The sequence below is a fragment of the Convolutriloba macropyga genome, chromosome 9, assembly GCF_964194025.1.
Source record: "Convolutriloba macropyga chromosome 9, txConMacr16.3, whole genome shotgun sequence".
NCBI lineage: Eukaryota > Metazoa > Xenacoelomorpha > Acoela > Convolutidae > Convolutriloba > Convolutriloba macropyga.
This window is the reverse complement of record NC_134476.1, coordinates 16,938,654-17,006,023: the sequence shown is the minus strand read 5'-3', so window position 1 is coordinate 17,006,023 and position 67,370 is coordinate 16,938,654. Positions and strand designations below refer to the sequence as shown.

The window sequence follows — 67,370 nt, the reverse complement described above, 5'->3', positions numbered from 1 at the left end:
ATAAAAATAAGCTGGGGGCGTAAAATATATAATTAAAAGAATCTCGGGGGGGGGGTTAAAAATTAAGTTGGGGGATTTATATCAAAAAACTGAGGGTTTGAGGGTTGGCTACCGACTTTATTCTCACTAAGTTGGTGGGATGGGAGATTGTGTAGCTGAGGTGTAAAACATATGCTCACTAAAATGTGTGGGGATGGAACAAAATAGATCCGTTTCTTAGCCCTAATTGAGGAGAACGAACAAAAACGACAAAAAAATTAAAAGGAAAATTTATTCTTTTTGTTTAATTGTAGTCAAGCGTTGCGATATGTTTTTTTTGCAGGAACTTCAAGCGTTTTTCTTAGAAAAATTTTGAAAGAAAGTTCAAACTTGTTGAAAATTTTTTTAACTCATTCGTAAAGTTAATTGAAAGAGTATAAACAGCTTGGTTAATTTTGAATTTAAAAACGAAACATACTTGATGAACATTCTGGTGAATTACTTCGCATTCAGTGAGTTTTAATATACTTTTCAGTGAGTTTTAATTCAGTGAGTTTTAAAATACTTTTTTTTACAGTGAGTCAATTTTGGCCCGAAAAAGTGACGATACCGACGATTTCTTATGTTTAAGAATCAAAAATTTTTCAACTACGGAGACCCGTAAGCTCATCTCAGGCTTTCATAATGTTATTAACAAATTGTGTTTAAAAAATAAATTATTTTTAAAGCATTTATTTTTAACTTTGTCGTTTCTGATTCAAAATTTTGATTTGCTAGCTTTTCAGATCCGAGTTCGTATTCCACATTTACCGGTTTTGTGGTCTTCGAGTACTGGTTATTCTTGATTCTTAACAAACCAAAAAACAAAGTTTTTTATTTGTTTACGAGAGAAGTTTAACATTACACAGAACGATACTTTTTACTTTCAAGCCTGTCAGTTTTTAATGTCTCTCAGGGAGCATCAGTAATGTTTAGTTTTTTACTAATATTTTACGTTGCCTTGCATATAAAATTTCAATAGATTTAATTTAGACCAGGAATGGAAAAATTTCAAAATCGCTATTTACTAGAGAATACTTGCTGTTACTTTTCCTCACTTTTTTGAAAGGTGTTCTTTTTCTCAAAGATCATTAAAAATTAGCCAATTTTTAGAACAATACTAGAACTAGTTTCCAGGAGCTACAATAAAATAAACCATTTTTCCTCCACAATGAGCAAGAAAGCAAAAGCTCGAGTTTTTAGGGAAAACTCCCTCTAGCTGTATAATTCTACCTCTACAAAATATACTGGAGTTCTAGTCAGAAAAAAAAACATAATTTTGTTCCACCTATCAAGACTATTGAACAAGTTTTGGTCTGAGGTTGTCGACATTTTTCTTGAAGGAGAATTTAAAAATCTTTACTTTTTTCTATGGTTTGTACTTTTTTGTGTCTGCCTCCGGCTACCTTTCATTAAGACCAAAAATTTGCCTGAATTGGATTTAAGAATTTGATTTAATTCTTCATTCAACGAAAGAAGGCCAAAAATTTCTCTTATTTATGAAGTTCTGAATGTTAAACGTTGAGCTTAGATCAAATTGTTGGAATAAAAACGTTACATTTTTTCTCAAATTTTTGCTCTTTGACTTATCATTCAACCATCGCCCTTTACCCTGAACATCTTTCGGAAAAATTTCCCCAGCGTGGAGTTCAAAATGGTTTTCCATCAATGGATCTGCGTAAATTCAAGAAAAGTTTTAAAACAAATGTTGCAGGCTTGAAAATTCATAGTCAATTTAAACAAATCGTCGGGTCATTGTGAATAGATGGAAATCAAATTTCATCAATGACTCATGGTAACTTCAAAGAATCCTAAAATGCCATTTAGGGAGCGGTTTTCAACTTTACCCTTGCTTAGCTATTTCAGTTCGATCAATCGCTGAATTCCGCCAGGTAACCAGGCAAAAAAATCGAAGAATTCAAAATCCTGCGAGAAATCTGCAAGATGAATCATAATTTTGCAAGATACTTGCAAGTTGATTCAAATATTGCAAGAATTTTGCAAGCAGATTGCAAGTAGTATGTATTCCCTGCCAAGATTGCTTGCAAGATTTTTGCAATATTTGAATCATCCTGCAAGAATCTTGCAAAATTTTGAAATCATTTTGCAAGTATCTTGAAAGATTGTGGTTTCATCTTGCAAGTTTGGCATTGGAGCATAGAACGAAATTCGGTTAAATAGTGGAAATGAACAAATCAGATTTCAAGTGACTCCAACTATCCTTTAAATTGAGCTCAACAAAACCAGATGATCAACGCGCTGAATTTATTGAAATCTGAATCTTCACTACAGTTTAATTACATCATTTTCGTTTTTCCATATCAATTTGTTGCTTGGAAGATATTTATGGAAGATAAAGCAAAGGTTTCTGTCTTGATTGGCACGGTGTGTGGATATTACTTCTATTAACTGGTATTTGTACAGTTACGAGTAATAATTTATCCAGGAATAATTTTCGTTAAGCAGAAAGATTTCGCTTCTAAATATAATTAGACGAAGCTCTGTTAACTCCATCTAGTCCCAGTTTAATTGGAGAAAAGTTTATTGTCAGTTAAACGTAATTAATTTTATGTTTTTCATGACGCGTCACAGCAAAGCAATAAATCATTTTCAAAACAAATTTTGTATATTAAAAATTCTGTTTTCATTAACAATAGTTTGTTTTAGGAACTGAATCTCTACAGTCGTTTCGCGACCTTGCTGATATTATAAATCTGCGTTCAGAACATCTGACGGTTGAAGGTCTAACTGTATGCTTTTTAAATTCAAAAATCTTAAAGAGTAACAGTAACGAACGGCTTAACGGGTAACATTAAACAATAACCAGAAGATTTGTATAAAGTTTATCAATTCACTAAATTTTACTGATAGTAGTTCCGACGGCATTTAAATTTAACATTTCTCTTATATTATTTTATTTAAATGTTTGTAAAAAAAATGTCCTGAATGTTTTTTATTTCGAGAATATTTAAACTGTGTCTCCCTACAAATAAATAAAAAAAAAACTTCGGTAATGAAAAAAACTATCTGTTCACTTACTTCAGAAACAGTCATATCTGCATCAGACTCAATCTCAATCTGCAGAGATTCTAAATTTTAGCGGTATATATTTTTTGAACTTTCAGTTTGATTATAATTGGGGGCCGTTAGCATAACCAATCGTATGTATCGACGCTAAGGCTAATGAGATCATCCTTTTGTGCTCTCATTAGCTTGAATTCGAAGAAATTGGACCAAAAAATAATGCACTCAAACGATTTTTGTTGTCAAAAATAGACTTAATTTTCAAGAAAAACAAAATTATGAAACAGTATGGCAATTAGTTTTTTTGTTTAATGGCCTGAATTAACCCAACACTATTTTGAAGATCAATTAATATCATTCAAATATTAAGAAATTTAATCGGGCTCCCAGAAATCTCGGCTCGGCAAAATTATTATATCAAGTTTATTTTCGCTCACAGTGAACCCCATGGACCATAAATATTCGTAAGTCATCGATCTGTCGTTGATGTTTCAAGAACCCAGAGATGTTTCATATGGATTTTCTTAGATCCGTCGATAGTCGCGTCATTAAAGGAGGAAAGTAAAGATTTTTTCTATTTTCAATTCCGAATGGTTCAAAGTTCCTGCCTTAAACGAGAATTTTTCTGATTATCTCAAACTGATCTTTTTTACTTCTCAAGAATGAAACTATCTTTGTTTTACATTGGTGGAAGCTCTGACACTCAATTCGACGCTCAATTAAGCTTGATTTTTCCTCTGAAAAGGAAAAAGAAAAATTTTCAATGAAAATAAGTCACGAGTTTTAAGAGGATAACAGAAAAGACAGAGAGAAACAAACATGGGGGGAACAAAAAAGATAGCGGGCTTCACGGTTAATTCATGGAAATGTTTCAAGTTTTACATTCAAGTTCTATAAATTTGTGATGTTATTGGAAAGCAAGCCTTCGAGCGTAAATTATTTTAATTATAAAAATTTTTGTAATGTAGTGTTTGTCCAGGAGTAAAAAAAGTTCAAAGTTTTGAAAACAATACTTGAAGTCCGTTTTTTTTCAGTTTTTTGTCAATACTTCTCAAAAATCGAGCCAGTTCGCTAATTGTTTGTGTTGATAGCAACAATATTATCTCGTTTCTCTTTAATTGCTCAACTCTTGGATTTGGTTTTTAACGCCCGTTTTCTCCGATAATATATGAGGAAATTAGCGGAATACCAAAACAACTTGTCCCTTTCTGCGCAATTTCGAAAACTATCGAAAAACACAAAATTTCCGGAAAAGTGAAAACTTCTGCATAATCTCCGCGCACTCAAAAAGGGTCATATTTATGTTCAATCCTCAAAAATGTGTCCCGGAAGAAAGGTTTGCAGAGATTTTAGTTAATATAGACGGACATTTTTATTTGATAGACTATTTTCTGTCCGATTTTTTTTTCGAAAGGTGCAATTGGTCGGTTGGCCATGGTCGCTATTCTGATATTTTGTTCGGATTGCTTTTGAGAATTTGTCCTAATCTTTGTAATTTCATTTGTTCACCTTTTTTGTTTTTTTTTATGTCAATGAGTAAATAAAATGGAACAAAATTTTAGTCACGCTGTAAACGCTCAAAAGTTAATTTAGAGGTTATTTTTAAGGTCGAAAAATTTTATTTGTACTTTTTTAAAAAGTTAATTTTGCTCACAAAAAACTTCTGTTTTTGAAAAATGTTTTATTAACATGCGGAAATTTGACTTCCGTTTTTGCCTGTATTTTAATTCCTTTTTCTCAAGTATATATAAAACTCAAAAACCGTTCCAATGAGAGTAACAGTTCTGACAAGATTACAACTTCCATTCTACTTCACTTTTCTTTTTTTTTCGACTGTAATTTGATTGAATTTGTCTTGATTTTTTTGGTGTAAGAACGCAATCCGAGCTATCTATTGTTTTACCTGAACATAATGTGTTTTCATTGATCTAAGAAGTGCCGGTTTTGAAAAGTTGCAGGTATTCGCTGTTTTGTGTTCTAATTTAGTTTTGGACAAGTCCAATTAATTGACTTTCGAACCAGCAATTTTTTTCTACACAGTTCTCCTTTTTCCAAAATTTCGAGTTTTTTTACCATAAAATTTTACTGCTTTAGTTGATTTGTGTCCCTTTTCACGTGAATTTTTTTGAAGCTCATAGTAGTATTCTGAAAACTAGAAAATTTTGCCATACAAGTTTTTTTATATGTTACGTTTCTGCAATTGTAATAACAAAAACATGTAGTAGTTTTGGAATTTTTTTTTTCATAATTTCGTCTTTTGCTTGCTCTCCAACTTTGGAGGGTCATTGAATCCTTTAGAGCTAAATAATAAGGTACCGGTTGTACGTAAAAACACCTCAATAGTTTTGAAGATGCTTATATTTGCAAAAATGCTTATATATTGCAACAGAAAAATTGATTTTTAAAGATATTAATATGGGGGTATTTGCTGAAATTTCAGATTTTTCATTGATATTTGTTTTTTTTCAATTCCTTTTCAATTTTAGGAGCATCTGATTTTTTTTTTAGCTTTTTCAAGGCTTTTGTTTATGTTAATGGGTAAAATTTTGCGGCACAAGAACTGCTTCAAGGACACAGACATCAATAACTTAAAGAAAAAAATTTGTAATTTCAACCTGTTTTTATAAATGCATTTTTCGTTCCTTTTTAGTTCTCTTTGTTTTTTATATGTGCAAAAAGATTAGTCGGCAATCAAATAAGTTTTTTTTGGCTATATTTCGCGAGGATGAGTTGGTTTGGGTGACAGAGAAATTAGTTAAGCAGACAATAAATTAAAATGTTTTAGAAATTTTCTGTATTTTGAAACTTATTTGGGTAATCATCAAATGTCCAGAACTCAATCAATCAGTCAATTATTGTTCTCAAATTGATACAATCTTCATTATTTATCAAAATCATTACTATTATTTTTGAAGACCTTGATATCAGGTTGTAATAGCTGTATTGTGGCGTATTCACTTTCATTCAAATCTTTGTATTGCATTTCAGCACTCGTCGTACTATTTTTTTCAAATCATTTTCTTCCTTATTGTTTCTTGCAATCAACTGACAACGCTCCAAGACAACAAATTGGCACTTTTATCACTTGTACCGCTCAAAGAGGGTTTTTCTGCTGATTTTTTCTTCTTGCAATTACATTTGTTTCTTTCAATCAAATCTTTGGCTTGTAGTTCGGGATTTGTCTCGTTGTTTTTTTTAATTTTATGTTTTGCCTCTATATATAGTACAAACGCCTGATAACGCTGATGAGATTACTTTAAATTAGGATCTTTTTTATGACTTTTACCGCGTAAAATCAGATTTTTTCAATGACAATTTCTGCGTTCTTCGTTAAGTGTTCCCTTGATTACATGATTTTTAAGAACAAAATGCAAAAGAAAAATTTAAACAGTTTTCATTTTGTTTTCTCTAGGGTAGTTAAGAACAGCATCTCATTTGTATTATCATCAATTGTATCGATGAATTTCTTTCATTTAGAATCCATCAACTTCAAAATTCCAAAGCACAATCTTACCTTTAAATTTCAAAAATCTCCTATGCTTCATTTGATGCACATTTTACGCAAAAAATTACGATGGACCCAGAATGAGGGTAAGATGAAGCCAGAAAGAACAGTATGGGAAAGCGCACCTTTCTGAGCCCCTTTGCTCAACTTTAGTTTAGTCTATTGAGCAGCTCTTTTGATGCATTTACATGTTTCAATGGGTCTGACCAAAGAACACGGCCTAGCATAGTGTCTGTTTGATATTTAATATCTCAACGGTGTCAAACACCTGTCTGTTTAATCAAGGTGATGTGGTAGAATGGCATTTAGTTGTTGCAATGGTTGCTGCAATGCTATTCTCTAAAATATTGAAATCAAAAACAGCCATATAACTAAAATTTATGAAAATAAGTAAATTATATTATTTTATTATTTAGTGTTTTAGTCTGTCCAACACCCATAAACAAAGACAAGGGGCCAAGCCAAAAAAAACCAGTCCTGTGCCAATTGTAAAAATATGTTCGACGTTGACTGTCTTTTTAATTGGACTATTTCATCAATTTAAACTCTCAATTTGCAATAGTAAATTGCCTAGCTGAAAAATAATTATAGACAAAAATAACTATTGGATGCTTTTACATGTTTCAACGGGTCTGGTTCAAGGTCTGCTCGGTCTGTCCGATGTTCTGGTCTACGGCCTAGCATAGGGTCTGTTTGATATTTAAATTGGTTGGATGAAGAGTTTGTTCGGTCTGATAAATACCTGTCTTGGGTCACGGAACTCATCCATTTAACCTCATCTTCTGGCAGACTGAAATTTGATAAAAAGAAATAAATCACATATCTAATAATTGTATCATTTTGCTGATGCTCAGTAAACTACACTAAAATTGAGCAAAGGGGCTCAACAAGGTGCGGTCTCGCATACTCTTCTTCCCACACACTTTTTCACTCATTCTGGCTCCATCCAAATTTTTATTTTAAAAAAGCGCATCAAATGAAGCAGAGAAAACTTTCAACCTTTAGAGAGTAGATTGTGTTTTCTAATTTTAAACATGACGGATTCTAAATGAAAGAAAGTCATTGATACCAGTGAGGTTAGTACAAGTGAGCTTACGTTCTCAACTGCACTAGAGAAGACAAAAATAAAACTAATTAAACTTTTATTTTGCACAATTTCTTTTGAAGAAACATGTAATCAATGAAACAATTAGCGTTGAACGCAGAAATAATCACAGCAGAAATCAGATTTTAAGCGGAAATTGTAATAAAAATGGTCCCAAATTAATTTCTTGTTATCAGCATTGTCAGACGTTTTTACCATGAGAATTGATGAAAACATTGATTTAAAAAAACCACAAAACGGCAACTCCTTGTTTACAACCGAAAAATTGAATGAAAAATTCAGCTCATCAGTATCCAGCTACAAATGCTCTTGGTGTTAAAGAAACACATGAAACTGCAAGTAGAAAAAATCAGCTCAAAATCCGCGTTTGAGCGGAACGATACAAGTGATAGATGAGCCAATTTGTTGTCTTTGAGCATTATCAGTCGATTGTAAGAAAATTTGAGACAGAAATTGAATAAAAAAACATAACTCGACGAGTCCTGAAAAAGAATGCAATAAACTGAATGAAAAAGAAAACACGCCACTTCACAGCTATAGTTTCCTGACATCATTGTTTTCGAAATTAAACTGTTACTAATCAAGACTGCACCGGAATGAAATTAATAATTGTCTGATTGTTTAAATTTGGATTTTTGATGATGAGCCAAACAAATTCCGAAAAACTTTAAAAGGTATATAAAATCTGTTGCAATTTTGTCCAATTAACCCATTTGTTTGTCATCCGAACGAAATCTACTCTGCTGAAATAAAGCAATAATACCAACTTGAATGCCAATTAATCTTTTCACACAAACAAGAAACAGGGTTGCTGGTTCAAACCTACTCTCTTTCTGATATTAACTAACTTGAGAAATATAGTTGTTGCCTGATTGAATCCAAAATAGATCTCGGAATTTAGTGGCAGTGTTTTTTGGCAAAAGTGACGAGGTATTGTATCACAATTGCCCACGACTTGGTCATCTGTAATTTGTGAAATGTACTTAAAAAATTGTACGTTATGCGTCCTTCTTAAGGAAGGAACGATTATGCTAATAGGATTTCGTTACATTTTAGGTTATAGTGAGTTATGCCATTCAATACTTTTTTTACAATTTGTAGCGATTGAAAGAGTTACACAAATACACGGGACCAGAAGAGGAACCACAGAAGTACAACAAACTAGATCGTTTGTCTATGTTTAATCAAAATTTTTGTTTTTTTCCTCTGTCTTATCTCAACGGTGTCAAACACCTGTCTGTTTAATCAAGGCAATACGGTAGAATGGCGTTTAGTTGTTGCAATGGTTGCTGCAATGCTATTAGCTAAAATATTGCAATCAAAAACAGCTATAGAACGAAAATTTATGAATCTTAGTAAACTATATTATTTTATTATTTATTATTTTGGTCTGGCCAACACCCATAAACAAAGACCAGGGGTCGAGCTAAAAAAAAACCAGTCCTGTGCCAATTGTAAAAATATGTTGGACGTTGAACATATGTTAAAAAAACAGCCAGTTGTTTTTAAACAACACTATTTTTGGCATATTGGACTACTTGATCAATTTAAACTCTCAATTTGCAAAAGTAAATTGCCTCGCTAAAAATAATTATAGACAAAAATATTTATTGGATGCTTTTACATGTTTCAACGGGTCTGTTTCAAGGTCTGCTCGGTCTGTCCAATGAATTGGACCACGGCGTGGCAAATAGCGTCTGTTTGATAATTAAATTGGTGAGCTGAAGACTTTGCTCGATCTGGTCACTTGTTAGATTCATGGTCTGGTCAAAAATACGGACATAGTATGTTAATTCTTGCCGTGGTAACCTAAGTCTTTTTGGTCTCCTGTAGCGTAGCCGATGTCTGTTCGGTATGGTCAATTCCCATTTTTGTGTAGGGTCGTCCTGTCTGCAATCCGGCTATTGCTTCTTGATGTTAAAGAAACACATGAAACTGCAAGCAGAAAAAATCAGCACAGAATCCGCAGTTGAGCAGTAAAAGTGCTAAAAGTCCCAATTTGTCGTCTTGGAGCGTTATCAGTAGATTGTAAGAAAAATTTGAACGAGGACTAATATTTTTGCACATACGAGGTACAAACAGAGCCAAAAAGGAAAAAAAATTCAAATGTATATACAGACCGAAATTACAAAACTTTTACTAAAGTTGTTGATGTCTGTGTACTTGAAGTGAGAGTTGTGCCACAAAAATGTACCCATTAACACACATTTACGCCTTGAAAATCCTTACAAAATCAAATGCCACTATAATTGAAAAAGGACATAAAATTTCACTAGCTTTAAAAAAACTACAAATTTCAACGAAAATTCGCCAAAAATCCCCGTATTAATATCTTTAAAAAACAACTTTTCTGTTGCAAAAAAACATCCAGTAAACTTTTCGTAAACCCTATGATAGTTTCATTGCCCCAGCAGATCCACAAACACGCAAAAAAATTTTCACAAAAAGTTGAATTTTTTTAAAAAAAAAAGTAGAAAGATTCCTAACAATAACATTTTGAAAAATTTTTCTTACCGCTAAACTTGTCCAGTATCCCAACCTCAAGCTGGAAAAAAACAAATGGTTGGCTCCTCAAGACCTGAAGATAATTCGGGAAAGAGCCACTTTTAGAAAAATTTCTGAAACAGTGGCAATCTTCAAAAGAGAACTCGCTGAAACTGCCAACATAAGCATACTCAACCTTATTCTTTTATCACTGACAGACAACCAGCACTTTATTATGCAGCTCTAAAAAGATTCAATAACCCTTAAAAATTGATGAACAAACAAAAGACAATATTATGAAAAAGCAAAAACCACAACATGTTTTTGTTATTACAAATGCAGAACCGTAACATATAATTAAAAAGACATATATGAAAAACTTTTCTATTTCTCTAATACTTCTATGCGCTTCACGTGAAAAGGGACACAAAACAGTTAAATCAGTTCAATTTTGTGGTTAAAAACTCGAAAATTTGAAAATAAAGAAAGAATAACTGTTTCAAAAAAACTTTGCCTTGTTTGAAAGTCAATGGGACCTGTCCAAAACAAAACTAAAAAACAAGACAACAAATACCGGCAAATTCCCCAAGATTGCCACTTCATCGATCAATGAAAACACATAATGTAAGGTAAAACATTAGATAGCTCAGATTGCTTTATTTCACCAAAAATCAATAGAAATTCAATCAACTTTAAGTTGAATAGAAAAAAATTGAAGAAGAAACGAAGTTGTGATGTTGTCAACACTACTGTCATTCGAAATTTTAGTCAGTTTCATACATACTCGAGAAATAATGAATAAAAATAACAGCGAAAACGGAATTCCAATTTCCGCATGTGAAAAAAGCATTTCTTCAAAAAAAAAAGAAAATTTACCAGAGCAAAACTAATTTTTTTTGCAAAATTACAGGTAAAAATTTTAGTCCGTTAAAAATACTTGTTTTTCACTTTTTATCGTTTGCAGCGATACTTAAATTTTATTCGAATTTATTTCATCAATGATATCAATAAAACTAAAAAGATGAACAAATGAAGTTACAAAAAACAGGACATATTCTCAAATGCAATTCGAATAAAATATCAGAATTTCGGCCCAGGCCAACCGACCAACTGTAACTTCCAAAAATAGTCTATCAAATATAAATATCGGTTTAAATTAACAAAAAAGCTCTGCAAATTTTCTCTTCCGGAACACATTTTTGGGGATCGAACATAAGTCTGACCTTCATTGAAGTGCACGGAGATTATGCAGAAGTTGTCACTAATTCTGAAATTATGAAATTTTTGTTTTCAAAAGAGCGCAGAAAAGGACAAGATGTTTTGGTATTCCAACGATATCTTCATATGTTATCGGAGAAAAGAGGCTCGAAAAGCCGAAGCCAAGACTTCAGCAATTACACACAACAAAGAAACGATATAACATTATTGCTAACAACATAAACATTTAGCAAACTGGTTCGAATTTTCAGAAATATTGACAAAATCTGAAAAAAACGGAATTCTTGTAAAGCTTTGGAAGCTTTTCAAAGCTTTGAATTTTTTAACTCTTCAACAAAGACTAAATTATAAAAGTCTTTATAAATAAGAAATCACGCTCAATTGCTTGTTTTCCTAAAATACCGCACGTGTTAATCGTTCTTCGTTATACTGCACAAAAGGACTGCCCAAAAAAACTGTTATCCATTTAAATCCTTCCCTTAACCCACTTTCTGAACATCAGCTAGTTTGGGAATATTTTTTCTATCGAGCAAATATTCTTTGCTTTCTTTACCCAAGTACTAGGACTGGACAGTCGTAAAACAACTTTAAGACAGGTTTTTTTCACGTTTTATGAACTTTTTTCAACTATTTATGAACGTTTTATTGCACCGCATGCCTCATACTTTTATCTCAGTTTCATTACAGTCATATAACAATAAACTTAATTAAATTTTTGTGCATTCTATATTGATTAGCACGGCAAATCAATTTTTTACAGAACAATTGTTAACTGTAATGCAATTTTTAATAAAGCTTTATGTGATTAATACAATGAATCAGCTGGCAGATTAATGGTCCATTTTGTTTTTTTCTGCTTTCAATACTTTGTTATTTAAATGTCAGAGCGTTGATGATCATAGAAAGTAGTATAATAAAAATATAGAAAAATCTACGTTGCACAAATGCATAATCTTAATGCTGAATTTATACTGAGTCTTTTAATCTTAATACTGAGTCCGTTAACAATTGGTAAAACGCAACATTCGTGAAAACTAAAATTATTCAAATAGAGAGCACACAGACAGCTGAAGATAATCAAGTTATACGTACCAGTTCGTGCGATCGTAGTTGATTTGTAATAATTTTGGTGATTCGCATCGGAGACTTTTATCCTAGCCAGGGCTATTTTTCTGCCCCGAGAATCAAAATTTGGTCATTATTATTTTTTTTTGATGAAAATACGCAGAAATGAAAACAATGTTTTCTTCAGCTTCAAGCCTCCGTCTCCGCTTTATGGCAATTTTTGTGTCACTTTGTCTACTTTACTTCCTCACATGGTTTTCCAGCCCTTTAAATAAGACAATTACCCCGACTGGCAAGTTTGATGAGCGCCAAAAGCTTGCACAAAAGGAAGTGCTGATTGGAGTTAAAGAGGAAGACAACCAGCTTCCATTTTGCCAAAGTGCTGACAGGTTGCTGCTATTCAAAGGTCGGTCAGACAGTATGCAAACCCGAAACTGTCCTAATTGCGTGCAAAATTTCTTCCAACCCGGTTTCACCTTCACAGGCGAAAATTACCAACCATATGGATTTCATGTCAACTTCAGCATACAAACCCGGGTTGAAACTTTGTTGATTTCATACAAGGATCATATATGATTTCATACTGATCATACTCGATTTCTTAGTACGATCCTAGCATGAAACCAAAGAAATCATAGATAATCCTTGTATGAAATCCAAAATTTCATATATGACCCTAGCATGAAATCCAAGAAATCATAGATAAACATTCATTAAACGGAAAAAAACACGCCTGAAAAAGTGTATGATCCTTGTAGAAGATCAAAGAAATCATATATGACCCTAGTATGAAACCAAAGAAATCGAAGGTGATCCTAGTGCGAGACAAAATCATATTGGTTTAGATGGCTTGCACCAAAAAAGCGTTTTATGAGACTTTAGCTTCTCATATCACCAAAGTATATAGGGTTTCCATCTAAAAACCGATGAAAGCATTTGGAATCTTGACATGAAATCGAAAAAAAATTAATTATGATCCCATTATGAAACCAAAGGAATCACATTAACTTCAAGAGATACCATTAAAAACGCGCTGTTTGGAGAATGTAACTTCTCATAGCACTGAAATGTTTAGAGTTTCCATTTAAGAACCAACTGAAGCAATTAAGAGCCTATTATCAAATCAAAGAAATCAAATATGCTCCTAGTATGAAACCAAAGAAATCATATTGGCATTCAAGGGTGGCACAGAGAAACCGACGTTTCAGGAAATCATATCCTCTCATATTGGCAAAGCAATTAAAGTTGCCAACTAAAAACCCACTTAAACTTTCACGATTTTAATGAAAAATCCAAGCATTCGTATAAAATCCTTTTCTGAAATCAGAGAAATCAGATACGATTAATTTATGAAACCATAGAACACAAATTGTTTTGAAAAATGCCACCCATTAAGCATTGTTCAGAGACCGTAGCTTCTCCTCTCATTAAACCAAACATTCGAGTTTTCCAACTAAGAACAGTTGACATCAATTATTATCAAAATATTAAATCAAAGAATTATTTATGATCAAAATACGTGGTTATCAAGTAAATCATAAAACAAAATGCAGCTGTTTAATCTCTATCTAAACTCCTCTCACAAACAATTTATTGACTGTTCTCACTGCAAAACAATGACATGATGAAATTACCATAAAAGCCAGCAAAAATAGATCTGACTACAGACGTTTTTTATGCTAATTAATTTTTTACAACATCAAATTTGTCATTAGTAACTTTTCTTGCTTATAAAACTGAGAAGAACTATAGATTAGTCACAATCGGCTATAGGGTTTTAATTGATTGAAAATTATTATGGCAACACATTACAAATCAAATATAGAGCAACATCAGGGTGAGTTGAGTTCTTTGAAGTTTTGCAATAGCAAAGATCGGTGAAAGAATTATCACCACAAGGAAGAAGAGAAGAGTGCAATAAAATGCAACTGTTTTTCCATTAATTTTTCAAGTTTTTCAGGCCATCCGCAAAACCGAATATCATGATATGAGATTGCAAGCACGTGTAGTAACCACAATCGATTTTTCAACCTCAATCACAACAAGTTCCACAAATTCAGCGCATACATTGCAAAGAATTACGCACTCAACTCAAAAAAGCAAACGAAAAATGTATATGGGGATATATCTCGGTGTATGAGGATTCTAAGGAGCACATTAATGTGGGTGCACTCTGCAAAATTTTGGTACCAGAACCTGTTTGACAACAAGTAGCCCGAGCGGGCGATGACTTTGAATATTGCTCTTGAATAACTTTTGGAAAAAGCAGAATTACAGAACAATCCGAATATTGGAATCAAGAAGTGCTTAGAATCAATAAAATGCGGATACGATTGTTTGATTTCATAGACTAGTTTGTGTGATTTCCACAAAAGTTTGAAGTGAAGCCCTATTTTTGTTATCCGAGCAGTGGCCTAGATCGCAAGAAAAGCCTCAGAACGTCTTCTAATGTTCTTCCGGACAACAATTACGTTCACCTTGACAATATTAAGTGCGCTGAATGTTCATCACGAGCCATGGAAATTAACTTATCTGCTCGCGGTAAAAGCAACAATGTTTTAGATATTTCCATAAAAAAACCACATCATCATAACTTCCATGATTTCAAGAAAAAAAGTTTTCATTTTTTATAGAAACAATAGTCGATTTTCGTTAACATTCACGGCTGTTTATTTTAAAAGGCTCATTCCATTCGTAGATATGAAAACATACCTTGAACAATAATATTTGTAAATTTGTTCAAAATAATATCTTTGTTCGTTTTTTCGTCAATTATCTTTAGTTAAGTCTGGATCAAGAAAATTGAGTCAATGTAGTGGCTTATGAGAGCAGACACTGTTTGAAAAGTTTAATATTGACAAAATGCTCTTCTGGCGTCTCTATTTGAGGTAGTGATGAGGAAGAGGTGGTGATGCTTGTGAAGCAAGCGAGAAATTTTTAACTATATTATCCGACCATTCTGAGAAGTTTGCTCGAAAGATATTAGTTTTACGAAAATAAGCTAAAACCTATGTACCTGTACCGCTTTTTGTGTAGCCAATCTCCCTATAATGATTTGAGTCAAGTTAATTGAAAACAATTTCGAGCCATCAAATTGTTTTGAAGTTCGAATTGTTTCGTCAACAAAAAGTTTTCGAAAATCTACCAATTTCAAAAAAAAAATTATAAAAACCGCAGAATTATCAATTTAATTAAAAAAGCATTTCATAACGGGCGCACGTTGAGTTCAGAACAACAAGAGATCGGAAAACGGTTTTCTCTGCCGAGATCGGAAAACGGTTTCTCTGTGGATTGATGTCATGCTGTTTTGCTGTTTTTTATACCAAAGGTCACCAACAGTTAGGTAACTAGTGTTCGAGAAATGGTCTTTTCTTTTGATAGTTAGTTATTTCCCTTGTTTTTGGACAAAAGATATGGGTCTGTTTTGTGGGGAAAAAGTTTTTGCCTGCAAAACTGTTCTGAAGTTGCTTTGATCATTAATTAAATTTAAAGAGAAAAGCTGTTTTTTTGTCAAATTTTTTGACTGAAGACTACAAACTTAAATAACTGCCATTTCTTGTTTAACTGGTGAGTACCATCCCTGCACAGTTATTTCATTTCCTGTTTTTTTTTTAATTCAATGCTATGATTGTTTTTTTCTGTATGGTTCTAGAATGTGTACTAAGAAATCATACTAACAATCATATATGACTTACTTTAATTACAAAGAACTTATTACAATCCAAGAGTTGAATTGTATTGGTGCTCTGTCTTTTTTTAATATAGTAAGATGTTTTCACGACTTTTTTCGTTACCTTGAGCTTTCAAAACGGGATAAACAGGTAAAGCTCAGCGGGCATCAAGTTTCATTAGAGGCCCTCAGCCGCGTTTAGTACGTCTTCAAGTACTTAGAGTGGTGAAGCTACTGGAAAGGCCGTAATTCAAGGTTAACAGGTCATTTTCAGAAGCTTTTGAGCCCAAAATGTAATTTTTTTTGTCTTTTTTAGGATTTTTTGTTGGACCAGTCTGAAATTGAGGTTTGTAAAAGTTGGTAAAGGTCTTTTGCAAGACGTAATTACTTTTATGGCAATTTTTAGAGCTATATGTATTGCTACACCAAACATGAATACGGTAATTTATTCTAATTTTCAAAATTTTCTCAAACTTTTTGAATTCTTTTGTTGTTTCAGCTCTTGGTGTCAAAATAATAGGTTATTTCATAGTTTCGAGGTAATGGAATGATTTTCAACTTCACGAATATTAGCAATTTTTTCGATAAAACTTGCAGTTTTTTCCAATTTTCTGACATAAATTGTCATTGTGCAAGTTTTCCAGCTCCAGGGTACAAGAAATTTTGTCTAGGATTTGCTCATAGTTTACTGCGGAATTTTTATTGGCCAAGGCATAAGCCAATTTTTTTTCAAATTTTTGAAAATTGTTAATTTTTAGGTTTCTCTAACCTGAGCAGCCAAAACATTTCCTTTAGGTTTTGATAATAGGTTACTACATAGTTTCTAGTGGTAATGGGTAATGTGTTTCAAGATTTTAATAATACAAATTTCAAATAATACGATTTTCAAATTGTAATTTTTTCTTTGACTTCCTGAAATTTTAGTCTTTTTCCTCAGTGGCCAGGGGTTTGCTGCTATTGAGTTTGCTAGTATGTCATTGCAGAGTTTCTAGTGGTAACAAAATAGTTTTCTGTTTTATTAGATTGCAAATATAGGTAATTTTTTAAATGAAGCGTGCAATTTAAATTTTTTTGATTGTTTTCCAATTTTATGGTTTTTTTTGTCATTTTCTGAGTTTAACTATAGCTTTTGACCAACCAAACTTTTTAAATGTTGCAAGACAGAACTCCACAGAGAAAAATTGAATTTGAACATTTTTTCCAGACACATTTTCGAAAAATATCTTTTAATTTTTCCTTTTCATTAGAAGCATTTTTCACATTTCTTTTTAAAGCATTTTTCGTCTTTTTCGAGATTATCTAACTTTAGTGTCAAATTAATCTCTTTCAAGTCTTATGCGTGAGTTAATGACTATCTTGCATTGTGTCATAAATGGCCTTCAGGTTAATGGCTTCAAGTGTTTTAGGAATAATTGTTTATTTTTGTTTGGTTTGATTCTTTTAGTTTCTCAACTTTCGAGATTTCGTCTTTTTGGCTGGGATTGTTCAATTGGTCTGCTGGTCAGGTACATTAGGTCTGTTTTTCATTCAATTCCCTGGATTGTATTTCAAGACTTGTCCTGCTATGTTTTTTTCGTTTTTCTTTCTTTTTTACCCACAGAAGTTCCATATACGATTTTTTTTGTTGTTTCTAAAACCCACTACAGTTATTAAATGACCGATGCATTATTTGAAAGTTCTGCATAATCCTTGAATGAAAACGAAGAATTCATACAAATCATATATGACCTAGTATGAATGCTAATAAGACGAATCTATTTTCTACGCTTTATGGATCTTTGATTAATTTTTCCGTATCAGTAACCTTGAATATAGCGATTGAAGCCTTTTGAGAATAGGTTTCATTTTTTGTTTGATCCTTGTTTGACTATCAAGAAATCATACAAATCATATATGACCTAGTACGGTTACTAGGAATCATATCTGACCTAGTACGAAATCCAAGCAAGTTGTAAGATCGATGACCCGGGAAACTGAGAAAAAATTTAGAGCTTGGCTGAACAAAACTCTGTCATGCGCCCTGCTGCTTCAAACAACAGTTCAAGCTTATAAAATCTCGAAATGTCCCTTGCCTTGTTAGGTTACTTTATGGATCTAGGAAAATTTTGTCCCGTATCAAATTTTAGTCAGCATCCGAACTGATACAGAATATTTGCAGAGAAGCTTCCAGTACTGATTCAGATAGTTTTAAGAAAAGCATCTCCGTCGACTTTGAGGCTCCTCTGAATCAGTGCAAAATTCAGAATTAGAGCACTCTGATTTCTTCTGCATCCGAGGAAAATACAATATGCTTCTCTGAATTAGCTCTGAATCACAATGAAAATCCAAAATTTTTCTGTAGCACTGTAAAAGCACAAACACACATAAACAAACTTTCGATCGGACTTTTTAGCTGTTTTTCATGTTTTGGAGCAAAATGCAAACAACTGTAGGCGAAAAAAAGTTTTGCTTTAGTGAAGCAAATTGATATTATTTTTGTGCAAATTCATACAGCTGAGAAAACCGGTCTTTAATATTTTGTCGCCCTGCACCGGTTCAGATAAAAGTTTTCTCGACACAATTGTCAATATTATAAGCTTTTAAAGAAGACATAACTTTTAAGGATCTATTCTGTCCCCCCCCCCCCCCCCCAGCTCAGTAAGCAATGTAAGAAAATAGTAAAAAAATTTATGCAAACTGAGCTGGGGGGGGGGGGGGGGGGGCGAAACAGATCCGACAATTGAACAAAGGTTAATGAACAATCATACTTTCTTACTCACTTCTTCAGGTTTGTTTTTCTTTACTTGTGTTAGTTTTGTTCGCCACAATTTTTTTTGATAAAATGATGGTTGAATTGATGTTCAAATAAGAAAACTGTTTGGTCACACAAAATACTTTCCAGTGCTTTCTAGGCCCTTCTCAGTTGCTTTTTCATTTCTGCAACAAAACAAACGGCTAAAAGCTCATTCTTTTATTTTGAAAATTCTTCCGTCCAAACTAAAAAGCGTTTAATCTGACGATGTTTGGCGTTTGAGTGCTGTATTTACTTAAAATAATTCATTTTCCATGGGAGTTAACTCTATGAACAGTGTCAAGTTATTCATCATTTTTTGACATTTTTGCCAAGTTTCTGTTGATGCCGTTTTCTTTCAAAAGGCACAAAACAACATAGTTTTCATGATAACCTGTGAAGTTTTCTGTACTCGCCAGGGAATTTTTTGTGACTAAAAAGTATGTCGCGTACCCACAATACGACAAGAAGCTCGCTAGCGCTGCTTTCCTACTTCATATTAGTTTATTTTCGGATAATGTTGGCGTCGAAAAATGAACCTAAACGTTTTATTCAGCAATTATCAATCAAAGTAAATTTAGAGTGGATCAAGGGAGAGTTAATGTTGGGGTTTGTTTATTTCTTTTAAATTTGACTTAATTTGACGTTGCTTTTGTCCGCCGTTTGTCTGATTCAATCATCTTTTTGAAAGTAGTCATTCATACTTATATATGTGGATTAAAAGTTCGAATGGTTTTCTCTTTCCTTGAAATAGAAATCTTTCGACATTATTATTTTTTTTAATCATGCAAAACGCGTGATTTAAAGCTTTGTTGACTAATGAAAACGTAACCTCAGTTAGTTTCAAATGTACTATCAATAAGAATTTTCAAGGAGACGTAAATTTGGGTGAAGTTAGAGTTTCAGTTAATAGACGCCGAGAAACCGAAAACGCGCGAGTTCAATCACATAACAATGTGAACTCTATATTTTAAAATTTTTTTTTCATTTGTGCATCAGAATGGATGATTGATAGCACATTGTATTTAAATCAAACTGTTCTCATATAGAAGCATCTTGTTCTGCAAAAACCTTACTGGAAATTAAATTAAGTTTGAAACTGAAAAAAAAAAACAAACTACTCCTCTTTTCTGAATGCTATGTGATGTTTTGCGCAGTTCGATTGATTTTTTCGCGTCTAAATTGTGTTTCCTACAAACGATTCAAATTCAAATGCTTGAGGTTAACTAAACAATTGATTGCATTTAATTTAACAAATTTTGATTTTTGTCACTATCAGAAAATTTCTGCAAGCGTTGTTTTTTGTCAAACACAAAACAACATAACCTTCATTGAAAGGTGGCAAAGTTTACCCACTTCTTCGTGAATATTTATCCCTCCCAGAAGCGCCCATGTGTATACTGTAATCACTCACATAAATATAAAAGAATGCTGCTTAACGCCTTGAATTGTGTTTTTCAACAATTTTGGACTATGAAATTGGTTTCTAGTTTCCGCAATCCCATATTGACAAGTTTCTTGCGCATAATGTTCAAAGACCCTTTTTCTCATAATGCAATAATCGCTAGAAGCCACAAAAGTTATATATGAACAGGAGGTCAGGTTTGAAATTTTACCGGGTTGACCTCATAATTCAAAAATTATAATAGTTACTTATCGTATCATCACATTATTTGACAAAATCGCGTTTTTTACTATGTCTTATATTTTTTTCATTTCTGATTTCTGATTAATAAAAAAAACAAAGTTTCGTTGATTAAAAATTTTGATGAACTTGGGTTGACTTGTATAATAAGAGTATAACACGAATGCAATTTACTAAACCAAGTACACTTATTAGTCTTATAAATCTGCACCCGGCGTCGATTTGAAATGGAGACGGTTTTAAAAAGGTTTGCTAGCCCTAGTTTACTTGTGTCCTAATTATAGGGCTTTCGATCTGGGTGTTTAAGAAAATATGTCAAAACCATTGAATTTTTCAAACAGTGTACGCACTTGTAACTGTTCATTAAAATTAAACTTTGAGTGGAAATTAGCTGATACTTCGTATTTTTGTGGGGTATTCGTTTTTGTCACGTATTTTTTGAAAATCTTCAATTTTTTTCCTAAGAATATTACTAAATGCAAATTCTGAGTTGCATTCTTGCCTGTTCAATATCTTGGTACAAGAGCAATAAGTAGCATTTATCTTGTAGCGATATACTAATCCTATATAATCTAAATCGAAAAACGGGTCTTCTTTTAGTTTTGAAAAATATAGCAAAATTATCTTGCTCATAAAGATTCAGATTTAGATGGCTTAGTCACGACGCTTATTTCAAAAGGCAAAAATTGGACAACATATAATACCTGGAAAACAGTAATTTTTGTAGTTAGGAGCTTTTTCCAAATAAACGAGTTAAGAAAAATTAAACAGTTTCTACAAAAGAACGTGTCGTAATCATTCATGGTAAAAACTCGTGACGTGAAAATGATTAAATGATCGCCTGCAGTACTCTAAAAATCGTTGACAAGAAAAACAAAGCAACACGTTCTGATTCGAAGACATTGTCTTGCAAAAGCTGCCAAGTGAAACGATTTGCACGAAAATTTTGATGTTTTTAGTGATTTTAAGAACTGGCCTGTTTTATAGCGTTACCGTACTTTTTGGGAAAAATCAACTTTTGAAATTCAAAACAACTTTTAACCTAAACCGAATGAGCGATTTTCTTTTAAAAAGATGGAAAAGACAGTTTTCCTATATTTTTCATTTAATCTGTACTTATTTGGTCAAACAGGTATTCGTCAAAATTGGGTGTGAAAAATAAAGTTTAGAGAAGTTATTATCGGAGCTCTTTGGGGTCCAGCATGGCCAAGCATATTCTTTTAAGTGGTCGAGCTCTAGAATAGGGTGCATATCTAAAAATCAAATTAAAAAACTCAAGGCTTCGGTAAGGTATTGTACATAGTTCTTGCCGAATGAATAATTTACAAAATTCCAACTTTCTTTTTTGTTCTGCGATAAATGCACCCAACTATAAATCAGGATCTGATTTTATGAATTAAATGTTTTGGGCCACAATTGACGACTAGTAGGAGCTCATGGAAGAATTTGGAGGCTTAATTGGTGGCTTTGTTTTTGCACTAAGCCGTTTTGCCTGACTGAAATTTTGAGCTTAAAATCTGCTAGACAACGTTTTAAAAAAGAAAGTATTTTTTTGAAAAAGATGAAAATCTTAACAACAAAATTTGCGGGGTTATCTAATTTGGGGCTGCTTTCTTTGGGTTTTTGTGAAAAAACCAGATTTGCGTGTTGTTTTCCGTGAGGTTTCATATCCCAGACCCTATCATACCCCAGGTTAAGGTCCGAGACGGAAGCAAGTAAGTCCAGACAGTCGCAGATGAAAAGTGACTTTGTCCAAACCTTCCGACAAACACACTTTTGTGCGTTCACCAGACCGATAAGACCGAGTTCACCAGACCGACGTGTCCAGACTGATAAGAGCTCTGATCAGGACTATCTTCGAGTGCACACCTGTGCCCTATGCGGTCTCTTTAATTGGTCCGGAAAAGTCGTTGAGCGCATTTTAAGCTGGACAAGGGTTTCAAAGTGTCAAATTACAGCACACACTAGTCTGATTAGAAATAGTTTGTAGCGCAAAAAACTACTACGAGTGCATTCTTTTCCAGTTCTTGATTTTCAACTCAGAGATGTTGCTTCTGCCAAGAGGCCACATAACAGTAGCCTTCTGATCTCTGCGCAGAGACTCATACAGGTTTTAATGGTGGCGATAAGAACAAAGGAATCCAGTTTTTAGCAATTGTTGGTCCCTTTTGTAAAAATTTTTATTCTACGTTAACTAAGACGTTTTTTAAGGTGTCTAAGTTCATCAATTTATTTTCTCAACACTTGGTTTTCATTAGCAATCTTCTTAAGATTGGCTTTTGCTTAGTTGATTATAATACTGAAAATGTTAACTGCAATGATTTGAATATTTTATAGTGAAATTAAAAAATTTGCTATTGTTTCAAATTTTTCTCTGATCAGATTGTTTCGTGCGCACCTGACTGAGATCAAAGACGCCTAAGAACGCACTTGAGTTTAATTAGAAGCGTTTTTGAGCGCACATGAGTCTGATAAGAGATGGAATCGAGCGCACATTTCAGAACACACGGAGTTACAAGCGCCTTATAGTCTAATCAAAGGACATTTCAGTCTGGATAGCTCAGCTCAGAGGTTATTTTGCCTGAGATGCTCCGATCAAAGATGTTTTCGGTCTAGACCTCAACCTGATGCCCGTACCCTTTATCTTTTCACATTCCAGCCAAATTTTACGCATTTTCATCACTATTCCGTATCTTTTGACTTTTCCGTTGGCGAATCGTGCATGCAGACTTTTGTGCGCTCACCAGACCTTCGTGAGTTTGCCAGAACTTTGTGCGTTCAGGTGCAGACTTTCGAGTTTTTCGATAATTCCAGTTTATTTAATTTTGAATGCACGACGGGTCTGGACACACTTGCTTCGGTCTGAGACCTCAGCCTGGCAAATGATCTTTTTACGGTTCAGAATTGGCAACCCAGGTGAATATTCGATTATCGTTTCAGACAAAGGGAAATCGGGATTCCAGCACAAAATAGACGATTTCCTTGATGGGGCTGACTTGGCTGTGAAGTATGACAGAGCCATCGTAGACTTCAGTCCAGCCCTGCGAGCAGATTACATGCGGAACAAGTACAAGGAAACTGCCATACCCAATGCAACATATCATATGCGATATTACCATGGATGGAGCTGGAAAAACTTACTGGACACATCCAGGATTCTATATCAAATAACGTATACAAATGTAAGATAGACATGATTATGTACTAATCTATTACGAAAAAGTTACAATAGGTGGCTCTGTGGCTCTGTTGAGTTGGCAGCGGCTATACTTTTTATTGACTTAATTTCTGTATGAAAGGAAAAACAACTCGCAAAAATTTTATTGTAAATTTATGATTTTTGTGGCCTTTCATTGACAAGTGAAATGCCACGTCATAATCACTTAAAATTTCTATAATTTTTGCGCCGTTGAAGGAATAATCAAAACCAGCTGTTTTTTCAGACGTTTAACATTGGGATCTATCGAGATCTATCGATTGAGAACTTATGAATTTAGGTAGAAACTTCGATATACAAAGCAATCTTTTAGCTGATGTTGGTGAAATAATGGCTTCGGAATTGAATAATGGCTGCGGATTTGAACAGAACCGTTGCCTCAAATTTGTTCACATGACAAGTTTTCAACTTCCCGGACTAAACGCCAAGTCAATTTCAGAGCTCAGGCAGCCTAACTACAGGACTCATTTGATTACTGATTCAGAGCTCTGACCATTTGTGTTTTAATACTTGACAGTGTAAATCCAACTCTCGGCCAAAATCTTTGCGAAGTCTTAATCCAAGTATTGCCTTAGAGTTGGCAAGTCCAAAACCCACAAACCATGTCTTGGCCAAGGCTTGCCAGGTCTAAAACTATGTCTTGGATAAGACTTGGCAAATCTAAATTCAAGTCTTCAAAACTCCAAAATAGGTCAGAAAACCGTTAAAAGTAGCCAACAAAAGCTCCGGAGAACGCCAAAATCAGCTGAAAAGTTGTCGAAAAAATACGCAAAAGTTGTTCTTTGAAACCTAGAATTAAACGAAAACGTAAAAATTTGTCCGCAAAACGTCAAATTTAAACAAAAATGTCAAAAATGGTAGGGAAATTGTCAAAAATTGCGGAGAATTTGAAAAAAAAAGGTCGAATGATCTTGAAAAAAACCAGTGTGAAAAAATCTAAGCTTCAAAATAATATGTAAAAAAAGAAATTGAACCACTGGTTGAGATATCAACAAGTGAGCACTGCTTATATCGACCCGAGTTCACACATGGTACATCATGCACGACCATTAATGTCCCCGCAAAGTCAATACTACACAGGCTCACTCGTGTATTGTTGCAACAGCAGATGATTTTAAATTCATACTGAAAAAAATCCAGATTGAGTCGCACAGCTAGAAGTTATAAGCTATAGCCTAACGGGAAAACCAAAAACTTTCGGGAAATTTTTGTGTCACAACGCCAAATAAATCCTCGAATAATGGGTCATATTAAGCGGGAAAAAAATTCATTGAAACCCTTATTTTCCAAGCTTTGAAACCGTATATATCACTTTGAAATGTGATCACCACTGGTTGAGGAAATATCACACAGTGAGCTATGCATACTTTGACCCATTTTTATTCGCCTGACCATTTTCAATATGCCCATTTTTGATATTACAAGAGATACACTGAAATACACAATCGAATATAACAGAGGGTAGTACTGGCTGTTGCACCAATTGGTAATCTGGCACTGTCTTAGCCACATTATGGCCATTTTCGCCCTATCGAATTTTGGCATTTATTTCGACTGCCCATTAAAACTGGATCAATCAGATTTCCATAATTCTGCAGAAAGGGGCCCTTTGTTGACAACATGGGCAGCATCACAATTGTTTTGCGATTTTCTGTGGTTAGAGTATACATAAATTTCTTCAAGATCCGAATTATACATAAAATTGGGTCTATTTTTGTGAAAATCTGATCAAAAGGGCGCTGTAATGGCTGAAAACGGCTAAAAACACCCCATAGCTACCTAAAAATACCCATTGTTATCTTCCGGTGCCCTACAGTACTGTTTGGTATCATTTGTTGAAAATGAGCTCGAAACTCAACCTCAAAATTGTGGCACGTTACAAAAATCAAGCTGGTTTTGACTTGGGAATCAAGTTACAACTGTTATTCAAGTCTTGGCCAAGACTTGTCGGACTTGTAAGACTTGTAATTAGACATGCCCTATACTGGAAAAAAAAAGAAGAAACTCTTGCTTTTAGACTTGCCCAGTACTGATAATGACTTCGAATTTTGTTCGGGTGTTCATAAGCCATAAATTTGGCGATGAATTTGACGTTCCAACCATTATTGATTATCATAAACCAACCCGCAATCCTCCCTGTAGATATCAATGACGTCTTGACTTTTTGTACTTTGTGACTTTCTGATGGACAGTGGCTTCATCCACTTTGTTTAGGGTACCAGGCAGCGATGCAAACTACGGGTTGTCCGAAAGGATGACTTCCTGCAGTTAGTTCACAATTCCGACCACAAACTGAGCATAGTCAGTGTCGAATATGGTAAAAAATATCCAGAGAATCCAGTACACACTTTGTACAGAATCAAGTTTTTGAAACAACAAACGTTCGCTCTATTTCCAAGAAAAGATGTATCATATTCTGGGAAAGTTATCTTCCGAAGACCCTTTACGAAATTTATAACATCAAGCGCACAGTACGTAAAAGAACGTTGCTTTCAGCTCGCTGAAGAGAAAAACAAATTATCCAATCACAGCGCCGACACGCCAAATAGATTTGTAGTCATTCACATCCGGTCTAAAAACTTAACATGTGCGCTCGATCGATTTACACCAAACGAATTAGTTTTGAAACTTGAAAAAATTGGTGTTAAACGAACAAAAGACGTTGTATACCTTATGACCGACTTGGAACCAAACGATGCTCATTTTTTAGCCCTGAAAAGCTATTTCGAAGGTTATTATCTGTTTCAAGCTAGCGATATTAACCTCTACGATCACTCGATGTTTGCAAAGAAAGCTGCTCTTTTAATCTACGCTACAGAAATACAGCTCCAAGAAATTGCTGACGGAATAGTTGAAACGTTCATATACCGTCACCAAATGCCTAACACAGCAAAGATCATTGGTCATTTGCATAACTCGGCGGGTTGCGTTTAAACCAATCAATATAAACTTACTTTTTTTCTGTACAGAGTTGCTTTTATCATCTCATCCTAAAGTGGGTATATTAAACTGATGCATCAAAAAAAGTTTGTAAAAAATAGAACCCTGTTATCTCGCCTTTGTACATGTTACCATTATTAAATTTAACATTTTATGGTAAATGTTCTTTTGAGTCTTTATCTATTTCAACACAAATCGGATCTAGATAGAGTCATAAGACATCTAGTTAGACTTGACTAAAAACAGATAAATCTGAGTTCGATTGAGAAAATGAGAAGTTGACCGAAAAAAGCAACCATTTTATGTCCTATGTTCTTTTAGTGCTCTCAATTCATGAATTTATAAAAGAAACGCGCAAGGACTTTGGGCAAAATTGACTTAACCATCGGCTAAATTTCCGTTTAATGCGTACATTTTTCTCCGTACGCTCTTTTCCTGAAATTAGGAGAAAACCTGGAAGTAATTTTAATTGCAATACTTCTTTTCTGCAAACGTTTACACATGTTATTCTTCACATCTTTGTTTACAAAATGTCAGTTAGAATAAAACTTCTTCAACCCGGATTTGAGTCTCAGAGCATTTCAGCACTGAGCCAGCACATTTCAAGCGTAAAAAATTAAATCAGTTCTGAAACATTCCATCTCCAGATTACTTTAATTCTATTTATGTGCAGTTTTTCCTCATTATGATTATGCTGTGGACAGTAGTCGCCTATAATATTTTATCATGTATAGTCTGAAAATTACTCATATCCCAAAATTAAGTCTGCGCAGAGTAATATCATATTTCGTAGTTTTTCACTGGTAATTACTATAGTAGTAAACACGCTCTCTATTCTTAAGATAGGTTGTATGTAATAACCACAGAGCCCATTTAGTTTAGTGGTTAAAACTTCCTACGCAAATTAAATGTTTCAAGTACCCAGGTGGAAGTTCGAATCGCATGTAAAGTAAACGTTGTTGGCGCGAGTAAATCTGGTAAATTATTTTTGAAGCAGTAATTATTACTTAAAATTCAAAACTAGCCAGTGTAAAGCGTTAGAGTACTACCCATCCAAAAAAAACAGAATGTCATTAGACTGGTTCAGTGCTGATTCGCTCCAACACCAAACACAGAGAAAACAAACGGAGAATTCTGCGAGAGAGAGAGAGAGAGAGAGAGAGAGAGAGAGAGAGATGGCAGACTATGAGAAGACAATGTGGAATGCAGGTTTGAACTCTTTATCGGACAAATGCGTAATGAAGAAATGGAAGATTTCGAACTAAAAAGATGAAACAAAAACAATTTGTGGAAATCATTCTGAGTTTCGAGTCTTTGCTATGAGATGTCTTCAAGAGTAACACCAATTGAAATTAGTTTTTCAGGAAACAAAAGCAAATATCAATTACTTGACAAAAACTTTTAGTTCTCGTCTGTAGCAAAGTTAAACTGAGAAAACAGTTCTTCGTGTAATTTAATCCTGTGATACATATTTTATGTTTACGATTTCCATAAGAGAATGGAATCAACTATTTGGTTGATTAGCATTTTGTATGATAAAAAATATTAAACCAGCGAAATTGCATAAAAAGATTGAATGTTACTTTGTATCGAACCCCAAGATGCACACGACATATTCAAAAAATAGGCGCCAGAGCAAAATCATAGCGCCGTCTCTAGTTTTCAAAGAAAAAATTTAAGTTCATCCACAAGCTTTGGTATTTTTCGAAAAAAAAACAACTGTAGAACACAACTCCACAGAAATTTTGCAATGAAAATTCTTATGAAGACTTTTGCACACTTTTGCAATCAAACTAAGTACCTCTTATTATAAGGTTTTTGCATAAGATTCTGTGCCCTTATCAAGCGTGAAATTGATTTGTCATTATTAATAATTTTTTCTTTGATCAACCTGTAAAAAATAATCTTTGTGGCTAAAACAATTTCACTTCTTTGCAAAAGGTCAGTCGTGAAGGGATTGAAAAGATCACACTTGCTTCCTGTAAAAAATACTGAGAAAGAAACTTTGAGCGCTACAAAATTTTGCAGAAGTTTACAAGAAAAGTTCTGATCTGATCATGAACGAGGTTGGCCTGTTTTGTAGTTAAGGGCACATCTGGTGGTCATGTTCTCTATTAAAATGGAATTAATATCAGTATCAGCTAGTTACTTCCTTGTATGATAAGTAATTAAACCAATAAAAATGCAGACAAATAATTCAAACGATACCGTACCGAGCTCCAACATGCCCACATATATTCAAAAGAGACTTTTAGTACTATTAAAAAGAGCAGTATCTTGTCTTCAAAGAGAAAACACGATGTCAAGGAGAAGCTATGGCATGTTTACAAACAAAAACTGGAGACATCTAACCATTGAACAAGATTCTTAAAAGTGATTTGAAAAACTATGAAAACCCCGGCGATCAAACTGAAAACCTATGAAGATTCCTGTGAACAAATTTGTTCCCCTATTTAAGTGCAATATTGCTTCTAAATAAAAATCAAGTTTTCTGCCAATAATTTTATATAAATATATTTGTAGCTTAACGAGTTTCCCGTCATGGTAATTGGTTAGAGAGCTCTCCAAATACAGACTGCCCAATATTGAGCTACCTTTTGCCTAATTTTGAATACAAATTCTAATATTTCCAACAGACAGAGGACGCGAATGAAAACGACAGCGATTATTGAATATTAATTTTAAAAAATTTAACCAAAACTCACTGATAATAGGAGCAATCAAAATCAATAAATATTGGTATTAACTTTTTGCTGTTATTAAAAACAGTGTACAAGCTATATCTTTCTCGTCCAAAAAGTGAAATGTGATAAATGATACCATCTAGCAAAATTATGGTTCTTATGCATATGATGCATGATCTTATGTAACAGTTAATTAGTTCTTGTTCAGCTTTTCTTATGTTTATCTGCCTTTTGTTTTTCCCTATCCCGGCTAAGAAATACTGAAACAATTTTTGTTTCATAATTTCCCTGAAAAAAATGACTGTTCAAAAATATGTCTCTCATACAAACTCAATTTCACTTCCTGCATTTTATCCATTCTCCTAAATTTTTCAATCGATTCACGTTCCTACTCGGTTCTCTTTCACTCGCTAAGCGCTTCAAGAGTATTTTTCTGCTACAATGAATTGATTGTATTCGCACCTCGAATCACCCAATAAGTCTAGTTGATCAATTTTTCCACCGCGAAATCATAATGGCTGCTGTCACAAAAAGAGCTGATAAATACAATATCGCAAGACAAAATCCGTTACTTTTTGCCACATTCGTCCGATAAAATTTTCAGCTCCACGAGAGTTTCTCGTGTGCATTGAGGCAAGTAGGGTCTTTCTAAGGGCAAATCTTCTTTTAATTTTTCCATTTCTTCCCGAACTTTTACTTCCGTTTTTTGAGAATGCGCTTTTTGCACTCTATGGCTCAGTTCAGTAACGTCTTCAATTGAAATTATACTGTCAACATAGAGTTTGTTCAGGCGGCCTTTAAGCCCGATTTGAATTGCTCTGCCTCTGGTTAACTTTCTGGGTTCGCGCCCTTCTGAAGAGAGAACGTCACGTGCAGGGTCCCACTGAACCCGGCCTAAACTCCCACCTCCCCCGTGCTTGCATTTACACTCACTAAAACGTGTATGGGTTACAAAAGTTTTTACTCCAAGTAGAGGGCTCTCATTAATATTTTATAACTGAATGGTAAAACAGACCTTAACAAAGATGCGACACTTTGATGTGACAGTTTGATTTTGAGCACTCTAGTCTGGTTGTGTTTCCGTCCGTAGCCAGATCGGTACAGCACCCACGCAAAACTCGGTTTTATCCACGTCATTCGCTCTAAAATGTAAATTAAAAACTGCTTCACTTTAAATCTGACTTTGTCATTCCAATTCCAAACTTTTTCTCATTACCTTCCCATTGTAGTGCAAGAGACGAAAATTCGGTATTTTTACACCAGTCGTCCTATGCAGAAAAAACCTATGTCCAGACTTTTGAGCGTTTTCGATGTTTCCAGGTCCCCCCTTCTTGTGCGTTAATGCTTGGCCTGGACATATTTTGGCCCACGGCCTCAGCCTGGGTTGTCCATTTATTTTCTCATTCTAAAATTGTCCACACTCAGAACGAAAAGTACACAAAACAGTTGATAAATCGTTTATAGGCAACGCTAAATATTGTTCGCTGTCCGAACATTCAATGCACCTTTGTTAAGATGCGTAATTTTCTTGTATAATTGATAAAGATAAGCTCTTGTTTTTAATAAGTCTACTCAATTTACTGATTCTACGCTTGACCCGAAGATTTGTCACAAGTCTTCGGTATTTTTGTTTCAAACTTCACTTAAGTACGGTTTCATCGGCACCATCGCTTTTATACGTAGGAGATTTTTCCAGCATGTTCGGTCTTAGAACGTGGAAAAGCATCGCAGTATTTTTATTTTCAAAAACGGTAAGAAACGTCCTGATGTTCGGTTCGAAGTGTACGAAATCTTCGGTAAGTCAGCCATGAACTTTGACGGGAATTCAATTGATTAATTCAATTCACATTTACTGAGATTCAATTTGATCATAGAAACAAATACATTGGTCACTTTCTCACGATCTCATGTCGTTTGAAATCGAACATGCCGACGATTTCCTCCGTTTAAAAACCAAATACATAAATAACACAAAAAAAACGTATTCTTTTATCTAACTCACCCCCGATATGCCGACTTTTTCCATCGGTTATGTTTGATTTTTTTTATGGAGTAATGTGGGGTTTAATCGTCAATGGGATCAAATGATGTAAGAGAGAGTGAGATATTGAAGAATTCTTGAAAAGTTATTCGGGGAATTTGGATCTATTCTGTTTCGCAAAAGCTTAGTGAGCATACATTTTTTATGACCCCCAGGCGCACGTGCTAATTTCTTACATAGTAACGCGCTATATAACAACATATAATTTGTAACTGGGGGTCATAAAAAACACTGGGGGCCGAAACAGAATAGATCCGGGGATTTTTAAAAAGTAGATCAGTTTTGTGTGGGCGTAAATTGCTGTAACACTGATTTGGAGATTAATCATTACACGAGAATTGGGTCGCACGCAACTATTATTAAGGCAACTTTCTTTGGTCACATTTATTTGATCCAGACAGGCTTTTTTGCAATAAACTCATGCTTTGAAGAAAAGGAAAGCAGAAAAAGCGATCAAATCAACACCTGGGATATCAACTCAAACTGGCTGGGCAAAAATAAAAAAAAAGATTATCATCAAATTGACAAAAAAATTGAAACGATACAAAATCACGCCTGTTCTCTTTGATCTAGATAATAAACAAGTCAAACTAAACTAAAAAAAGCCTTAGATGATAACTTTGTGACTGACAAAGAAAAGGACGTTTATTTAAAAAAAAAAACAATGAACTAATGTTGTTGAAATTGGTTGTTACTAACAACAAAGTCACACACAGTCACTTAATTTCATGTTAAAAGTTTGCTGAGGTTGTAAATCATAATATCATTATCTAATCTTAGCCACTTCTCAAACGAAGATCAGTGCATGATGCTAGCGAAGCGACAGAATCTGTGTCAATTTTTCTGCTAAACGCTGTCAAAATCAAGGTTCCAAACAATATTGAAACATAAACCAACTGATGAACAACTTTTACTTTTCAGGAAAATCAAGGTAGGTAAATTTTTAATAAAATTTTAAAATCTTGAAAACAAAATATAAACATGCAATGATTTATTTGCTGTGCGTAACTAAAAACTGAAGTGATATTTTATAATTTTTTTGTATTAAATCTTGGCATAGAATCTTGCAAGAATTATGTATTCTCTTGCAAGATAGCTTGAAAGATTCTTGCAAATTTGTAAATTTTTAATTACAAGGGTAATCACGTGGTATATTAACCTGATTACCAGCGAATCATACCCGGGTTGAGGTGTCACCGTTAAAAATCGCTAAAAGATGTAAGATTTGCGGTGAATTTGAGTAAAAGTGTAAGATTTGCGTTCAATGCGATGAATGCGGTGAAAAGAAATTTTTAAGCGGTGAAATTTTTGTTTTCAGCGCTTAAGCGGTGAAAGAAAACTTTTCACCGCTACAAGCAGGATGCGGTAAAAAAATAATCACCGCTACCAGCAGAATGTGGTGAAAAAAAACTTTCATCGCTAACAGCAGAATGCGGTGAAAAAAAATTTTCACCGCTAAAATTGCAAATCTTACAAATATTCACCGCGCTAATTTCAACGCTTATCTTATATTCACAGGAAATATCAGTGAAGTTAGTGACAGATGGCGCAGTGGATTACGAAGTTGGTGACACGCATGAGTTAGAGGTTCGCACCCTTTTACGGCAGTTTCTTTTTTGTAAGAATTCCGGTGAATGCGGTGAAAAAAAAAAATTTCACCGCAAAATTTAACGCAATTCTTACAAAAATTCACACCTTTCAGCGCATTCAACGCCAAAAGATGCGGGCGCTTTGCGGTGAATAAAGGTTTTTCCCCGCTATTCACCGCTAATCTTACATTATTTTTTGACAAAATCTCGATCCGGGTAACTCAATTTTCTGCATCTCTATAAATCTCAACAAGTCTATTCTGTTTTAGATGGCCAATATCTAAAGTTGATCATCGACAAAAAATTTTCTGAGCGATTGGACACTTTTTGCACCATGGCTCAACCAACTTTTTTCCAACTCGCCGTGACTTAATGCAGTGATCTGGCAATTGTGACTACTTTTCGTAAAATAACCCAAAATATTCGCTTATAAACGCGTTTGAAAATAACATAGTAGGCGCTCTTAGGCAATTAATCGCTTTTACGTAACTCGTTTACAGAAGCACCCTTTTTGTAACTTTTTCACTGCTCTAATTATTCGAATCGAGAAAATTTCATATTATCATGTATAGCCAAATTCATATTTTCGGACGTATTGAAAAAACGTGCACGATTTGATTTTATTTCAACACCGATAAGTATTAATCTTAATCTGTCTAAAGTAAAATTTTTTTACATCCTAAATAATGGTAATTTTTCGCCTTTCAATTAACACAAACCGAAGCAGTTCAAAGCGTTTGAAGACTAATCTAGAGCGAGCTAGAAGTGATGCAAAAAAAACGAAAGACTCATATGGGATTTTTTTGATTGATGAGCCAATCAATAATGAAAAACAACTTCAACTAATCGCATCGGCAAACTAAATGTGGGAAACACTGAACCTATACATTAATTGGACATATTGGTTTATCAGACAAACAAACTGAAAAATCTGAAAAATGCCACTAGCACAAAATTTATTCGGCTGCAGCTACTATACATTACACAAGCTAAATTCATTGACATTTCAAAATGTTAATGTCTTTGAAAAACCAATGATAGGACATCTCCCTCATGCTGAGAAAAAAATTGACCTTGCGATGTTTTTTTCTATTTTGCTGATTTTAGAAGTTCCGCTACTTATCTGCTTATCTCTTCAGTAAAGTTCTAAATTAAACTCAAACATTCAGGAATTATAGAACTTTGGGACCCTTCATTCAAAAAAGATCATTTCTTCTCATTGTATAGTTTGTTGTCAATTAACTGTTTCTTGTCGAGATACCTTACTCTTTACTTTTTTGCCTTAACTTTCAGAATACTTTGGAATTATAAAATCGGTAGACCTTTGTGGAAGAAAATAGAGGTTTAAAAATTGTTCTGTTCTGTTTGTTTTAATTCCAATATATTAAACAAGAATGCTCAATGCCGTGAAAGCATTAAAAATAAAACGTCTACTGTCGTACACATTTTTTATACGAAAGAGAATTTTAATAATTTGCGGTGCGAATCACTGTTTTTAGGATGGAGAGCTGAATTGCAAACCAAACCAGACCTATTTGAATTGCAAATACTAAATTTTCACTGTGCTGAGTCGCGGAGATTCTCGGATGTAGGATTACTGCTCATCGCGGGGCGAATAGGCTAAATTGTTGGAAAGCTGTAGTCACTTAGTAAATAGAAAATATTTTTTGAAAAAATGAGTTACAACTTGTTACAAGAAGAGTTCTGGGCTGACCGAGTAACTTGGCAGCAGACAACAAGGTTATGAACAGATATATATGTTTACAACGGGGAATGAACAAGAGCATGAACCGCAAATCTAAAAGCAGAAATCATAAAAAATGAATAAGTAATCAAAATGAAAACCACAGATATAAACTAATTATGAGTAGAGGCAAATTGAACTACAGCTATAAATGGAGATATGTAAAAAAAGGATAAAATAGTGACCGAATAATCAAAATTAGTGGTACAATGGTACCTGTGTACCACATATCCCCCGTTACAAACGAAAATCTTTGCTCACGGAAAACTTTGGTGAGTTTTTGTTAAGAAGTTGGAATACTGACAGAAAAATAAACAAATATGTGCTGGTTAGCTACTAGTATTGTAAGTGTTAATTGTTCTACGAGTTTTGACTATTTTACAAGTTATCTGAATCGGATTGCATTTCCGCTTCGAGGGCGGTATGTTCAACGAGATGAACGGCTGCTCTACCCGAGTTATTTGGGGCGTGATTACAGCGACGTTAAAATGACTTCCCAGGGCCGGTTCCGCTCCGTGATTGACTGTATTCTTATGACGATTGATGAACCAGAGGCAACAGGCTCATACGCATATGTGCTGCACTGCGCTATGGTAACAGTTTGATGCTTGTCGGCTCGCTTTTTATTCGGGACTGCTATTTGGGAAGGGCATAAGACAGTGGATTTGTCGGTCGCAGGCTCTTGTCTTAAACGCTTGCCGCTTGTTGAATCTACTGGAATGATGGAAGTCGTGGATATCGGGTTTTTGTGGGCCTTTGTATTTTTGGATGGCAAAGTCGGTGGGAACGAAGTCATTTTGCCGGCATAGGAACTGTTAGGGCGCGTGAGAGCAATTGATTTCACCGATGAGATCCCACTAATATCATCTGGTTGTCTACTGTGGGTAAAGTTTTTGTACCTTTTTCATTTTGCGTCAAAGATGTGAGGCGTGTTTCGTTATTTTACCCTTTGTCACCGTGCATGTACATTTACCTGGTTTTTTTTTGACGATGAAGGTGTAGTCAGCTTCTTTTAGGACTGTTTTCCCGGGCTCCAACACTTCGAAGGTCATAGTCCTTGAAGGTCTTTCTTGGATATTTTGCGTGCCGGTATTTTTTGGCGAGCTTTAGCTGCACCAATTCTCCCGTCCTTGGTGTTGGTCTGCCCTGTCCCTCAAGCCTAACAAGACGCAATTTGCTCTGCGGATCACTGATTCGCCTGTCGTTTGCGTCCTTTTTTTGCCGTGGTCTTGTTCATTTCTATTTCGGTATCGCTTCTGTCTGGATTGTCCCATTTGTCTGATGGTGTTAGCTGCTACCACTAAAACCCGCACATCTTACGTGAATTCAACGGTTAAAAATGCAGCAAATCTTGTTGCCGTAAATTTTCTCGATATTTGTGTTTTGAAACAATGAAATTTTTACATTCAAGGCTTTCAGTTGGGAGCGGTGAAACGTTCTTCTTCACGGCTTAAGCGGTGAAACAAAATGCACTGCTAGAAATCGCTAATATTACAAAATACTCAACCCATATATTTTGCGTATAAAGTTGAGTAAATCTTATTTAAATTCATAAGAGAAAAATAAGAAAGAAATTAAAGGTTGTGCAGTGGAAGAAGAATTGGCTGTAATAGGAGGATTTGTCTACCATTGTTAACTAGGTAACTGGAATACATCCATTGAAATTCTTACACAGAAACGAACAAATTTTGTTACCTGGTTCGGACCTCTTATAAGAGGTCCGAACCAGGTAACGGAATTTGTTCGTTTCTGTGTAAGAATTTCAATGGATGTATTCCAGTTACCTAGTTAACAATGGTAGACAAATTCTGTAGCTCAAAATTTGTTTGCTATTTGAGACAACAAGACAACTGTCCGGCTACCATTTGCAAACGTTTGTTTTTGTGAACGTTTGTTCTCGTCTCGAAAGAGCAAATGTTTTGAGCAAAAAATGCTTACAATTGTTAACTTACCCCGCAAAAATAGTTTGCCTTTTTCGACAGGTTTTGGAGTACAGATATAATCATTTTAGGGATCATGATGTACCAAAAAGCTACAACATTCATTTTTTTATCTAACCCTTTTTGTGCGAAAGGTACATCGGCTATTTGTGACATGTACCTGTTTTATATTGCTCTCCTCCCAACGTCTGATGTTCAACTGCATAGTCGGCTATCTGGTCATTGTATGCCTGGTAGAAGAAAACACCCATCGCGTCCCACTCAGCCGAAAACACTTCACAATTCGGGCTAATTGGTGGATTAAATTTCGTCAAATCTTCCGTTTCACAATTTGCTGTAGCCATCATTAGTTGAAATCTTTGTAGTTGAATAACTCTCTGCCTAAATATTCTATAAAATAACATTTATCGTATTTAGCACGGTAAAGTTAAACCGCATTACAGAAAAGGACAAATTTACCTCAACAATAACTCCTTGTCAGACGTACGAACAAGTCTAATTACACCACAAATTTTGCTCTACTGCGGAGCAAATACTGAATTACTATGCAAGTAAAGAAATAACGTCAATCTATTTTCGGAGCAAAATACTCTGTTACGTAACAAGATATGCTACATTTGGCGTTACCTCATTGAATATGTATAAAAATATAAGAGCTTTTTATGGCGTGTCGTCACCAAAAGACGCTTTCAGGCATCCGTTTTTTTGAAACATTGGCTACGTGAATAACACCAACTCGAAGACTCCATGCACTCTAAAAATTAAGCAGGTAAAATTACCTAATAATTCAGGTAAATTTAGCTGAACTGTGCACGTGTTTCGGAGTTCGTGCCTGCTACCTGCAAGTACGTGCAATTTCTGGATCTTTTCAACAATTGCCCCCCCCCCCCCTTTGGTACCTAGTAGAGAATCGCCACCCCTTCTGTGCTATACTTTACCATAAACATTACTTGGCCTACAGTTTAGATAGCCGAATATCAGTTTAAGCGCAATTGCGGACCGCTGTTCACGGCCATGCCTCTCACGCGCTGTGGGATGTAATCCGGAAATCGCGGGTCGGTTATCGCGGCGGTATCTTTTCGCTTTGTATTCCAACTCGGCTAATTGCCCTAGCATGGTGCATTTTATTCTATACAGTCTAATACAGTATGAGCATACACGGAAAGTTTAGTCGTCTCTGATTGGTTAATAAGTCGCTCGCCTAAATTCTATTCAAGAATAGGCCCCCTTTTGCAAAGGGGGAGAGAAATTGTTGAAAAGATCCCAATTTCTGGTAAAGTAACCAGAAAAATTCAGGCAGTTCTCTTGTACAAACTACCTGCAATTTATCTGACCAGGTCATAAGTTAGAAAAATTTACCTACGCATTTTAGCATAATTTGCAGTTAATTTAACCTCACATTAAGGTACTTCAAGAAAAAGTTTAATAATCAAAATTGAAATTTTAATTAATTCATTTCTTTTTAGCAGGAAAAAAATCATATGGAAAAATCATGGGAACTTTTTTTCCTTATAAAACATTCTTTAGAAACTAGATATGTCATAATGCAGGTTTTCTAGATGCTTTGGTTCAAATTCTTCATTTAAAGGAAAGCAAAAAGTTTACCTGAATTGTGCGCAGGTAAGAAACTTTGAGGAAAATTGTGCAGGCAAATTTTGCTTGCACTTGGCCTTACCTGCACAATATTCAGGCAAATTTGCCTGCATCTTTTTAGATTGTGGTTCAAAAAATTTAAAGTCTTTTAAAAATTTCTTTGTAAGAAAATCTCAAAGCACCGTCAGATAGATCTCTTCAACAATCTCACCCTGCCACTTTAGCAAATTGACTGAAAATAGATCGAAAGGACTATAGTTAGAAAAATGGGGACAATAGATCTCTATTCTCATTGGCTGAAAATAAGTTTTAAAAGCAAGTCATGGATTTCCTTAGCGGCCCGTTGGACTTGACATCCGAATCTATTACAACCGTATAAAATTTCACAACAGGGCACGTTTCCCGTTGCATAACAAATAAGAGCTTTAAAATGATTGGCCAAAAAGCAACGTGAGTTAATTTATTTTTGATCTATAGTCCCAATTTTGGCTTTCGATCTACTGTTATCGATCTAATGTCTGGCACCCTTTGGCAAAAGAGATGCAATTACTGAATGCAATTCAGCTAACACATAATGGCCTGAATCAATTAATCTTGAGAAATGATAAAACCAATAACATTCAAGAATTAACTTGGCTCAATTAATTTTACAGCTAACACTGAGAGTACTGTAATTGAATAATGAACTCCGCAGAGGAAAATGCTCTTTGTTCAGATAAAAATGAGCTGTGTAATTTGAAATTGAAAATATTGGGCCTTACATAAGTTGACTTTTAATTTATTCAATGTGAGCGTGATTTACTGTGAACTAAACATAAGAAAACTAAAAATTAAATACAAAAATACAATTTCAAAAATGATAAATAGACCGTTTCATGTTGGATCAGCTGATTTTTGTCAAATAGCGTTTTACCTCTCCCAAATGTGGGTCAATTGATTCACTTGTGGTCTATTCAAACATCGATTCACCCGGCTCTCGCCCGTACAGGAGTGAGCAAGCAATTCATTACCAATGCTTTTGCATGACTTCGGCAAAATTTTGACAGATATTTCAAAAAAAATTTAATCTTGCTGGACCCAGAGTTGCTGTTCAAATTAACAAAAAATTGTTGTAGCTCAAACCCAAACATCATCGAGGAAGAGCTCCCGAGCATCCAAATTAACATTTCTGCATTGTATATACTAGTTACCAACCCATTGTTGGAGACATGAAAATTGACGGGAAAAGAGACTAGAAAACTCTGCTTCCAATTATTCAGGCAGTTGTTGATCGAAAATCTATAAATCATTCAGATGGAGGGCACAAAGTTCTCTAAAGCGTTGAGGTACCAACACAGTACTCTCGACCATTCCCTTATCCCCGTCAAGCAAGTTACTGGAGTTCACACACAAAATATCGAGTCTTACTTGTGTGTCAAGAAAGCATACAAGAAAAAATGAGGCCTGGCATCGAAATATTAGTCATTGGTTCTTCCAAAAAAATTATGTGAAGACATCGCTTCGCCTGGTTTTATTTCTTCTTCTTTCGTCTTGTTTTACTGTGGGGGGGGGGGGGGGGGTGGTTCTCTAATAGATACCAAATGGAAGGCAATTGTTGGAAAAATCCTGTCAAAAAGTTCAAATGATTTAAAAAAAATGCTTTGAAAAGTAATAGCTAAGCAACTAATTTGAGGGTAAAGTTTTCTTGTTCATTTCCGCCAGCATTCATAAAAATTGTCTCTTTTCTCGCTACGAGCGTTGAGCTCCAGGCGAACATGTAGTCCTCTGGCCAGAAGACCGGCATGTGAACAGAGGTTCATCAGACAACCAAGAACGGCAAAAGAAAATCTGATCAGCTTCATTTGCACTCGTGCATATTCTGATCATATCATACCTTCTATACCGAAAATAGATTATTTAAGACTTAGCCCAGACCAATTTCCATGCCATAGATTCAAAAGCCTCTAATCTGCGATCAAAGCAAATTGACATCTACTCTTTTTGATCCTTGAGTGTTTTTGATGATGCTCACGTGCCAATTAACAGTTGCTTCATAGCACGGTACTCTATCAAAATTAACATGTCCCGAGAACGTCAAAATTGTATCGTCACTCCTAGGAGTTGAAACGCAATAGAACGCAAGATTGACTACTTACCCAGGTCGAATTATCAACACTACAAATTGCTAAAGTTCCCAGGTTGAGGTGCAGACCCAAACTGCTTTATGATCAGACCCAATCGAGCGCACACTGGGCTGACTTGAGTCTGACCATAAGGTTGGAGCGCAATTGGGTCTGATCAGAAATGTTTTTGAGCGCAATTGGGTCTGATCAGGGACCATTTCGAGCGCCTTATTTTTTCATTTTATTGTTTTTTTTTTCTGAGAGATGTTGGCTCTGCAAAGAGGCAACAATGAGCCAGCTTTATGATCAGAGACTCATCTGAAGTCCGATAACTCTGATCAGAAAAAGAGAGTCCAGCTGATAAGGTAATTTTGATTAACTGGAGACCACGATGTTTCTTATGGAAAGCTGTCTAAACTCCATTGAGTCAGAATTATACATTAAACGGTACACTAAATAGATTTGTTCTCAACAGTTGGGTTTCGTTTTCGTTTGCAATACTTCTATAATTGGCTGTTGCTTAGATGAATTAAACATTTCAAACATCAGTTTTTATGAAATGAATATATTATAGCAAAATTAAGAGATTTGTTCATAAGTAAACTCTTTCTCTTTTCAGACCATTTCAACCGCACTTGAGTATGATCAAAACGAGTGGTAGTGATGTGTCTTTCTGGGCAAACTACGTGGGGCATAAGTGCCTTGCCGTGAACACTACGGGGGGGCACAGATGTCTTCACGTGAACACAACAGGGAGACACAAGTGTCTTTCCGGTCAAAATACAGGGGGGACACAAGTGTCTTCCCGTAAACACAACAGGAGGGGGGACACAAGTATCTTCCTGTCAACACTACAGGGGGGACACAAGTGTCTTCCCGGTCAAACGAAGGGGGAGACTTCGATTTTTTTCTTTCTTTTTCTCTGAGTCTGATAGAGGGGAGGGGGGACTCTTTGATAAAAAATTTTTTTAAAGAAACCAACCAGGAAGAGCTTTGAAAACCTTGGGGGGAAAAAGAACTGTCATGTAGATACACACAAAAAAGTAATCACAATACCCTGCAAAATCACCTAATTTTCTTTTGTCTATAATGCTTGCTAAAAAACAACATGACAACAATTATCGCGAAGGTAGATTTACTTATTGGCAACCTGCTTGCACTTGGACCCCGATTTTAACCTAGAAATTGCACTAAAGTTGAGGCCTTATGATGGTATCATTGGAATAGATAACTCTTCATTGGGCACTTATTGGAAATCATTTAAAGTGCTTCGCTTACATGCAATTCTGCATGATGCCTCCGGATTTATCGCAGGTTATAGCCAAAAGGGTCCACGATACTCTTCCGTTTTGCCTTGTCCAATCACAAACGCTTGCGTTGGTCACCTGACTGGTCTATTCATCTGCATGTTCGTAAAAACGTTCAAACGTAAACCATTCAGTTTTTTGGAATGTTGAGCCCAGCGATTGTTGTTATATTCTTTGAAAGTTTTCGACACAAAAAGAGTGGATTTATTATAAAAGAGTTATCTTTTTGTTCAAACAATTACTCAGACACGGTTCTTTGTCTTCCTCCAATTTCCTTCAACTCGCTGTCCCCGAGTGAGGGAAAATCGCATCAGTGGGTTACGAAGCGTTTGCATGGTATTTCGTGGGCAATGGCAGCTAACCATACTTGTTTTTTATCACAAAATATTATAACAATCAAAATCCGATTTTCTACTGCTAAATTCTACGCAAAGGGGAAGGAGAAGACGAAGACACTGCAGAAACTCCTTCAAAAAGTCATAACAAATTTACAAAAATTGCTATGTCCAAAAGTTGAAGAAATATTCACTCCAGGAGATCACTTGACTTGTTCACTTCATTCAACTATACTACCATTCAAACAAAGGAAAAAGCTTTGCGCAAAGAGAAAGGCATATGTATACTTTTATTCGATAACAGTAACAACTAATGAGTGGTCGTGTGGAGAAAGTAACTCCTGCAGTTATTCAAGTGCATTTATCTCCAAATTTGACAGTATGCAGTTGCATTGCAAGTGATAACCTGGTTTCTGAAAGAAGAAAATATTGATTCTCGTGATCAAATTGTACTAAGGAAGCAGTAAATACTTTGTAAAACTGCTGAAATTGAAACTACTGAAATATCTTTCACTGATGGGGTACTTTCAAATGTATCATGTCTTTACAATAGAAACTGAAAAGACTGAAACTAACCCTTTTACCTGCGCCCAAGTATCCAGTGCCAGAACCAGTACCCCTGGACGATGAGAGTCTCCCCGATGAAATCGAAGAGGCAGTCAGAGAAGGGAAGGTGGAATCATTTGTCCACTATGGCAGTGACTCCAAGCGAACTATAAAGTAACATATAAGAAGGAAGATATAAACGCTGAATTTATAACTTAAAAAATTTTTTATGGTTGATGAACTAACTAAATAATAAGCTATCAAATTACACAAATTTGAATTGAATTAATTTTTGAGAATCTTTTGCTTTCAAAATGAGTCAATCGGAAGATCAATTAGATTGCGCTGGGGTGGAGAAGCAGGAATCACTGATTTGGTTTTTGATGATCAAAACAAAGAGAGACGATCTTGGAGATTTTACAACTCTAGACTACAGCGCTCTGAGGTAATTTATTTTACACAAGTTTCCTTTTTTCTTATTGTAGTTTCACTGATCAAAATAGTTTTTTTTCCTCCTCGATTGTGAGTAGTCATCTTTTTGGTTTTCATTGCTATCCTGCACAATTGGATACGCACTTCCAAATCCTAAGTTATGAATAAAATAATATCAATAAGTGATATTCTTTTGATGGCAATCTGTGGTCCTTCAGGTCGAGGAAAGACCAAAATTATTTTTCAAATGCTTCCTAAGAATACGTTTTTCTCTAATTTCAAGTCAATATACTATTTCTATCAACATGATCAACCAAAATTTCAAACGATGAAGCGTAACTTGAACCCTTATTTTACCAAATTTCCGGGATTTGATTTCATTTCGCAGTTGGAAAACTGTTTAAACGTCTTTGACAATTCTTGCGCAGAAATTTTCAATGATAAGGAGTTTTCAAATCTTGCAACAGCTGGACGCCACAAAAATCCTTGTTATCTATGTTAAGCATAATTTGTTTCAACAGAGTAAATGGTCTCGAACAATTGATCTCAACACAACACACATCATTTTGTTCACAACTCACAGAGATATACAGCAGATAAGTTATATTGGAAAACAACTCTTTATACAAATAATAATAATACAAACATTTCAAAAGACAGCGATGATCTCGCGACAAAACAATCATTCGGTCACTTATTGATTGATTTAGACCCAAAAACAATCTACTCACTACGTTATTGTTCAAATATTGTACCACCGAGGCCAAAAATTTTCCATCTGCCATATTCCAAAGCTGTAACTACCCACCTCAGAAATGAGAGAGAAAGATATATGTATTCTGAAGTCAATGCTCGAGATGCCGGAAAGCATGCTAAAAAATTCATCAAAAATTCATAAAATAAAATTAAAAAATTTCTCTGTGAATGCTTTCTGAATGTTATGATTGGAAACATGACCACGGATAAAAGTTTACTTGAACTACGAATCATCGATTTGACATTTTCTCTCAAAAGAGACAGGTTTGAGGAAAAAGCGCCGGCTATTGGTAATAAATTTACAGCTACTCCGAAGCAAAAGTCTCTCTTGTTAACCTAACTTGACGAATTATTAATGCATGCGGAGGAGTTTGTCTTGGTACGGAAAAGAATTTTTGTGTCAAAACAGCCGACTAGGAGAGAAATTTTGGATAATCCAAATTATAAACAGAAAGCTGCTCAATTCCCAGTCCTCCAACGAAACAACCCAACAGATTTTGAGAGCTAAGAGGCGACTGAACAGGAAACTAATTAAACTAAAATCTTGAACAAGAGCAAAAGAAGAAGATCAAGTAGTGTTGATCTAAAAAGTGAATTAGATGATGGAAGTGAAAGTGCACAGTCTTTCTTTCGTGATGATGGCGAAATTGAGCCCGTAATAAAAAAAGACGATCAGACTTTGAGTCTATATGGTCGGAAGTAAAATTAATGGAAGAAAACGAAATACAAAGAGCTGAAATAATCCTTAACAAGATATTTAGTTCAGAAACAGTTTCCATTGAGGACCAGAGTGGTTTCCTTCATATTGAGGACAAACCTATGAGAGTTAAAATATCAACTTTTGTACAATTTGCAACAACCGACAGAGAAAATTGATCTAGCCGTGTACTTAAAACTTTTGTATGAACTCAGGATTCCCCACATTTAGTATCCAACACTCATGCTAAAAAATACCTCAAAAAAGTTTACAGCCAAGAGGAGAAGGAAGAGTAAATTGAACCATTCAAGGAAAACCTGAACAACAAAAAAGCGAACGGAGCAGTGGAAGTCAAAGTAAAGACTCCGGATCAAAACCAGCAAAACCAAAAAATCAAACCAACAAAAAGACAGAGCAGGAGACAAAAGGAAAAAAAATTGTCTCATTATTAAAGATGTGCAACTACTGGATAGACTCTATACTAAAGGTCCAGCATCATTCGGAAGTACAAAGCAATTACAAGATTTGAGCAAATTACCAATGACAAAAGTCAAATTGTAATTGGAAACAAAACCATCCTTCACAAAATATTGTGCTCGGCGGTTGAATTTTCTTCGATTAAAAGCAATCGTCAACGATCTGAATGAAATATAGTCTTTAGATTTAGCTAGATTGACAAGCTTGCAATTAACAATCGTGATGTTAGTTTTTTGCTCGTAGCAGTTGATTGCCTCTCGAGGTATCTACGTGTTGAACCGGTGAAAACAAAATACGCAACAGAAACAACAAAATCCTTCCAAAACATGATCAAGCACAAGCAACCACAATAAGTTTGGGTAGATGATGACACGGAGTTTTTGGGGGCTTTCAAAACACTGCAACAAACGAGTAATTCATTTGTATAGTTCTTTAAGCGAAAAGAAGTTTGCATTTGCGGAGAGGAACATCAGGTCACTTAAAAATATTATTAACAGATATTTAGAGGAAAGTGGACATTTTCTTATATTAACAATTTGGATCAATTCGTAAAACTATTAACTCTCGTGTTAATCGTATCACCAAACTTGCTCCTAGCAAAGTTACCAAAAAGATGTACCAAGCTTTGTATCATTAAATGTGCAGACACTTCCCAGTCAAAAACCAAAACTTTACTCTGGTGACTTTGTTCGAATCGTAAAAAGGGGGAAGCATTCCAAAAAGGATACAAGTAATCGTTCGCTGACGAAGCTTATGAAAATGCCGGTATTCCGACGCTTAATCCACCTACATATTCTGTTATTGATTCTAATAAAGAAATTATCCAGGGCAAGTTTAATCAGCCAGAATTACAACTAGTGCAAGAATCTCCAGATCAAAATGATTAGTAACCGTTTTGAGGATGAGTTCACTGTACACGTTATATCATCTGCTTCGATGGACATTATCCAGGAAATCACATTAGCAAATTTCAGAAAATTTTTTCTTGATGATAATAATCTCACAGGAGACTGGAGAGTTGCTCTGAGTGAAACATTTTCTCCGACAAAAATTGAACACATAGTTAATGGAAATTGGGTTGCGTTCAGTCTCAGGGGATATGAGGAATCACAAAACCGGGCAACTGGATCTAATGTTAATTCACGACCCTACAATGGAGCAAATTTACAGGTTATGGCCGGCACTTATGATACATGTGATCAACTTTTAGCAACTATCAAGAGAACAGTCGATCTGCCTAACTTTTCTTTCCAAGAAATCAAAAGCAGTGGGAAATATGAACTCATTTTTGGTAAATACGAGGGAATTATCTTTCCAAGTGAAGAAATACATAGTACAATTAGCTTTAAATGTATTCCAGAAACGGACAAGCCAATTAATGATAAATGATGATACGAAAGCTTATTATGGTGATTTTCCTGCAGACCTTTGCGCTGGAAAGCATTTAATTTTTAGTCACACAAAGACAATTGAGTATCAGTATTAACATATTTATTTTAACAAAGCTATTTTAACATTACCAATTAAAGAATTTGGTGGTTAAGTGGACTCCTACTACGCAAATCAAGCATCATCATTGCCTCACTTTTACTGTCACTTTATGCAAAGTGGTTATGGTTTTGGAGCATTAGCTAGCGGTATGGGACGTGTTGCACTGCCACTTGCTCGGAAGTTTGTTTTGACAGCAGCTACGCGCATCAGAATAGAACTGTTGCTGCAAAGCGTCCCTGATTTGATGGATGTTATCGGTAAAAAGAAATCACCAAAGCCGGCTCTAAAGAGCACAATATCAAACTCAGTGAAAAAACAAACAGGTGGATCTTTAGCCCTCCGAATGAGAGGAAAAAGAAGAATGAGAAGGAAATCAAAACGCTTACGCACTGGATCGAAGAAAACAACGCAAAACCACAATTTCAGGAAAAAGAGTACCCAAAAGAAGTCGGTCGGACTTCTCCGCCAAAGTAAAAGATGATCAAAAATATGTTACCAGCCGAAGCAACGCATATTTCGCTGGATTTATTTGAGAAACTAACTCTTCTTGTTATATTTGATGGAAGTTTTTGTCAGAAATTAGGACCAGTTTACAACGCTAATGGACCAATGCTAGATTATGAATTTGCAGGAGACCGCAAATTTCGTTTGATCTCCAAATAATTTTTCTTTAAATCAAGTGCAAGATTGTAAAATCTTCTGACGCCGATTTGAAATATGACAACATTGCTGCGCAGATGTGTAACTCTTCGAATCTCTTTTCGACGATCAATTGACTGTTTTTTTTAATTTCAGATGACGCTGGAAAACCCTACAAAATAAAAATTACAGAACCTAATTTATATGTACGGAAAATGACGCTGGACGATGATGTTGTGTCAGCAATAGAAAAGACCCTGCTGTCTATCCCATCCTTAACTAGAAACGGTTACTGCAAATTTTCTGTTTTCTGCCTGTTTTGCGGAGCTGAAAGCAAGAAGATGTTTTGGGTAGAGAGCCCATTAGAAGACTCGCCATTTGCTTAATCACGAACGAAGCTTTCCTCGGAAGCAAGCCGCATAACCAATTTTACTATAGAAATTTTAATTCGGAACAAATTTGCATTCACCGTAAATGTCTCCCATTTGCTGATACTCCTATTTCAACTGAAGAATCAAATTGTGTTTTCTTTAACACTATGTCAGATTTAGCCAAAATCGACAATAGAAATGGAATCATTTTATTATGGTTTTCAATCTGACGAGTACTCAGCAGCGTCTCATGATTTTATTCATGCCAAACTTACAAATTGTTCCGTATCAATTGAACTAATGTTTTCTGCGGCCTTGGCTCATAATGCAGAAATGTTCATTATTGGTAAAAAGCAAGTACCATTTACATTGATTCGGCGCACAAAGTTTAAAAAAATCATATTTTAACAAGTTAATGGACGAAGACAATTGAATTCTCTGATTCAGACATGTTCGGAACAAAAAAACAAATTTCGCGGATTTTATGCGCCTGATAACTTTCAAATAGTCTTTATCGACAACAGTTTCATTGTAGTCAATATTTCAGCCTCTGCATCAATTGGAACCCATTGGATTCTTCTCTGTCAAAGAGATCAAAAATTTATTTTTGCAGATCCCATAGGCCAAACTCTATCGTCATACAAACACTTGCAGAGCAAAATCGCCTCAAACTTTAATGTTAATACCGTATATGAATTACTGAGAAACCAACCTATACATAAATATAACTCATTTTTGTGTGGCTTATTTTGTATTTATATTGCTTATATTATTTTCAGTTGACAAAAACAATTAAAAATGAGTGATATTGATTTGCTTCGTTTTGCGCTTCATATTATTTTCCAACAATACTAACCTATATTGAAAATATTTTTTTTTTCAAAATTTAGTTTTTTCTTTATAAAGGGAATGAACACACAGAACATCAGAATCAATTTCCAATTTTCCATATCCACTTATAAAAATCTCCATTATTTAACAAAAAGCACCAACATGCGGTCCAGAGGGAATCAATTGAACAGTTTCAGTTTTTAGTTGATCAGCATTTTCGTTGTAAGCTTTTTGGTTGTTGAAATTTGTTTAAGACATTCTTCGTAAACATTGGCAAGCGCTTTTGTACGGAAGAATCAGTGTCTGCTTTTCAGTATCCGTTGAAATTGCTTTTGTTGTACTCCACGGCCAGCAAAATTTTTTGAAAATTATCTCCCTCAGCTTCCAGTGTATCCGAAGGTGAGAACAGATCCCCGAAAGTTGTAAAAATATAGCGAACTCAACACGGTTTTGTTTGTTTGAGAAAATCTTCTGAGAACTCCATCAAGTCGATGAGAACATGGTAATGATTAGTAGGTTTATAATCACAGTGGATATTCTCAAAATGCATGCAAATAGCAAAGTTCTTGAGACAAGAAAAATTAGGTTTTTATTCCGACATGAAATATTGAAAGTTTTCCTGAAACTGCTTAAAGAAACCCGCTTATACATTGCTTCCACCATTTTCTAAAATATTACAATTAACCTGATTGTCGTGCTGGTCTTCTTTTTTAGTTTTACGACTTTTCGCTGCTGGAGCCTTGTTAGCTTGATCGTTTTCAGCAGCTGTATCTACAACAGCAGAACGTATTTTTGCTGACTTATTAGACAAAAGCTCAAACTCATCTAAAGTTAGAGGAATTCGTTGTTGAATTTCATATTCTTTGTCAACGTTTTTAAACAGGTGGAGAAATAGATAGGTACCCGTATTTCTATAAGACTTCACTGTTGCACGTATCAATCTTTTCTCTGTTCTAGAGATTTCAAAATACACGTCTTCAAACTCCGCGTCCTTATCAGCAGTAAATGGCATTTTCAAGAAATGTGTTCGTAAACTGTGTCAAACTACCTGTTTTGAAAGATTTTTCGGAAATGTTTTTATTTGCAAGTGGCTTTAACACACAACACACAAACAACACTTGAAATGCATGCTACTGATAAGAGCGCTCTTGGTTAACATGTGAGCTGCTGATTTGAGTTTGAATTTAAATCTGGGTAAACAACTTAGCAATTTCGTCAAAATGTAAGGCGAAACAAGTGACCCTCACATAAACTGTTTTATTGCGTAGGTAATAAAGTTTATATTTGGATAATATTACTCAACATAGAGCAGGACCTAGTGCAATTTAATGGAAAACAATTGTGACCTCTGGGTGTGTCCATAGATAAAAAAAACTCAAAATTACACAGCAAGCGAAAACTTGGGGGCTTTAGGCGTTTGATATAAATAAGTCTATACTAAAGAAAACTGGTTGTAAACTTCTTGCTATTGTATACTTTATAAACGTTAGTATACATATCAACATGAAAAAACCCTTCGATTTATGAACCCTTCCATATCAAAAACTGAAAACCCTTCGATTTATGTCTGTGTAGATAAGAACTTATTATGCACTTTGCAATTAGTAACCAATACATAAAACTATAACACAGAAAAGTTCGTGTAGAGTAAACATTCACAAATACAGATACAACCCCTGACCTGGGTGTGTTAAGTATTCAACAATGTTCACTCAAAGGTGTTGCTAATGTTGGTATTTACCGGATTTTAGTTATTCGTTTTACACTCAAGACTATAGTTGTTCAGTTCTGCTCCAGTTTCAGGAGACCAAAATTTAAAAGTGGTTTACAAGTAATGTCTTACCACATTCTTTGCTAGTCTGAAGATGCTTGGGAGCTTAGAATTGTCTATCACACTCAATACAAAAACTACATCGTTTTTATAGAGTAAAAGAAAAATAGCGAAAAGGCTGTTGGAGATCTTTTGAACATTGCATCATACCAAAAGTGTGGGCTAATTTTTTTGCAACACTACCAGATAGATACTTATCTACAAAAGACAATGCTCGAAAACTGTGTTAACAGCTGGAAGATACAGCGTTCCGCGAAAAAGGCCCCTACTGTTCCCTTATGACATTGACACACTTTCTCCTGACACAAAGAGACTTTTTACCGATACGATTGTGAGGGTGTGCCTATTTTTGAGAATCAACCCGGCCACTTGCAGGCAATAGAAGAGCTGTTTCAACTTTGGGGAATCCAACCTCCACCAACCTCACCAGCTACTTCACCAATTGTATCACCGGCAACAAACAACCCAAGCCCCATTGTTACGCCGGAAACAACAGATACAAAACGAAAATCAGCTATTGCTTAAATCATGGACAAAATATCTTGGAATATGGTGTCAACCGAGCAGATTGAACCAAATTTTGATAGTTCTCTTCTTTCAGAGACAACTTTTGTGATACCAACGCAGAGTGCAGAGAAAGCTAAAGTATCCTTCCAAAATGTACAGAACCTCAACCAACAGAACACCCTTGATTTCAGAGACTCCCAAGTTATACAAGGCGCCACAGAAAAAACGTGCCAATCGAACAACACTTATATGTATAATTGAGTACTAAACTACACTCTGAGAACTGAAACTTGTTCAAACAGTTACCATTTTTTTGAACCTCTAAATAAATAATTTGTGTGTGCTTTAATATTATTTTTTGTTTGTGATTATGTAAAAAAACATCAAGTTGCAATTGTAAATTCAATTGAACATCATAATATCTGTTTTTGATTAGAGAAAAAAAACAAGAAAGATAAGGCAGAATCAAAAAGTATTCTGTCAATATGTTAGTTAGTGAACGTTGGAAGAAAACAAGCTCACATGTTATAACATAAAAAACAGAGAGCAAAGTTCTGTTTATAACGCACATTGAAGAATGAAAGGGTTTGAAATGGTAAAAAGTCAATTTTCATATGCAGGAATTCAGTAAAAGTGCAAAAATCTTACTATTTAGGTAGTTATAAAAAACTTTTCTTTTATTAACCGTATAGTAAAAAAAGGTTTTCAAATGGTAAAAAGTCAATTTTCATATGTAGGAAATCTGTTAAAGCGCAAATTTTTCACTATTTTGTTAGTTATCCAAAATTTTTATTTTATTAGCCAAACAGAAAAAAAGGTTTTTAAAATGTTAAAGGTCAATTTTCATTGGAAGGAATTCTGTAAAAGTGCAAAATTTTTACTACTTAAGTAGTTATAAAAAACTTTTGTTTTATTCAACATAGAGTATAAAGTTTTTTAAATGGTGAAAAGTCAATTTTCATGTGTAGGAATTCTAAAAAAAGTGCAAAATTTTCACTACTTAAGTACTTTAAAAAACTTTTACATTATTAACCATATAGTAAAGAAGGTTTTTAAATGGTTAAAAGTCAATTTTCATATGTAAGAATTCTGTAATAGTTTATAATTTTCACTACTTAAGTAGTTAAAAAAACTTTTGTTTCATTGACCATATAGTAAAAAAGGTATTAAAAGGTAAAAAGTCAATTTCCGACTGTAGGAATTCTGTAAAATGCAAAATTTTCACTACTTAAGTAGTTTTAAAAAAACATGTTTTATTCACCATATAGTAAAAAAGGGTTTTTAAACACTAAAGAAGTTCAATTTCTCTATTTAGAACGCTTTTAGTTATTCCACCGCCACTTTTATGATTTTCACCAATTGACATTTGAAAAATGTGTTATCAGTGTTAGTGGTAAATGTCAAATGTTTAATGTCCAATGCTTGCTATCTATCTTTGTCTTATATATAGCTACAATTTACTTTTGCACAATGATAAGATGGACTGTTTACTGTCTTTCAAGGAATTACAGTGTGTCCACACAAACACGCTGATAATAGCAATAAAGAGCCATTTTTGTCAACAGTATAAGAATACTCTCAAATTTTCCAAAAACGTAAAACAGAAAACTGATAATAAGTTTGAAAATACAATAGCATTTCGATACACCCTCGAAGAGTAGAGAAAGTCTAAAACAAAGTTTTGTAGAAGAGTATTTTGAATACTTGAACTGTTTCCCGACAGAAAAGAATATATTGTAATTATACTGCATTGGCTATGTTTCAGTTGTGGTAGATATAAGATATAACTACAACCATAACCATTTACCAAGCATGGAAGTAATGTAAAATGAGTAGTTCTGAAACAGGATCACGCCGCTTAATGGTCAAAAGTTATCGTGTGTTGAAGTTGAACTACACTCCTACCAATAGTTGCGTTCCACACTCGGAAAGTTGTGTCAAAGTGCAAGCAAACCCTTATAGGTAATTTGTTCTCGTGTAAAACGCAACTTTCAACAAACTAACACTCCGTCTAACTCTACCAGTAAACTGTTGTTACACTTTGACTTCATATGCTCAGTGACTTTCTCAGTATAACAGTCAGTCGAATTTTTGAAAGAAAAATTTGAAAAACTCAAAAATGGTCCAACCGTGTGAAATTTGTGCAAAGGAACTGGCCGACAAAAGAAGCCTTCTAAAACACAAACAGCGCGTTCATGGAGTTCTACCGGAATTCCCCGCCTTGGAGTGTAATAGTTGTGGTTTTGAAACTCACAAAATTCTGATAATGAACCAACACACCCGACGGGAGCACGGTGGAGAAGTTCGAAATCAGTGTGCCTACTGCACTCTGGTTTTCAACAGCCAGAGTAACTTTCATCAACATCTGAAGAATGCTCACGGACTGCCTTATTGGAACCGAGCCTAGAACAATAATCAAGCAGTACCAGTAGAGTCGCCAATTCGAGGTGCCCTGGAGATCTACGAGATAGAAGGTAATGATCACATTGATGTTTTGTCTTTCATTAACTCATCAAGATATCACATCAATGAACCTATACGTCAAAAGACCCTTGAATTTCCTCAGAAAGTTCAACTTTCTGTGAGCATTACAATCACTAAGCAGGTTAATGAAGAAGAAAAACACGTTACAATTTACGCTAACGCTGATGTTCCAATTGTGTACACGGATGGTCTCTCCGAAGAGCAGTTCCTTTAGACCGTGCAGCATATTGCAAACGTGGTTTCAACTTATGCCACACGTGGAAGTGGTTGGATTATTGAAAAGGTAGAAAGACTCGAAGTTCGATTTGCAAATTTCAACCCTGTTCGTGGATTAACCTGCATAGCACTACCAACTGAACTTAGTGCTCTAAAGTGCCTGCTCAATATCCAAAACTTTTTCGATCCAAACTGTTTCTTGTATTGTTTCACGGTAGCCTAACTTTTGCAGGGGAAAGTTTGCCCCCTCACACAACCTCTGGATCGGTACAGCAAAAAGACCCGAAACATACGCTCGCTCAAACCCTATAACTCATCAAGCAGTAAGAGATGTCCGCGATGCCGATGCCGATTGACAAAATAAGCGCGTTTGAAAGACGTAATGAAGTAAAAGTGAACATTTTTCGATACGAAAAGAAAGGTTTGTATTCTTTCCGCAATTCAAAGCACGACTCTGATTTTGTCGTTGATCTCCTACTGATAACTGAAGGTGAACGTAATCACTACGTGCTAATAACAGACCTGGTAAACTTAGTTAGAAAAGTGTAAGGGCGGCAGATTGATGCACAGGTGAAAATCTGTCAAAACTGCTTTCATGTTTGCTCGAGCAGCTAAACACTTCAAAAACACGAAAAAGCTTGCCATCAATTCGAAACTTGTCGAGTCCTGCTACCTGAGCCAGACAGCAACAGTCTCGCTTTCAAAAAATTTCAAGCAATAACAGCTCTCCCACTGGTTGTCTATTTTGAACTAGAGTCAATCATTGTACCGGTATCATCAGCTCAACAAAATCCGCAGACGTCAAAAACTCGTGTCTTCGATAAACACGTTCCGAGCGGTTACTATTGTTTAGCCATTTCACATGGAAGTCCAAATTTGAAATTTTTCCATCTGTACAGGGGTGAAGATTGCATGCAAGTTTTTATAAAGCAAATGGAGACACTAGCAAAAGATATCTACGAGACAAAGCAAAAACAGAGGTACTTCACAGGAGCTGTTGGACAAGCAAAAGAGATGGCGACTCAGTGTTGGATATGTGAAACTACTTTTTCTACGGACAACAAAAAAGTCTTGGATCACTGCCATTTCTCAAATCAGTTTCTTGGCTGGGCTCACTCAAAGTGCAACCTGCAGCACAGAACACCGAGCTTTTTTCCCATAATTGCACATAACTTGTCAGGATATGACTTGCATCATGTTGTAGAGAGTCTTCATCAATGCAACCCTAATAATAAATTTTCAATAATTCCTCAAACTGATGAGAATTACATCAGTTTTAGCTTTAAAGTTTGGATCAAAGATATTGTTAAGAAAAATCAAAACGTCATACCCATAAGAAGAACTTCGCTTTATCGATTTTCTTCGGTTCTTACAGTCTCGTTTTGATAAACTAGTTCAATCTTTGCCTGAAGACAGTTTCGATATACTCGATAACCATTTTGAAGAATGTGACCAAAATGGTGTGAAACTACTGCAGGTTAGAGGATTCTACCCCTACTCCTACATGGACACCTTTAGAAAGTTCAAGCTAAAAAATTGCCGCCTAAGAAGAGCTGGGTCGAAAAATTCAAATCAGGAGAAATCACAATAACTGAAAGTGACTACGAAAAAGCAAAGCTCATCTTCGAAAGATTTGATTTTAAAAACATGGGTGACTATCACGATCTGTACTTGACAGTCGACATCCTCCAGCTTGCCTGTTGGTTTGAGCGGCTACGAACTGTCTGTCTGCACTCGTACAGCTTGAACTGTGCTCAATATCTATCAGCACCACACTTAGAGGGCGATGCCTTTCTGGAGTTATGTCACCCCGACCTGGAGCTCCTCACAGATCGCAACCATCTTGATCTAGCAGAAGAATTGTTGAGAGGGGTATGTCACACAAAAAGACTTTTCTCGCCATACAACAAATAACTGGAAAGTTTTGATGACACACAGAAATCAACATATGCCCTCACCATAGATGCTAACAACATCTATGGTGGGATCATGAAAGATTTCTGCTTGCAACTCAATTCCTTCAAGACGGACACAGAGGTGACGATTGAACAAATTTTGCAAACTCCGGGAGACGATGAATTTGGATATATCGTCTGCGTCGACTTGGAGTACCCCGACTCAATTCACGATGCTCACCAAGATTTTCCAATGGCACCTGCTCGAGAACCTGTGGACAGCATGTGGTTGAGTAGTTACCAGTTGGACCTTTTGGAAGAATATCATCTCCCAAAAGTTTCAATGTGCAACAAAATGCTTCAAATACTCTATGATAAGAAGGATAATACCCTACACTATGTATCGATAAAGATTCATAAACGCGACCGCCCTGAAGTCTCAAAACTGCACAAGGTGCTCAAATTCAGACAATCAAAGTGGATGGCGAAGTGTATCGAACTGAACACAAGATTGCGGCAAGCAGCAACCAACAAAATTGCTGAAAACTTCTTCAAACTCATGAACAACGCTTCTTTGGGAAAGTGTTGTGAATGCATGCGAAACCGAGTTAACGCTTTCGTCGTCCGAGATGAACGAGCTCTCCTCAACCACACAGATAAATTTAACATGAAATCCTATAAAACTTTAGATGAAAACATGGCAGTCATGACAACAAGAAAAACGAAAATATACTGGGTGAAACCTAGAATAGTTGCTGCTTCAATTCTGGATCTTTCTAAACCATTCATGTTTCGATTTCGATACGACAATATGAAACATTGGTTCAGGTGTGAACTTTTTTTACACTGATACGGCCTCACTTACCTATGCTGTTGATTGTGATTACTTCTAAGAGGAGCTGGCACGAGCGGAATTCAACACATAATTCGACTTTTCCAATTACGCTTCTGATAACGCCTTGTACAACACAGAAAATCATATAGTAACTCTCAAATTCAAAGACGAACTAGCAGGTTTGGCAATGGAAGAGTTCTGTGACTTGAAACCCAAAATTTGTTCAATGCCAGCGAAGCGTATGTGTAAACACATATTTTATTAAAACAAATTCCAGTTTTGAAAATAACCGAATTCCTGAAGGTGTCTTTTTAATATAACAGGAACACGCGAACCTGGGCTGGGAAAGCACATGGATTAAAAGAGAAAATGGATTGATTGTATTGTTCTTTCAGAGTGTCAGAAGAAAAGTGCGAAGGGAATAACACATGAGGGGCAAAAGCAACTAAAGCACGAGGTCTTCAAGAGAGTATTGAACAGCGGGAAAATTCATAACAGTGGATTCAGTTTCACAACTAAACCCGGAAAGTTTGATATCTGAAAACTAAAGCTTTTCTCTAACGAGCCAGGATTCGATCAGCCAGATTACTCAGAAAGTGAGATTGATCAAGATAGTAGTGACTGGAACGAACCCTACGCAATTTCCCCGTCAGCCCTTTAAAATTCTTTTGCAGAATTGGAAGCAGTTGAAAGCGAAGCAAGCAACAATAGTGATATGTCTCATTTATCTTCAAATAATGGTCTTATAATAGAACCAAAACCAAAACACAGACGTGTAGTATTGTACAATTCAAGCAGTAAAATAACTTATAACTTACATTTAGTTGTAGTTGAAGCGCATGGATAAATTATAAAATCATTAATATAAATTAAATACAAATTAATGTAAAAATTAAAACATTATTATAAAAAAAGACAAATAAAAGGCTTCTCTAACGTCGTTTTATCGGGATTCAACGACTACTAAGAGTATTTTCCAGGGGGAATGACTTTTAGCATGATTAGTCAAACCACTTTTTGGGGTAAAATTTTTGAAGCAAATGTTACACATTAAAACAGGGTTTTGAATAATTAGAGGTGACGCAATAATTGCTGAATTTTCACATTGGTCGTATCGTGTGTCAACTAAACGCCAAAAATTTCGACTGCAGGTTTCACATTGATATTTAAAATTGTTAGGGTGTATTTCTTCAAAATGAGTAAAATGATCTTCAGAATTTAAGAATTTGGAGTGACACAGAAAGCAGTCCAACAAGGATCGTTTTCGCCTCGGTGGCATTTGGAATTCGTATTTTAGTATTGGATGTGTAGGTTCTTTATAACTGTGGGTAAAATGCTGAAATGGGCCCAGACCAAAATATGATTAAAGTACCCTGGCGCAGACATATGACGAAGTAAATTTCAAAGCAAAAGCGGTGGTAGTTAAAATGGCTTTAAGCCGAAAGCGGCAAACCAGTCAAAAGAGTGGAGGGAAAATGGTTTTCTAAGATTGGTTTCATGCATGGCAGGGGGAAATAAGGAGAAAAAATTTCAAGTGTCTCACCCTGTAGTTTGACCAGGAAGACACTTGTGTCCCCCCGTAGTGTTCAAGGGAAGACAATTATGCCCCCCAGTAGTTTTCCCAGGAGGCACATCACTACTACCGGTTTTGAGCACTGTTCAGTCTCATCATAAATGGCTGCAAGTGCAACTGGGTCTGACTATAAAAGCTTCGAGAGCTATTGGGTCTGATCATAACCTCTTCGAACGCACTTGATTCTGACCAAGGTCTGGCAATGGTCTGAATTTGAGTCTGGATCATGGTCTGAAGTGGTCTAATCAGAACGGCTTCGGTCTGAAAAGTCTGATCAGACACACTATGTGTCTGGAAAGTCTGCTCAGAGGTAACTTTGGTCTGGAGAATCTGATCGGGGTTTGTTTCCGTCTGGAAAATCTGATCAAATTTTTGTTTGGAAAGTCTAATCAGCCAAAAATTTGGACCTGGACCTCAACCTGAGTTGTAAGAATTAAAATGAATGTCATGAAAGGTTAGAAGAATTTGGATTTTTAGCGCTTAATGCCATAAAAATTGTAAACTTTACGACAATTTATAGGGAAAAAATAAAGCAAATTTTTTAGCGCTGACTTTTGCGGTAACCAACAATGATATTTTTGTTTTCACAGCTTCGTATTGGTATCGATGATTTTTTCTCAGTGCTTAAGACGTGAAAACAAAAATGTCACCGGTAATACTGCTGATTTTGAAGCAAATTACTGCATATAAATCCCCAAAAGTGTAAAATAGTGTAAAAGACAAAAAGTGGAGAAAAAGTCAAAAAAAGAGAAGCCGAAGTTGAATTGGGAATGCGACTAACATGAAAAAGTTCACCATTTCTAACGCTGATCTTGAGTTAAATCCGTTGAGGGCGCTATCTGCTGTGCAAACAAATCATTGCAAATTTATGCTCGGTCTTTCAGCTGCTACCAACCTTTGTTCAAATTTCGACTTATCTTAACTAAACGACAATTGGGCTCTCATAAGAACAAATCCACTCCGCTTCATCAGAAATATTCAAATGTCATTTTTTTACTGTTTGCTTAGTAAACATTGAAGGATGCTTTGAACGCTTTTATTGCTCCGTTTCTGCTACCAAAATCAACTAGCTCTAATCAATCTCTCTGAAAAACCATGTGTTGAATAAATAAATATTCTCAACCCGTAAACTATAAGCAGTTGTTATTCCCATTTTTCAAACCCTTTCATGTAGCTCCCTGTAATTATACGATCCCGAAAGACCAATTTTATTAAAAACCCAAAATTTGACCTCCACGGATCAATTAGGCGTCATCCGAAAAAATAAGGGATCAAGTTGGTAAAAATAACCACTGTCGCAAAAAAACAATCCACAAGTGCACCTACACACTAATTTGTCACCACAACCTAGCTCGTAAAAGAACACGAGCAGTGCATGCGCACTTGTCTCCTGGGTGTTCCGTAGAGAATCAATTTCACAATATCATATCTCGTGTTATAGGAATCAAAATAACTTTGGGTAAAGAAATTTATAAAGTGCATGGTACCAACTAAATGCAGGCCTAAAATTGTTGCTCTAGCATTGTTTGTTTAGAAACGTTTGCGTTTTGGAAAATTGTTTGGGAGTCGTGGGTTCCCAAACCCGAAAAATCTGAGTTCGCCAAAAATAACTGGGGTGGCTATTTTTGGTCACTATTTGTCTCAGGTTATCAAATTTTTACCATTTCAAAGTCATGCGGCCACTCAAAATCACCCTTTTTCCGTTTTCGCACTCAAATTTTACATCCCGCAGCACCGGCGTGCAGTAGTTCCATGGAGGTTGGTGAGGTGTCAAACTTTAAATCCAATTCGGTTTTCCGGCGTCGAAATTGGTCTATCTTAAAAATTTCAGGTCATTCCGACTTCAACAATAGTAATTCGATAACAAGTGCAAATAGTCCTCACTTAAAAATACTCAAATTTTATTTGCATTAAACAACTCAAAACTGTCTTTAAAATTCTTTTCTTTGTACTAGATTCAACAATACGTTAAACTTATTCGTTTTGAAAAAATTTTTGTTCACAGTTTTTATTGAGGTTGTCGTTTTGTACCTAAATACTTCAAAAAACTCCAATAACTCGGGTGTGGACCGTCAGAATGGCTCGGAAACTATACCAGCTCGAGGAGACCTTCGGATATACATGCCATTACAATTTGGTAAGTGTCCGTTTAATAAAACATAACTCCCCGCGTAGTGCCGGGATTGATAGTCAGCCTCCCCATTATTATTTTCATAAAACTAATAGTTTAAATTATCTCTGGAGAAAACGATATTCCTTCAGTTCAATTTAAAATTCGACCTCTCTTCTACATATTTATTTCTCTTCAAAATTAAAGTTTGTTCTCTAGTGGATTTGGATTCTGGCCTGATGCACTAATACAATTTTATTCAGTAACCAATACAAAAAGCCATCTCATTTTTGTTGTTCATTAGGTTGTTTATTCAAGAAAAGCCACTCAACTCCCCTCAGTGGCGCCGTTGAAACGAAGAACTTTTAATACATCTCAAACACCTAGACTAACTTAAGTAAGTTGATTTAAAATATTAAAATCACTGGCAGTATCTGTTTACACCAATTTCATTGTTTCGCCAGTTTTTAAAAACCTTTTTCCATTTTCACAATTTAACATAGTCTTCCTTATTCATCAACAATGACTTTTGTTTCAAACTCTATTGCCCCTTGAAACCGAGAATTGGTAAAAAAACAAATGTTTTAAGAAACTGATCTGCCAAAACAACAAGTATTTACCCGAATGATCTTCTTTAGAAACAAAAATTCTAAAGCTACGGTTCTTGATACTTTGTCGTAATAAATCAGATTAATACAATATATTCATGACTTGGGTACAAACAAAAAAGTAAGTACAAAACGCCCCTCAGTGGTGCCGTTGAAACGAGGAACTTTTATTACATCTCAAACACCTAGAATAACTTAAGTAAGTTGATTTAAAATATTAAAATCACTGGCAGTATCTGTTTACACCAATTTAGTTGTTTCACCAGTTTTTAGGATTCTTTTTCCATTTTCACAATTTAACATAGTCTTCCTTATTCATCAACAATGACTTTTGTTTCAAACTCTATTGCCCCTTGAAACCCAGAATTGGTAATAAAACAAGTGTTCTAAGAAACTGATCTGCCAAAACTGCAAACATTTACCCGAATGATCTTCTTTAGAATTATAATTTCTAAAGCCACAGTTCTTGATCACTTGTCGAAATAAATCAGATTAATACAATATATTCATGACTTGGGTACAAACAAAAAAGTATGTACAAAAGGCCCCTCAGTGGAGCCGTTGAAACAAAAACCTTTTATTACAAACTCAAATACCCAAACTAACTTAAGTAACCTGATTTAAATTATTTAATTTACTCGCAGTATCTGCTTATGCCAATTTTAATGTAAACTACGGATTTCTACACTACTCCTTCCCAGATAATTATTGTCCCAAATAATTGCAAGCTCTTATCCTATACTCCTGGCTAGTCGAAAAATCCAGCCAGTTTGTCTAAAAATATGAGAAAAAACTACGTAGGTCTAGCTCCGAATTAATAAAAATTAGCTACACTAAAATTTAACTGATGGTAAACTAAAATAGTTTTTAAATTTTTTTTGCATTTTTGCAATATAACATAGTCTTCCTATTTCATCAACAATGGCTTTTGATCAAACTCTGTTGCCTTTGACATACATCTTTCCTTTGAAACACAGGTTTGGTAAAAAAAAACAAATTATCTAAGAAACAGATCTGCCAAAATTACAAATTTTTCCCCAAAAGATGATCTTTACAAAAACATTTTTCTGAAGCTACAGTGCTTGATCAGTTGTCTAAACAAACCAGATTAATTCAATGTTTTCAGAGTTTGGGGACAAGCAAAAAGGTACAAAACGCCTCCCAGTGGCGCTGTCGAAGTAAAGCTTTTTTATTACAAACTCAAATACCGAAACTAACTTAAGTAACTTGATTTAAATTATTTAATTTACTCGCAGTATCTGCTTATGCCAATTTTAATGTAATCTACGGATTTCTACACTACTCCTTCCTGGATTATTATTGTCCCAAATAATTGCAAGCTCTTATACTATACTCCCGGCTAGTCAAAAAATCTAGCCAGTTTGTCTAAAAATATGAGAAAGAACTACGTAGGTCTAGCTCCGAATTAATATAAATTAGCTGCACTAAAATTTAACTTATGATAAAATAAAGTAGTTTTTAATTTTTTTTGCATTTTTTGCAATATAACATAGTCTTCCTAATTCATCAACAATGGTCTTTGATCAAACTCTGTTGCCTCTGACATACATCCTCCCATTGAAACCCAGGTTTGGTAGAAAAACAAATTATTTAAGAAACAGATCTGCCAAAATTACGAATTTTTCCCCAAAAGATCACCTTTAAAAAAACATTTTTCTGAAGCTACAGTGCTTGATCACTTGTCTAAACAAAGCAGATTAATTCAATGTTTTCAGAGTTTGGGGACAAGCAAAAAGATACAAAACGCCTCCCAGTGGCGCTTTTGAAGTAAAGCTTTTTTATTACAAACTCAAATACCCAAACTAACTTAAGTAACCTGATTTAAATTATTTAATTTACTCGCAGTATCTGCTTATGCCAATTTTAATGTAAACTACGGATTTCTACACTACTCCTTCCCAGATTATTATTGTCCCAAATAATTGCAAGCTCTTATCCTATACTCCTGGCTAGTCGAAAAATCCAGGCAGTTTGTCTAAAAATATGAGAAAAAACTACGTAGGTCTAGCTCCGAATTAATAAAAATTAGCTGCACTAAAATTTAACTGATGATAAAATAAAATAGTTTTTAAATTTTTTTTGCATTTTTGCAATATAACATAGTCTTCCTATTCCATCAACAATGGCTTTTGATCAAACTCTGTTGCCTTTGACATACATCTTTCCTTTGAAACACAGGTTTGGTAAAAAAAAACAAATTATCTAAGAAACAGATCTGCCAAAATTACAAATTTTTCCCCAAAAGATGATTTTTACAAAAACATTTTTCTGAAGCTACAGTGCTTGATCAGTTGTCTAAACAAACCAGATTAATTCAATGTTTTCAGAGTTTGGGGACAAGCAAAAAGGTACAAAACGCCTCCCAGTGGCGCTGTTGAAGTAAAGCTTTTTTATTACAAACTCAAATACCGAAACTAACTTAAGTAACTTGATTTAAATTATTTAATTTACTCGCAGTATCTGCTAATGCCAATTTTAATGTAAACTACGGATTTCTACACTACTCCTTCCTGGATTATTATTGTCCCAAATAATTGCAAGCTCTTATACTATACTCCCGGCTAGTCAAAAAATCTAGCCAGTTTGTCTAAAAATATGAGAAAGAACTACGTAGGTCTAGCTCCGAATTAATATAAATTAGCTGCACTAAAATTTAACTTATGATAAAATAAAATAGTTTTTAATTTTTTTTGCATTTTTTGCAATATAACATAGTCTTCCTAATTCATCAACAATGGTCTTTGATCAAACTCTGTTGCCTCTGACATACATCCTCCCATTGAAACCCAGGTTTGGTAGAAAAACAAATTATTTAAGAAACAGATCTGCCAAAATTACGAATTTTTCCCCAAAAGATCACCTTTAAAAAAAACATTTTTCTGAAGCTACAGTGCTTGATCACCTGTCTAAACAAAGCAGATTAATTCAATGTTTTCAGAGTTTGGGGACAGGCAAAAAGATACAAAACGCCTCCCAGTGGCGCTGTTGATGTAAAGCTTTTTTATTACAAACTCAAATACCCAAATTAACTTAAGTAACTTGATTTAAATTATTTAATTTACTCGCAGTATCTGCTTATGCCAATTTTAATGTAAACTACGGATTTCTACACTACTCCTTCCTAGATTATGATTGTCCCAAATAATTGCAAGCTCTAATCCTATACTCCCGGCTAGTCAAAAAATCCAGCCAGTTTGTCTAAAAATATGAGAAAAAACTACGTAGGTCTAGCTCCGAATTAATATAAACTAGCTGCACTAAAATTTAACTTATGATAAAATAAAATAGTTTTTAAATTTTTTTGCATTTTTGCAATATAACATAGTCTTCCTAATTCATCAACAATGGCTTTTGATCAAACTCTGTTGCCTCTGACATACATCCTCCCATTGAAACCCAGGTTTGGTAGAAAAACAAATTATCTAAGAAACAGATCTGCCAAAATTACGAATTTTTCCCCAAAAGATCATCTTTAAAAAACATTTTTCTGAAGCTACAGTGCTTGATCACTTGTCTAAAAAAAGCAGATTAATTCAATGTTTTCAGAGTTTGGGGACAAGCAAAAAGGTACAAAACGCCTCCTAGTGGCGCTGATGAAGTAAAGCTTTTTATTACAAACTCAAATACCAAAACTAACTTAAGTAACTTGATTTAAATTATTTAATTTACTCGCAGTATCTGCTTATGCCAATTTTAATGTAAACTACGGATTTCTACACTACTTCTTCCTAAAATATTATTCTACCAAACAATTGCAAGCTCTTATCCTACACTCCCTGCTCGTATAAAATTCCTGCAAGTTCGTCTAATAATCTGAAAGTGAACTACGTAGGTTTAAATCAGGATTAACATAAAGTAACTGCACTAGAATTTAACTAACGGTAAGTCAAATCAGTTTTAGAAAAACTTTTGCATTTTCACTATTTAAAATAGTCTTCCTATTTCATCAACAATGACTTTTGACCAAACTCTATTTCCTCTAACATACATCCTTCCCTTGAAAACCAGAATTGGTAAAACAATTGTTCTAAGATATTGTTCTGCCAAAACTATAAATATTACCCCAATAGATCTTCTTTAGAAAGAAATTTCCTAAAGCTGCAGTGCTTGATCTTTTATCTTAAAAAAACCAGATTAATACAAAGTATTCAGAGATTGGGTACAAGCAAAAAGGCTAGAAAAATTTAGCTGGCAACGCCATTCTCATCATACACTCGTGCATCTGTACATTGAAAACTTCTTCCTCTGATGCTTGAACGGATGTCCAATTCTTCTTCCATTATAGCTGACTTTTCTCCTGTAATCATGCCAAGACTGCTGTCGTTATGCTTCCAAACGGCTCCATCTCACTTTCCGATCGCTTCTCCAGCTTTGCAATCTCTGGAAATTGCGATGAAATCATTCTCCCCATTTTCTGCTCAACCTCCATCAAAAAACTACTAAAGTTTTCCCTCCTAGGCCGTTGATCACATAAACCCAATTGTGCAACCCTGTAGCAACTGAGTTTTGATCGGTTTTCTCTACTCTGTCATTTCCAGCACTTTCTATTTGACGCTCATCCGTTGGTTCGACCGAAAAATTACTATTAGGCTGATTTTCATTCAATTGCCTTTGCATCTTCCAGCTCTGCAAAAGTATTCCGTTCACTTGCTGCCTCAACGTTTTGTCCCTTCTGTGAGTCAATCACTAACTGCCAATCAATTCCTCTTAAACCAGACCTTTTTTCCAAAATATCCACAGTGGACTCAGTTGCACACAATTGCAACAGATCTGTTGGTCCAAACCTCCTGACTTTAGCTCCATGAAGCCCTAAGCTCCCAACATATCTTTTCTGATAGCTCTGACACCACCATCAAAATTCTTTGCTTTTGAAGTTACATTGTCGCATGCTTCGGAGATATAACATGTCCCGCTTTTAACATCATTGTCATCAAATTCTTCTACATTTGAAAAGTTTGTGTCCAAAAAAACTTCAAAAACTAGTCTTCATCAAACTGTTTTTCTTATAGCTCCTCGGATACCGATTACAAAACCTAATCATTTTCCATAGCATCGTACTCCACTGAAACCAAAGAGTCATTATTTTGCCCAAAAGCTGTCTCTTTGGCAAAACATTTCTAGCGTCGCTTTATTCGTACTTGCTTAGGGCTGCTTTACAACTTTCCTGACTTGGTTGACCACAAACTTCCTCTGTAAACTCGTCCTTCGATCCATTTTGCACTTCATCACAATAGCTTGGAAATCTTATTCTACTGCCGCACTGAATTCACTTATCTTCCACTTCTCCCAACAGATCCTTTCGAAACGCTACTTTTCTCGATACACCGCTGCTGGAACCAACGCCAAACCCTTCAAAAAACCATACCGGTTTCCGAAATTCTTCCACTAGAGAACTGCAAGGCTTCTACTGATATCAATCACCTGCCCTTGAGTATACTGCTGTCGCGTTCTCTGATCCACAGTGTCACTGGTTTCAAACATTTTTGCCTTACTTCCCACTTTCTCTTCCCACCAAACAATTTGTAACCACATTCATAAAAAAAGTAAATTTTTGGTCAATCGTCTATCAAACCGATACAACATCTTCGTCAGTGTTCATGCTTGCTTCCCTGGCATTGATAGCCAATAGTCTCTCAGTAAGTCACTGAATGCATGCAAGGCTCCACCACACAATTTTGTAAGCAATCACTTCATAATCTCTTCTTCTGTCAATCCTAACTTCATTCTCAAAATCAGATAATTTTCACGCCAATCTTCCCAAACTTTGTAGACATTTGAAGGAAAAAGCTTCACCAGTTGATAACCAAACATAATAGAAGTGTTGGTAACCCAAATCGCAAATGTAAGTCAACTTCGGTGTGCTCTCAGCAGTTTCAGTGATAAAAAGATTGCACGATCTCCATCTAATCAGAAATAATTACACAGCAAAGAGTAACAAAAAAACGAAGCTTCTGTTGTCTTCTAAATTTCCAATAGGCTCAAGCAGTGAGGGGACTCTGTCGCCCATAAGATCATCCAAATAAATTAAACCAAAAGTTTGAAGTGGCGAAGCAAGCGCTGTTTTGTTACTCAGCTATTTCCCCTCTGCCTTTCTAGTACGCTGTTGCAAGTTAGATTGCCTTGAAATAAGTTAATTCACAATGAGGCCCGTAATATCAATTCTGGTATATGAATAACAAATCTAAGAAAAGTACTTGCACATCTTTGGAAAGGACCAAATTAAGACAATTTTTCTTAGCAACTAAAATAGTAATAAAAACATCCGTGGTTCACTTCCCTTGTGCTCGCGGTATTCCAACTGGTCTCGGAAATACAAAACAACCTGCTTCTTTTACAATTAATTTTGAAATCAAATCTCTAGAAATTGAGGATAACATAATCCTATGGAAAATCAAGCAGATCAAAATGCAATAGAGAAACGTAAGAAGCACGTAGAGATGACGTAAGAATTGTTGAAGCAACTGAAAAAAATTAACATTATTGATTCTACACTGATCTCTAGAAAAGTACGTTTAATGAGACTTGTGTTTACAACTCGACTTTTGATGTGACTAAAAGGAATAACTTGGTGGAGTAATAATTCCATTACCCGGGTCGAGAAAATTTATGTAAGAAATGCGCTGAAATGCGCTGATTTTTGAAAAAGTTCAACTCAAAAACCTTACTTAAAAATGCGCTGAAATGTGCTGAAATGCACTGAAGCTTTGCAAAAAACGCACTGAAAACCACTGAGTTTTCAAAAAATAGCTGGCACTGAGAATCGAACTCTGCTCTCCCGTGCCGCAGCCTTCACCCAATCCAGTTCGCCAAGGATTCCTGAACTTCTTCCTATTTAATTTAATTTTATATTAATAGACAGTTTAGGAAAAAATGCGCTGAAATTATGTAAGAAATGCGCTGAAAATTCAGCGAATTTCTTACATATTTTCAGCGCATTTTTTAAGAAAAAGATAAACGTTATATAAGGAAAACTAAATGGTTCGAAATTGAGGAATCGTTGTCAAAAAGCGTTTAAATCCACTAAATAATTTTAAGAAATGCGCTGAATTTTGAA

At 35.1% G+C, this 67,370-nt stretch overlaps 2 protein-coding genes across 5 annotated transcripts; one reads left to right on the top strand and one right to left on the bottom strand.

The window, feature by feature from the left end:
• Window positions 1–12,196: 12,196 nt before the first annotated feature.
• LOC142346085 (uncharacterized) lies at window positions 12,197–26,808 on the top strand. Of its 2 annotated transcripts, XM_075398587.1 has the most exons (3): window positions 12,197–12,825; window positions 23,445–23,686; window positions 25,936–26,808. In XM_075398587.1, the coding sequence occupies exons 1-3, from the start codon at window positions 12,585–12,587 to the stop codon at window positions 26,653–26,655; spliced, it is 1,203 nt and encodes a 400-aa protein (XP_075254702.1). In that variant the 5' UTR covers window positions 12,197–12,584; the 3' UTR covers window positions 26,656–26,808. The 2 variants fall into 2 exon arrangements, with proteins under 2 accessions (XP_075254702.1, XP_075254701.1); XM_075398586.1 differs by lacking the exon at window positions 12,197–12,825 and having other exon boundaries at window positions 22,676–23,686.
• A 2,514-nt stretch (window positions 26,809–29,322) lies between these two features.
• On the bottom strand, window positions 29,323–37,222 carry LOC142345646 (uncharacterized). Of its 3 annotated transcripts, none has more exons than XM_075397814.1 (4): window positions 37,119–37,222; window positions 36,820–37,040; window positions 30,361–30,487; window positions 29,323–30,277 (listed from the first exon to the last, which is right to left on the bottom strand). In XM_075397814.1, the coding sequence occupies exons 2-4, from the start codon at window positions 37,004–37,006 to the stop codon at window positions 29,914–29,916; spliced, it is 678 nt and encodes a 225-aa protein (XP_075253929.1). In that variant the 5' UTR covers window positions 37,007–37,040; window positions 37,119–37,222; the 3' UTR covers window positions 29,323–29,913. The 3 variants fall into 3 exon arrangements, with proteins under 3 accessions (XP_075253929.1, XP_075253930.1, XP_075253931.1); XM_075397815.1 differs by having other exon boundaries at window positions 36,820–37,049; window positions 37,119–37,170; XM_075397816.1 differs by lacking the exon at window positions 37,119–37,222 and adding an exon at window positions 35,693–36,019 and having other exon boundaries at window positions 36,820–36,948.
• Window positions 37,223–67,370: the final 30,148 nt, after the last annotated feature.

Bases quoted from the DNA above. Each gene is read 5' to 3' on its own strand.
- LOC142346085 (XM_075398586.1), top strand. From the start codon at position 23,132: ATGCCCGTACCCTTTATCTTTTCACATTCCAGCCAAATTTTACGCATT. The intron at 23,687-25,935 runs GTAAGATAGACA...CACTTTGTTTAG, and splicing joins ATCAAATAACGTATACAAAT to GGTACCAGGCAGCGATGCAA.
- LOC142345646 (XM_075397814.1), bottom strand. From the start codon at position 37,006: ATGATGGCTACAGCAAATTGTGAAACGGAAGATTTGACGAAATTTAAT. The intron at 30,488-36,819 runs GTACATGTCACA...TTTACATTTTAG, and splicing joins AGGAGAGCAATATAAAACAG to AGCGAATGACGTGGATAAAA. The intron at 30,278-30,360 runs GTCTGTTTTACC...TACACGTTTTAG, and splicing joins AGTGTCGCATCTTTGTTAAG to TGAGTGTAAATGCAAGCACG.